Source organism: Metarhizium acridum, assembly GCF_019434415.1.
Source record: "Metarhizium acridum strain ARSEF 324 chromosome Unknown scaffold_31, whole genome shotgun sequence".
Lineage (NCBI taxonomy): Eukaryota > Fungi > Ascomycota > Sordariomycetes > Hypocreales > Clavicipitaceae > Metarhizium > Metarhizium acridum.
This window is the reverse complement of record NW_027094018.1, coordinates 320,480-387,600: the sequence shown is the minus strand read 5'-3', so window position 1 is coordinate 387,600 and position 67,121 is coordinate 320,480. Positions and strand designations below refer to the sequence as shown.

The 67,121-nt window shown below is 49.5% G+C and overlaps 19 protein-coding genes across 22 annotated transcripts in view; 11 read left to right on the top strand and 8 right to left on the bottom strand.

Moving 5' to 3' along the window:
* J3458_004965 (uncharacterized protein) overlaps nt 1-314 on the top strand; it is a 4,389-nt gene extending 4,075 nt beyond the window's left edge. Inside the window, exon 2 of the mRNA XM_066118528.1 lies at nt 1-314. This exon is cut by the window's left edge and continues 548 nt beyond it. The gene's annotated coding sequence lies outside the window, so the exon portion shown is untranslated.
* A 2,815-nt stretch (nt 315-3,129) lies between these two features.
* J3458_004964 (uncharacterized protein) lies at nt 3,130-4,732 on the top strand (the record flags this gene model as incomplete). The annotated part of the gene is made up of 4 exons (XM_007808918.2): nt 3,130-3,858; nt 3,963-4,029; nt 4,143-4,404; nt 4,459-4,732. Exons 1-4 carry the CDS (start codon nt 3,709-3,711, stop codon nt 4,730-4,732), a joined length of 753 nt encoding a protein of 250 aa, XP_007807109.2. The 5' UTR covers nt 3,130-3,708.
* A 495-nt stretch (nt 4,733-5,227) lies between these two features.
* Nucleotides 5,228-6,730, top strand: J3458_004963 (uncharacterized protein; the record flags this gene model as incomplete). Its single annotated transcript, XM_066118527.1, has 1 exon — nt 5,228-6,730. One exon carries the CDS (start codon nt 5,228-5,230, stop codon nt 6,728-6,730), a length of 1,503 nt encoding a protein of 500 aa, XP_065976047.1.
* Nucleotides 6,731-7,518: 788 nt separating this feature from the next.
* J3458_004962 (uncharacterized protein) lies at nt 7,519-9,879 on the bottom strand. 4 transcript variants are annotated; one of them, XM_007808917.2, is made up of 5 exons: nt 9,432-9,879; nt 9,119-9,300; nt 8,209-9,043; nt 8,002-8,153; nt 7,519-7,944 (listed from the first exon to the last, which is right to left on the bottom strand). In XM_007808917.2, the coding sequence occupies exons 1-5, from the start codon at nt 9,469-9,471 to the stop codon at nt 7,744-7,746; spliced, it is 1,410 nt and encodes a 469-aa protein (XP_007807108.1). In that variant the 5' UTR covers nt 9,472-9,879; the 3' UTR covers nt 7,519-7,743. The 4 variants fall into 4 exon arrangements, with proteins under 4 accessions (XP_007807108.1, XP_065976044.1, XP_065976046.1 ...); XM_066118524.1 differs by having other exon boundaries at nt 7,523-7,944; nt 8,209-9,000; nt 9,165-9,300; nt 9,432-9,839; XM_066118526.1 differs by having other exon boundaries at nt 7,524-7,944; nt 8,002-9,043; nt 9,432-9,839.
* A 2,116-nt stretch (nt 9,880-11,995) lies between these two features.
* On the top strand, nt 11,996-12,532 carry J3458_004961 (uncharacterized protein; the record flags this gene model as incomplete). The annotated part of the gene is made up of 2 exons (XM_066118523.1): nt 11,996-12,111; nt 12,172-12,532. 2 exons carry the CDS (start codon nt 11,996-11,998, stop codon nt 12,530-12,532), a joined length of 477 nt encoding a protein of 158 aa, XP_065976043.1.
* Nucleotides 12,533-12,572: 40 nt separating this feature from the next.
* J3458_004960 (uncharacterized protein) lies at nt 12,573-13,287 on the top strand (the record flags this gene model as incomplete). Its single annotated transcript, XM_007810453.2, has 2 exons — nt 12,573-12,893; nt 12,952-13,287. 2 exons carry the CDS (start codon nt 12,573-12,575, stop codon nt 13,285-13,287), a joined length of 657 nt encoding a protein of 218 aa, XP_007808644.2.
* A 3,009-nt stretch (nt 13,288-16,296) lies between these two features.
* On the bottom strand, nt 16,297-17,422 carry J3458_004959 (uncharacterized protein). Its single transcript, XM_007810452.2, has one exon. It carries the CDS (start codon nt 17,389-17,391, stop codon nt 16,720-16,722), a length of 672 nt encoding a protein of 223 aa, XP_007808643.2. The 5' UTR covers nt 17,392-17,422; the 3' UTR covers nt 16,297-16,719.
* A 2,591-nt stretch (nt 17,423-20,013) lies between these two features.
* J3458_004958 (uncharacterized protein) lies at nt 20,014-20,702 on the top strand (the record flags this gene model as incomplete). Its single annotated transcript, XM_007810451.2, has 3 exons — nt 20,014-20,274; nt 20,353-20,580; nt 20,644-20,702. 3 exons carry the CDS (start codon nt 20,014-20,016, stop codon nt 20,653-20,655), a joined length of 501 nt encoding a protein of 166 aa, XP_007808642.1. The 3' UTR covers nt 20,656-20,702.
* A 462-nt stretch (nt 20,703-21,164) lies between these two features.
* On the bottom strand, nt 21,165-22,620 carry J3458_004957 (uncharacterized protein; the record flags this gene model as incomplete). Its single annotated transcript, XM_007810450.2, has 3 exons — nt 21,165-22,136; nt 22,207-22,216; nt 22,289-22,620. 3 exons carry the CDS (start codon nt 22,618-22,620, stop codon nt 21,165-21,167), a joined length of 1,314 nt encoding a protein of 437 aa, XP_007808641.2.
* A 9,637-nt stretch (nt 22,621-32,257) lies between these two features.
* Nucleotides 32,258-33,404, top strand: J3458_004956 (uncharacterized protein; the record flags this gene model as incomplete). The annotated part of the gene is made up of 2 exons (XM_066118522.1): nt 32,258-32,779; nt 32,829-33,404. 2 exons carry the CDS (start codon nt 32,258-32,260, stop codon nt 33,402-33,404), a joined length of 1,098 nt encoding a protein of 365 aa, XP_065976042.1.
* Nucleotides 33,405-33,670: 266 nt separating this feature from the next.
* On the bottom strand, nt 33,671-34,832 carry J3458_004955 (uncharacterized protein). The gene has a single exon (XM_007810448.2). It carries the CDS (start codon nt 34,774-34,776, stop codon nt 33,718-33,720), a length of 1,059 nt encoding a protein of 352 aa, XP_007808639.1. The 5' UTR covers nt 34,777-34,832; the 3' UTR covers nt 33,671-33,717.
* Nucleotides 34,833-38,059: 3,227 nt separating this feature from the next.
* Nucleotides 38,060-39,398, top strand: J3458_004954 (uncharacterized protein). Its single transcript, XM_066118521.1, has 2 exons — nt 38,060-38,656; nt 38,728-39,398. Exons 1-2 carry the CDS (start codon nt 38,201-38,203, stop codon nt 39,028-39,030), a joined length of 759 nt encoding a protein of 252 aa, XP_065976041.1. The 5' UTR covers nt 38,060-38,200; the 3' UTR covers nt 39,031-39,398.
* Nucleotides 39,399-44,946: 5,548 nt separating this feature from the next.
* Nucleotides 44,947-46,585, top strand: FDH1_1 (formate dehydrogenase (NAD+); the record flags this gene model as incomplete). The annotated part of the gene is made up of 5 exons (XM_066118520.1): nt 44,947-44,965; nt 45,089-45,283; nt 45,365-45,500; nt 45,562-46,202; nt 46,257-46,585. The coding sequence occupies 5 exons, from the start codon at nt 44,947-44,949 to the stop codon at nt 46,472-46,474; spliced, it is 1,209 nt and encodes a 402-aa protein (XP_065976040.1). The 3' UTR covers nt 46,475-46,585.
* Nucleotides 46,586-47,073: 488 nt separating this feature from the next.
* On the bottom strand, nt 47,074-47,864 carry J3458_004952 (uncharacterized protein). The gene has a single exon (XM_066118519.1). The coding sequence runs from the start codon at nt 47,835-47,837 to the stop codon at nt 47,262-47,264; it is 576 nt and encodes a 191-aa protein (XP_065976039.1). The 5' UTR covers nt 47,838-47,864; the 3' UTR covers nt 47,074-47,261.
* A 1,001-nt stretch (nt 47,865-48,865) lies between these two features.
* Nucleotides 48,866-50,122, top strand: J3458_004951 (uncharacterized protein; the record flags this gene model as incomplete). Its single annotated transcript, XM_066118518.1, has 1 exon — nt 48,866-50,122. The coding sequence occupies one exon, from the start codon at nt 48,866-48,868 to the stop codon at nt 50,120-50,122; it is 1,257 nt and encodes a 418-aa protein (XP_065976038.1).
* A 183-nt stretch (nt 50,123-50,305) lies between these two features.
* On the bottom strand, nt 50,306-50,761 carry J3458_004950 (uncharacterized protein; the record flags this gene model as incomplete). Its single annotated transcript, XM_066118517.1, has 1 exon — nt 50,306-50,761. The coding sequence occupies one exon, from the start codon at nt 50,759-50,761 to the stop codon at nt 50,306-50,308; it is 456 nt and encodes a 151-aa protein (XP_065976037.1).
* A 6,075-nt stretch (nt 50,762-56,836) lies between these two features.
* Nucleotides 56,837-58,095, top strand: J3458_004949 (uncharacterized protein; the record flags this gene model as incomplete). Its single annotated transcript, XM_066118516.1, has 2 exons — nt 56,837-57,072; nt 57,270-58,095. 2 exons carry the CDS (start codon nt 56,837-56,839, stop codon nt 58,093-58,095), a joined length of 1,062 nt encoding a protein of 353 aa, XP_065976036.1.
* A 1,316-nt stretch (nt 58,096-59,411) lies between these two features.
* J3458_004948 (uncharacterized protein) lies at nt 59,412-61,544 on the bottom strand (the record flags this gene model as incomplete). Its single annotated transcript, XM_066118515.1, has 1 exon — nt 59,412-61,544. The coding sequence occupies one exon, from the start codon at nt 61,542-61,544 to the stop codon at nt 59,460-59,462; it is 2,085 nt and encodes a 694-aa protein (XP_065976035.1). The 3' UTR covers nt 59,412-59,459.
* Nucleotides 61,545-62,993: 1,449 nt separating this feature from the next.
* On the bottom strand, nt 62,994-66,110 carry J3458_004947 (uncharacterized protein; the record flags this gene model as incomplete). Its single annotated transcript, XM_066118514.1, has 4 exons — nt 62,994-64,504; nt 64,907-65,592; nt 65,674-65,937; nt 66,004-66,110. 4 exons carry the CDS (start codon nt 66,108-66,110, stop codon nt 62,994-62,996), a joined length of 2,568 nt encoding a protein of 855 aa, XP_065976034.1.
* Between the last annotated feature and the right edge of the window lie 1,011 nt (nt 66,111-67,121).

The following is a 67,121-nucleotide window of genomic DNA, read 5'->3' as shown; positions in this document are numbered from 1 at the left end:
TGAGAGGATGATTTGACACACTCTTCAGTCGATGAATTCCTGTAGGGTTCTTGCTGACACACACACACGCGAACACACACACACCCCTATGTGGCATAGAATAGTCAGTGGCGAGTTGTGGACGCCGTGAGCTCTATATTGGCTTACTATATCAAGACAAGGATGCAAAGAACGTCGACCTAGAAAAAAGAACCAGGACCAATAGATGCCTGAGATGCCGAGTCTCGAGGGGTGTACACCGATCTACAGCCTTACCTGTGCGCCCCTTTATATGGTCCTCGGGTTGGATTGCTATTTTGGTGCATTTTGCTTATTGGGGGCGAAACCATACAGTTTGGTTCCTTCGAGAACCGCTTGCCTCCTTGCTTGTGCTTGTCATCTTGGCTAGCGTGTTATTCGGGTGCACCTTTCAAGATCTGACAAAAGCGGAGTTTTACGGACCGACTACCAGACAACAGGGGAGTCGCAACGGGACAGGGACCATGTTCACGGAGGGCGCTTCTGTCCGGCAGTTCCCAGCGGAACGGGGGAGGGTGGCGGGATTTTTGTCTTTGGTCATCCGGAGATGTGAACTATTTTGGAGGGTTTTCTTCTAAAGGAGGCGGGTTTACAGTATTGGAGATGGTGTAATTGAAATACATGAAAGGATATAAATGAGATGAAAGATTACGAGGTGAATACTATTTCCATATGCTTGAGTACGAAGCCTGTATTCCACCAGGTTCAATGTTGGCCAATTCTATCTCCTGCGGTGGGTAAAAAAGAAAAACTTCCTAGGTATGCAATGTGCTTCAAGCTCTGCGGAGTTTGGGGAATATGCCTATGACCCCTTCAAAACCAGGTCAATTATACAACGTTTCTAGGATGGGCAAGAGAATGAGCCTGACAGTTTATTACAAACCAGCGCCCCTTGCAGAGATGGATTCTGGATGCCAATTTAGGAGGCAGGTGATTAAGGTAGTAAGTAATCGATCTGCCAGTGACCAATTCCGACCCTCGAGTGTTGGAGTCCACTGATGAAAGAAGGACCTTTTGCCAAATTCAGCTGCTATTCACTTGAGTCTTCTTGGCAGTTCAACAATGCTACCGCCCCCCTTCAGCTGACCGACGGCCCGGTAAGTCAGTGGCTGCCACCAGGTCTCCGCGAATGGTCACAGAATACAGAGTACGGAGCAGGGGATTGGAGATTAGGGTCAGGGCGAGAAAGAAGGACTGCCACCAATCCCGGTAGAGGACTCGGTAGGCCCTTGGACAAACGTTGACCTATCCTTCATATTTTTTCTTGCCCACGCTGACTTCCAATGCTACCTGCTGCTGGGCCCGCATGTGGCCCTTGCAGTTGCGTCTCGCGTCTGATGATTCTTCAGCAAGCCCACAGAGCTGAGCGTGATACATGTCTGAATAGTAATTCATTCGCAGATATAGGTGGGGTCATGGTAAGATGTGTCTGAAATTCCTGGTTTCGGTGGAGTGGTTGTCTTTGAACTTTGTAGTATCCCGTCGCTGTGGGACAGCCAAGGTCCACTGACGCTGGGACATGCAGCAGTTGCCACTCTGTCAGCAGGGCTTATGTGTGTCGTTTTTGCCTGGCTGGTGGGAGGCGGCTCCGTAGGCAAGCTCCTTTTTCTGGCCATGTGCATCTTCGTGCTGCGAGGCAAGACAGAATCTCATTCTCACTCGACGAAATTGCTGCGTCAGCAGCTTACAAGACGCAACTTTTTGATGCAACTTTTGATGCAACAAGATGCCGTCCATGATTAAATGCGGCTTTGCTGATGCTTATTAGGACTTTCCCTTTGGTGACAAGGAGCCCAGACTCGGTGTTTTGCAAGACCATTGGATAAAAGCCCATGTGGAAGCGTTGTTCATGGTCTCATTTCACTCACTGGCTGGGACTCTTCCTTCAGTCAACGAGACCCCCACCAATTTGTGGCCGATATCCCCCCATGCACTAGTTTGATCTGCCGTAAAAGCCCCAGCTAGCTACCGCTCGACTTGATCTAGTGGCTGTCTCGCAGCCGTGGCAGGCTAGTTCGGACAAGAGCAGAGGTTGAATCTCTGCAAGTGTTGGTGCTATGAGTTTGCCCGTGCCGACTGTGTCCGTTCTGACATTGCCCAGTAGGAGTTGTACGCAAGACACCAGCAAGATCAACGATGATCTCCTTGCACCTGATGCGACCAAAAACCACTAGACGGATGGGATCTGTGGAGGCCCTGGTCAGGGCATCCTAAGGAAAAGATCAACAGGCATCGCACGTGGAAGACGCAAGTGTTGGTACTCCGTACTAGGCCGAGTCTTGAGGGGAGCCATTGGATCGCACTGAAGGATGCAGATGGTCCTGTCTCGGTGCAATAGGTCGGCTTCCGTTTGGGGGATCTAAGAGCGTCGTTTTTGGGTCACAGACGGTCACAGCCGCGGGTTGTGGTGTGTGGATAATGGTCATGTCTGATTCGAATGTATTTGTTCGTGTCATCAATTTGCTGACCATGAGAGGGGACAGAGCTTTCAGTGTCAGAGGCATCCGGCATGGCACCTCCCTTCCCGATGCCATCTTAGAAGTCGAGTGCGTGCAAACCCAGAAAGAGGGAATGGCCTTGTGGCTCCTTCCTCCTTCTCTCTTCTCACGCTGCGACTAGGTTGAAAAGAGAGTTGGGAGATGGAGAATTGGAGGTAGTTACCTCCAGGTGCACGCTTTAGGTACTTGAGTTCCCAGGTACCTGGATTAGATACAGCGGCGGCCGAGACAGTGCTTCGTTTAAGGACTTACTTAGGAACCTTGATAGCTGACTGATGGTCGGCAGTAATCACTTTAATTTTGGAAAAGCAAGTACCGGCGTCACGGCTGTTGACGGGCATGCAGCATTGGAATTGTGAAGTATTGTACGGATGGAAGGGCTGGTCTTCTCGAATTCTTGACTCTCCCTACATGTATTCTATTTGAGTGTAGTAACTAGTACTCCAAGCTCCGCGTCTTACGCGCTAAACCGGCCTCTTGGCCTAGAACCCCAACATTCGCACATTGAACCCTGTCCCGCACCCCCCCGTCTTCACCTCCACCTTTCTTGGGTACCTTGGTTGCTTGTTAGTCTGCTGGAGAACAAAACGAACAGTCAAATACAGTCAGTCGGCTCGTCCGATGCCACATCTTGTCGCTATCTGCCGGACAGGACAATCAGGGCTGACGGGCATCGTGAGCCTTCTCAACTGTGACACGACTGGCGCCAGCGCCGGATCGAGGCAGGGCATCCTTTCCAATCCCACACTGGGCCTCGTCACCGGTCTGCTGGGCTTTTCCTGTACAACAAACACAACATATATGTTCGACTAGCATCGTAACTCCAATTTGGCCACCGCGGCCACTGTGACCCCATATTATCCTCCGCGGCGCCGATTGCGCTGATGTTGCTCCAAGGTCAGATTGGCCTTGACCGTCCCCGTTGCACTTGAGGGGTGACTAGCCGCAGAAACCATCGACCTCAGTTGAGCGCGCAAATCTTCCTCTTCACTGCCAGGTGCAGCGTATTCCTGCACAGCGCAATCCCTCAAGTAAACCGGTGTCGCCTTATCAGTCCGACGCCGCTCACGCGCCCAAGCCTGGCTACATTTGTTCGCCATCGATCCAGAGCGCTCGACCCACGAGACAATCAACACCACTACGACAGCCGATACACGAGGCGGCCATATTTGCTGCCTTCTTGTGCGATGCAATGAATTCGTCACTCCCGCTGCCGGCGGCTTATTCTGGTGCTCGTATTGCTATCCCCAGACAGCAGGTTAGTATTGAGCGTCTTCCAACAAAGCGACAAAGCAACGAGCCACGCGAGTCGATGAACTGCAAGTCCTGCCGGAAGCGAAAGGTGTGATATTTTTTTTTTCCCTTACACTTCACGGTTCAAAATCGACGTCTGGCCCTGACGAATCCATGCTAATGACCAATGTTTGTTGACTTCGGTGTCACCAGATCAAATGCAACCGTATGCGACCGTCGTGCGAAGCATGCCAAGTCTTCCAATGTCCATGCATTTATGGTATGTCACCGCTCGTCTCATTGAAAGCCGCCAATTTTCTTGATAACTTCTGGCCCAAGAGCGGACCACTAAAAGTGCATCTTGAACAAGTTTGCTTACTCTTTCCGCCACAGATGCTGTCCCCAAGAAGCGTGGGCCGAAAACAGACGTGCTTGAAGCTTTGCTGAAACGGGTCGATGGACTGGAGGCGAAGCTGAAGGAGAAGAATACCGAGGGAGAAACGCCCAAAGTTGGGGAATCTGTAACCGTGGAAGCTGAGGAAGAGGAGCATACTGACGTTGCGGAGCCGGCCCCGAAGAGACTTGCAACCGAGGCAAGCAAATCTTCTGAAGGAGATGGTCTCAAGACAGTCACAGACCATGAACCGACCGCTAGGTGAGACATGAATTGTCGTTGCTATCCGAATACTTTGAGCTTATATTCTCATAGTGACAATCCTGCCTCTCCTGTGGAAAGGGACGCCTATCTTCACACCTACTTCGCACGATTCCACGGCAAGCCATATTACATCCTGGATGAAGCATCCGTCCGCCGTCGGATACAGTTCAACCAGTTGCCGGATAGCGTCGCGTTCGCTATCTGGTCAGTAGCATCAAGGCAAGTGGCTAGAGAACTGGAGAGGGCGATCTTGAAATCTTCGTGGCTGACTGCTGGTGCAGACACACACCGCATCCCGGAGGGACCCAGGCAGCTCTTCAATTGAGCGAAGACTATGCACAGCGGGCAAGGCGATGCATTGACACAGATGATCTATTAATAGATTGCTTGCAGGCGTTACTGCTCTTGGTTCTGGCATTCATGGCGTCTGGCCACAGCAAGAAGGCCTACATGTTGATGTGTTGGTCTTTCAATTCTTTTTTTGCTGAAACTAGCGGACTTGACTGATGTGAACCTAGCATCGGCAATCGGGATGGCCATGGCACTGGAGCTTCATCGTGAAATCGATGCCCACGCGCACGTTACACCAGTCGAACGTGAGTTACGCCGGCGACTTTTCTGGACGTGCTACTTATTGGATCGCTACACGTCCTGCGGATCGAAACGACCATCTTTAATCAGCGACAACTCGGTGGCTCTGCGGCTACCATCGTGGTGTCCTAGCCAGTCATCCCTGGCAGTCGACGGGGAGTTTTTTCAACAGGGCGCCAACCTCCAATATTACCAAGGCAGCGGAAAGAAGTCACAAGGTAGTACCGCAATGCTCATTGACGTCACGCGTATCCTTGGCATTACCAACAGATATTTAGCTGCTGGGGGTGTAAAAGGCGACTCTCACTTCCCCTGGCATTCATTATCGACTCTGTCAAAAATTCGTCAAGAGCTTGACTTTTGGGCATCCGGCGCTGGCCCTGTGCTCTCCGGCCCTCAAGCACTCTTTCACCAAACAGAAGCGACAATAGTGTTTTTGAGCAAGCTGATATATCATCTGATACATTGTCTAGTGTACAGACCGTTCCTCCCAATCGACCTAGCAGAGCTGGCTGGCAGTGGGCAACACCAGTCATGGCAGATTGAGGCGACCAACATGTGCTTTTTGCATGCAAACGCCATTGGTGAACTGATAGACGCAGCGAGGCATGCAGGTACTGTGGAATGGCCAGCAATTGCTGGCTATTGTATTTGTACTGCCGCAACAGTGCATATCCATGGGGCTCACTACTCCAACCCCAGTGACTACGCGGGAGACGTGAACGTGTTTAGTGCATCGTCGAACTTGCTTTCGCGGGAAATGAAACAACTCAGCGATCTCCACCTCTCATGGGCCAATATTCAACACCAGAGCGATACATTGCAAGCGATTTACAGTGCCCATGGAGAGCTGGTCAAGGCTATGGTAGCCAGCTCTGTGCAATATACTCTAGGGTTCCACCTTGAGGATTTTTTTGACAGATATTCCAACATTGGGGGCCCAGGAGGAAAATCGTATCGATTCGACCCAGCACACCTAAGCATGTCGGATATTGTCATAGATTATCCCGCCGATCAATGCACCGAGTCACCGGTAGCCCGCGAAACTGAACGATATAGTCATAAACGTAAAAAGACTCCATCAACCAAGAAAGGGGATGACGAAAGAACCAACACCGGGTATGACCAGGTTGCATCCTTGGGCCAACCGACGGGAGCAGGCAATGTGCCATACTCGATACGTATGACACAACCCCCGTCCCATGTTTCTACTGGGCACATGCAGCAACAAGTGTCCAGGCCACCAGATGCACACATAAAATCGAGTGGCACTCCATTCGAGGCAGGGCAAACCATCCATGGGTATACTATGCCGCCAGATAACTCAGCAAACAATTCTGGCCAGGGCATGGTGCCTATGGGCGGGACAAGATTCAGCCCAGCGTACGGTTATGCAATGGGTTCCAATGTCATGAATAGTCAGAACAATGTGAACGATGGCAATACAGGTTTCGATCCTATGTTTGGAGCGCTACCGACGAACACATTCAGCAGCCACGCTGGCTGGCAGGTTGAAGATGGTCAGCAGCGGAACAAGATGAATATTCCCACCAGTGGCGTGGCACCGAGTCCCGGAACGAAGAGTTCTGGTGGAAGCACCGGGACTGGACACAGCGAGGAAAAGGACCCCTTTCTCAGCCTATTGGAACAGCTTGCAGAAGATGAGCAACGCTTTCATGGCGGGGGAGCCGACTTGGATTTCTTCCTGACTGGCAACAACATTGGTGCCTAGTGTGACGACGGGGAATATCTGAGAAAACGCTTTGCAACTCTTATTGAAATGCTATAATGGCCATCTGTATGACGGCTATGCGGAACGGCTGAGTGATTTGGGACCACGGCGGCGGTGTTGGGTATATTTAAACGGTCAAATGTAGATGCTGTATGATATAATAGACCAACATATGTACCATTTATCTTTCTGAGCCAAGACGAGCCAGTCTCCGTTTCTGTTTTGCCCTTGGAGAATATATATTCTAGATTTTTTTTTTATTTTTTTTTAAATCAAAGACATGAAAATGACGCAGAACGCAGCCCGATATCTTCAGGGTACTCAAGTCAAGCCCCGTGAACGGCTCAGGCGACCGAAACCAGGCGTATGCAACGACCGTCTGTGCATTTCTCGGCCCACTCTACTGCAACAGCGTAGGCGATAGTCTGCTTGCTTTGCTTTGTGACTACTCTATGGTTGAGCGGGACACGGAAGAGACAATCAACCGTCATCTTTATGTCAGCAGGCCAGATGTGAAATGCACAAGTTCCAGCGGTCCATGCCTCTTTCTGCTCGCTACTAAATGTCATTCGCATCCCTGCCGAAGGGCTTGTGGTTACTGTGCAGCGCTGGAATTTACCAGCTGGTGGATATCGACTACGGCTCCATTTTCCCTGATGGTTAGTAGCTGGAGGCATGTCTCGCCGTTTATACCAGACGCTCAAACCGCTCTCTGTACGGAGTGTTTGTGAAGCTGTAGCCGGTTTGGATTCCGTGCAAGATTTAGTTTAGTCACCGTTCAAAGAGATGACACGTAATTTCAACTTCTATTGAAACGCTTCGAGGGAAAGGTCCAGATGACTACCCCAATAGATTGATTCCAAGTTTACCGAGAGCTGTGGAATGCCTAGCGAATGCATCTCTATTGTGTATGCTGGTGTTTTATTCCAACGACAAAGTATCCCTAACGCCTTGCGAAACCCAAGCCGCTCATTATTCCGTATTGCACTTATACATGTCGACAAAGTAGCGCCTCATGCACCAACACTTTCCTTGCGCTGGTGGTCCGGCGGCGCAGAAATTCCTTGCGCGTCCTTGGCGTCAACATCCTCAATGTGAGCAACCCCCTCAATGTCGTAGTTGCTGTCAGGCACATGGTAGAGAACCAATGCGCAGAGCGGGAGCGCAACCATGGTCAGGAGCCACGAGATGAGAACTTCGCCAAGATATGGGGTCTGCAAACGCATGTCAGCACTTGACAACTCTGACGGGATAAGAACCCGCGTGCATACCAGGACGGCGTCCATGCCAAACGAGACGGCGGCGCCGGCAGACTGAATGCCCTTGTAATATCCAGCCATGCGAGCAAGCTTGAAGGGATCGTTACTGATGGACGACATGGTGTAGTATGCCAAGCCTTGGTAGGCAGCATCGACGACATAATCTGGCGTCGCAGTCAGTCAACCAAACTTGTACTTCTGTCATGGGTAACATCTTACAGCCAAACAGCAAAACAATGGGACCGGCAGCCACGCCCACGGTCCAATCCCAAGGAATCTTTTCGTCGTCAACAAATGCCTGCTTTCGAACAAATCTGGTTTGGAAAGCCACGCCGGAAGCCCATACAAGGCAGATCAACAATGTGACAAAGGCACAAGACCAGAGAGCTCGCTTTCGTCGGTTGAAGGGCAGGTTGTCGGTGACAAGGCCGATAATAATGGAGCCAATGATGGATCCGAGACCGGTCAGGAGGGCAACCAGGGCACGTGTGCGGCCATTAAACAGAAAAGCGGTAATAGCCCCCTGGTATGCGTAGAAGTAGTTGGAAGAGAAGAACATGGGGAAGAGGGCAATCATGCGCCAGTCCTTGAACATGCGGACAAACTCGAGAAATTCCTGCTTGGGCGTGAGAGAGGCTGCGATGCGCACAATGGTCCCGTCACCTCGGACAACGGCCTGAGGGGGCAGGACCAGCCAGCTGGTGGCGATGGCAGTCAACATGATGATCATAAAGGCGACATAGACACCATTGGAAACACCGGGCATGGTGCTGTTGAATTCGATTCCAAGGGCGATGGCGGCGCCAATTAGAGTTCCCATTTGGAAGAGCGACCAGAAGATGGTAAAGGCGCGCCCCTTGTCCTTTTCGAGAGGGTACGACATCATGATGGCCCCCTGGGCTGCCCAGAAGAGAGCGGCCGAGACGCCCAGTATGCCTCCGGCAAGGATGAGAAACCATCGCGTGCCGTTGAGTTGGAAGCACCACAGCGAGCCGAGATACAAAGCGTAGCCTGTAGTACCAATGGACATGGTCAATCGGGGTCCGAGAATATTCTACGTGAGTCATGTTAGCAAATGAGCCGCCAGGAGGCTTGGTTGACATGATGAAAGAATTTCAGGCTCACGTACGTTGATACTTCCGCCAAAGAAACCACCCAGGAAGAACATGCCGTACAAGACACTGTTGGCAATGTCGCTGAGTTGGACATCTTGCGTTCCACCGGCACCCAGGTTGCTAATCGCACTAAACATGCCGACGGAGCAAAAGGCCACGAAGCCTACAATGGACACTTGGGTCCATGGCGAGTTGTCTGCGCGTCATTCAACGTTAGCCAAGAACGTGGCCCTCTTGTCTACCACGGTCCCGCGCGAAGCTGTCGCATGTCCACAGAGTTGGATGCTTGACGAATGCCCGGACAAGTTCCCGTCGTCATCTACTTACAGCGGAAGCCGCCGAACTGGAGAGTGGCGAGATTGACCATGGCGAGCTGGTGACGGGGTTTGTCGGGTTGGTGAGGCTGTCAAGCGGCAGTTGATGTGCAAACGGGAGGATAAGCACAGGGAGGTAAAAACGAAGCTTGGAGAAAGCTTCAGCAAGCCCCACGCCGCAGACCAGATGAGATCAGATCAGATTTGCCCCAGAACCGTCGTAGACCTGCAGTGAATGCCAAACGAAGCTGCTGTGAATAGGCGCGAGACCTTTGCGGGGGTCGGGGGTTGGGGGGCTGGTCTTGATAAATAAATGAATCAATGGAATAAATCAAACGGAGACCGAGTATGGAATAACTACCCCGTAAAGCATTGGCCAAGAGGAAGGAGCGCGGGGACCTGGCATTGTGTGATACTACCAGACACTACCAGCCATATAACACGAACCCGAGGGGCAAGCCAACAACGGCCCCAACCGTCCATCCATTCATTCCATCCAGTCCCTTTGGCCGTCAGAAGCAACTGGGTCCGGGGCAGGATGGGACCATGCCAAGGGAAATGGATCCTCCCCCGTAAGTTACAAACAACAACACAGCCAAGACCATCACGAGTTTTGCCACGCCACCTGGAGCGAGTGCCGTAAGATGGCAGCAGGACACGCCGAACGACGTTGGGAAAGTGGAATCTCACCAGCCATACTCCCCGTACTGTACGCCTCGTCGGGCCCTGCGAGTATACTGAGTCCGGGCACAGAGGTCGTTGGGTACGGTAACAGCAGCCACGAGCACCGAGTAGAACAGCCATCGAAAACTTCTCCGTGGCTGGCTCCGCTTGAATGTTGCATGCAGTTCAATATTGTCGGTTCTTCATCTGTCCGAGCCCTGCTCAAGCCTCTGCAAGCCTCGGCAACACAATCATTATCGGGACCATCTGGCTAGCTGCCAAACGTGTAGAAATGGCGCTCGCCTGGTCTCAAGCCATGATTCGAAAAGAAGCAAGCCTGGTCCAAAATGTCATGATGCTCGTCATTTGGTCACCAACCGCGTTGAGATGGCAACCAATCCGTCTCATGCTCCCAACGGCAATTTGCGCTCACTTTCTGCCAGGTCGAGTCTCGCCCATGGTGGGGCTGCTGAATGCGCAAGCAAGCGCCACTGGGGGGCTCCCACACCTCCACGGGGCCCCAAACAAACGACATTGAATCAATTGATGTCAATTTGAGTAAGTCAACTGGTCCGTACCGCCAAGACCCAGTCGACGCTCGGCAACTCAGCGCTGGTTTGGGGCAAAGAAAGCCACCTGACTGTTCTGGGCAACCGTGCAGCGGGCTTGAGGCTTGTGTCTCGCGTCGCTGTCAGATTTAACGTTACAGTCGTTCAAGCCTCCATATCTTGGCCCTCTATCTTTCCGCAGTCTACAAGCAAAGCTACAACAATGGCCCTCCAAGACGGCTTGAAAGCCCAAAGCAGAAAATGTAACCATGCAAAGAAAGATGAGCCTTTAGTTTCAGGGCTATCATGTTTTCATGGCAAGGATCCCCCGCCGAGGCTACGTGACCATGTAAATGTTGGTCACTCGAAGCATTGCTGGCAGCGCAGTAACAGAGGTTCAATTGTTGCTACCCATCATCTCAAAGTTGACTGGGTGCAACGGCGCATATCGCAGCACGCAACCGAACACTAGGTGCATTTTCTGCGCCTACGAACAGTGCCTGTACCAAATAACATAGAATACGGCCTACCTTCATTTCTTTCCACGTACGAAAGCCACAGGAAGCTCACTATCACTTTATGCCCAGTTCATATCATTATCCAGCATTCTCTCAATAGGGCTAACGATTTGGAGACTCAAAGAGACAACTGTGGATAATGCTTCTCGTCGGTACAACAACACTGTGAAAGTCATGCCCAGTGCCAACAGAGTCAAATACTATCCAGACTGGGAGGCTGCTGTGCACCCAATTCCGGAAATCCACGATAGTTGAGCGTACACGGCTGATAAGCACCCAAGTGTTTGCAGTGGACGGGCTACATGCAGATGTACAGTGGGAGACGAAAAGTATTCTATCGCGCTCTATTCTATCAATTGATAATATGTTTTGGTATATCAGTGCATACTTCTTGGTGCGCAGATATATTCTGCCACATACTGTACATTGAGGCAGGACGCAAACCTACAAAATGCAGAATCCGCTCAGTTCGGTGGCAAATGACCCCGATATTATTCCCAGCCGGATCATGCGCAAACCATCTGTATTCAACTGGCCAGAAAACGCTGACATCAAGTGCATATAGTTACGCCTGTCCCCTCTTTTGGTACTTGCTTGTCACATGCACACGTGATTGAACATATTTGTCGCCCCGTAACCGGCCCGTCTACTTGAGCCAATAGGATATGCTCCCTGCCTTCACATTGATACATTAAACAGCGACCTCAGATGATGTTGAGACGTTCAACATGCACTCGGAACATCCCATGGCTGTCCGCACACGCGAGGATTGCTTTCCTATCGTCGGTGCCTCTGAAAATGGACACATATGCATCCACTCTTGTCGCTGAGCTTCTCCATCGCTACAAATGGGGGGCTACCACCCACTCAAACTTGGAACCCTCTTGCATGACGGGAGGTATAAAATACTACACAAATTAGGATGGGGGGGTTATTCCACCGTGTGGGCTGCAAGAGACCGCAGGTAGTGTATTGGGCCTAGTATAACCGCTCTCGCCAAATCGGTCACTAACTCTGCAGTCAGAGCTAACATCTACGTGGCTATCAAAATCTCAATATCTGAGCAAAGAAACGATGAACATAATCAAGAATATCGCGTCTTGAAGACACTAGCATCAGTCAAAAGGAATTCTCATCTCATGGGGATGCTTGATGAATTTGACGTTGAAGGTCCCAACGGGAAGCACAAATGTCTCGTTCTCGAGCTGCTGGGACCCTGTATTCCGGATATAATTGAATCGCGCTTTTCAGATGGCAGACTTCCTGAGCATCTGGCCAAGACCATTGCCGAACAATCTCTACGCGGCCTAAAAACACTACATGAACAAGGCATTGCCCATGGAGGCAAGTTGCGTCGGCATTACTTGCATTCCAAAGGAGGCTAATCACCATTAATTAGATCTCCATGTCCGGAATCTGGCTGTCATGATGCCATTTCCCGTGGATGACATGCCAGAAGAGGTCTTCATTGACATGCTTGGCAAGCCAAAAATCGGGCCTGTGCAGAAGGTAGGCGGCCAAACTCTTGAACCCGGCGTGCCGCAGTACATTGTCCAGTCGGCCGCATATTCAGGGATGCCTTTGAATCCTTTGAGAGGTATTGAAACTGTCGACTTTGGCCAGTCTTTTCTTCCCGCGTTCGCCCCCGGGACTCTCCGTACCCCGCTAGCAGTCCGTCCACCGGAAGTCTTGTTCAGCAGCGATCCGTTAGATTTTCGCGTTGATTTATGGAGTATGGGCTGCATGGTTGGTTGGACACTGTGTCATTGCAACTTTGTGGATCAACTGCTGACGACTGTCCCAGCTTTTCGAGCTTTTTGTTGGCCAACCTCCTTTTGATGGGCCTCCCAGCACGCCGGAGGTCTTGGTGAGACAGATGGAGGAAACGGCAAGTGACGAGCTACCTGAGCGCTGGAGAGGTCTAATCAATACCGGCGCTGAGACGAAAACAGCTGGGTCATCACTACAAAGCTGGTGTGAGGACATGTATTTGGACAATGAGCGGAAAAGTGACTTGACAATGGAGGACATCAGGGTCCTCGGCCGGCTCATTGCAAAGCTTTTGTATTTCGAGCCGAGAAGGAGAGCGCCTGCAAGCGAGATTCTGAGCGATAGTTGGTTTAGTACAGGTCGCATATGAGGCGGCAGCTCTTAGGCTCCTCATTTACAGGAAATAGAGTGGGAGCGGAAAATACTTGACTAGATTAAGTATGTAGCTATCGCGCTGTATGTTGTAATATATTAGCGTATAGGTTTTTTTTGGATAAATATCTTCTACTATAGATTACAGGTCTCATTATTTATGAGTTTGTTACTCTGTCTAGTTGATTTTATGTATGTTTGTAGATATGATCTGAAACTATCTTTTTTAAGTCCTCATCCTCTCGCCTATGTGTTCCCATGAAGGCTATTCGCCAGGAGAGCGTAGAAACGTCGACTCTGTTAAAACGCCAAGCACGCCTTATCCATATGCATAAACTGAACTGACGAAGGAAGAAAACGATTACACAGTACATGGGAAACTCACAAGGCATTTTTCCTTGGCCAAAAATGATATGTCCATAAATATCTATATGGTACTGGGCGGTAGTCGCGGAACAATTTTGCGTCGTTCTATCGGAGTTTCTTCACTAGATGTACTGTGAACACGTTCAAGTCCAGTCAGTGCCCCGATGACCGCACACATAATCACCGATGTCTCTGTACAAGACGGCTCACGGCCGGGCGGGAAAAGTGGTTCCGGTTCCGGAACGAGGCGAGGGCGAAGCGTCAAGTCGGAGGGCTCACTTTATTTCATTAATGATAGCCTGTTCGTACCTCCTCACTGAGCTTAAAATGTCTGCAGTTTGTTTACTGCCTCGTCCCACACGGACGCACACTCGTGAATTTGAGCCCACTGTTGATCACTGAAATCCTCGCTCCGCAGCCCTACCTCATCCCACTCGTTACGTTGACGTTGATAGTATTCGTCTTTGCCCCTTATTGCATCATCTCGTGGAGTCAAGCCATGCTTGTCAAGAGCGTGGGGGTTTGCTCCGGCCTCAAGCCATGCACCAAGCGGACCAACGGATGCTGAACGTGCTGAAAGATGCAACGGTGTCTCTCCCCGGCGTTTGCCTTCTCCATGTCAGCCGCTCCATCGAGGAGCATCTTGGTGATCGTTTCAGAATAGAGCTGAGCGGCATAGTGCAAGCAGTATCCCCGCGGTTGGTCGTGGCATCGACATTGGCCCCTGCATCGAGAAGTAGTGAATTAAATCTTCGCTGACCTGTTTTTGCGCGGCCAAGTGCAACGGCGTCAATCCTTGGCTTTGGTATCTGGTATGAGCTACACCCGTTCCCGGACGCCATCTTTAACCGCTATATGTAGGGCAGTCATGCCATCATCCGAACGCGCGGTTACATCAGCGCCTTTCCGCAACATGTATTCGACCATGTCGTCATACCCTCCAGCGATTAGCAGAGGCGTTTGCGCGGCTTTCGTGCTCGCTTTGATGTCCGCCCCCGCCTCCAGGAGGAGCTTTAGAATCGCAGAGCCGGCTCCTCGCCTCGCGGCAGTAAAGGGTTGTTTCTCCCTCCGCATTAACGACCTTCGCATCTGAGCCTGCGTCCAATAAAAGCTTTGTGATGTCTTGGTGACCTCCCCCAGCTGCCCAGTGCAAAAGCGTATTGTCATTATAACCTCTGACAGGTATAGCAGAGCCTGCAGCAATCAATATTTGACGGCCTCGACATTCCCGGATTTGACTGCATCTAATATTGGTGTTTCGTTCTTGACGTCGGCGACGGAAGAATCAGCACCGGCATCTGGAAGGATTTTTACAAGACGAGCGTTGTTCTCTTCCCGAGAGCTGGCTACATGCAATGCCGTTGCATTTGTGTTTGGATTGACGGCCTGGACATTGGTGCCTTGCTGGATTAGGCGATGAACCTGATCGTTATCGCCCCCAATGCTGCCACGAAGATTTGTGGGATAGTGGCATTGGGAGTCCGGGGAGATGGTATCGTAGGCGAATGAGACGTATATATAGCCAAAAAAGCCTCTTGAGCATTCAAACATGGAAACCTGGCTTGTATTTGTAAAATGTCTAATACCGATCGCGAGAGTGTGTCGAGTATGTTGACGTTTTGAACGTGGCAAGTTTCAATGTTGGCCCTGCACATGCGCAGCTGGTTCGTTGGCAACGCCTCGGCACTTGCTTTGCATCTTGATTTTGGCACCTGCATCTTGGCACCTGCACGGTGGTTCCTTCCTTGTAACATCATGACGGAAAAACTGCATTCAGAGACTTTCCCACCAGACTTGATTTAAAAAGGACGGAGCATCATCAATTAGCTGAGATGGCCACCCGACCAGACGTTTCCCCCTTTTCTGGACTTGGATCAAGCTTGGCGTGATGTGCCTTTCTTGCTGCTACCAATCCCGTATTTGCCATGGCTCGGAACATTTTATTCCACAACAGACCTCGATTATTCGAATCAGCCGCTCAAGACGCAAATAAATTTCCTCTTGCTGCCCAACGCAATGTGCTGCAGAGCAGTTAAGACACAGATTGTGGGATTAGGGGGACTCGATTCAAACTGCAGTCAGGCATCATCTTCGCCTACACAGAGATGGCCTCTGCATCGTTCTGCCGCGGAATCGTGGGTGAAGTCTTGAAATGCCTGGCTATTCGTGTGTGAGGATCACATTCTTCCCAAACTCGCCGCTGGTTCTTGACCTGAAGCAGCTCCCAAAATTGTGGGAAGAGGGCTTTGAACAAGCTGTGGCAGCTAAAGTAGATGACTAAAGGCAGAGCTCCAATCACTCTTTAACAAGGAACTCTGAAGAGCTCAGAATATACAATTTACTTTGACTGCCAATGACATAAGATGGCCAGCCGGTCAATTGGTGGATGGAAGACGCCTATCTGAATCCGCGACAGGTACTCTTAGTATTCACACTTTGAGCCTAATACTTTCAATCAAAATAAACATTTCGAATTACTACTATCCAAGCATGTCTGTCTCATCCATTTTTGTCATGGCGCTGACGCAACTGAGCCAAGGTCACCACGTTGGGTACTCGTTTCAAAGGGATTGAAAATCTTTAACAAGGAAAGGCTAAGAAATCTCAAATAACGGGAAAATTATAAGAAGGTTCAAGATGACCGCAAAGAACGTAAATAATAGTACAAGGTAGTTAGATACTAGAGTTACTCTAATCGTATGTAATGTGTAGGTGGGTCTTGCTATGTAAGATAGGTATACTCATCGACGCATTGTTTGTATTGTGTTTGTTGTAGTTTGGGGGAGACGTCTGAAACGCCCTTTCACAGACCATCCTAGGCAAAGTGATGAGGAAAATTTGGTAAACAGCACGACATTCAACGTGCACGTTGCTCTGTTCAGCTGACTGACACCATCTAATAAGTACCACGCTTAACGGCATCAATCAGCCAAAGGTTCTCTTATCCTGTCAATAACAACTACATTGCCGTATTAGCTATACATGTACCAACGATTTTTTACGTCCCGTTTGCGACGTGGAAAAAACTCCATATTGGCTATAGACGGCGAATATATTCGGTTTCCTAGCTTTGGTGCACCCGCCACGCCTTGAATTCCTCTTCCGATATGTGTCTCAGACTATTCACCTCGGCAGGCTTGCCTCTCAATGCACTCTGGGCAATTTCAACGGCCTGCATAATCTGGCCCTTGCCCGACAGAGCATAGGTAGCAGTCTCAGCCGTCACCTTGACGATGCCAATCCGGGGATCATTTTCGGACGCATCATGGACCCCGTCGCCCAAGTCGCCGAGCCACGCCTTGAGAGTAGGGCTGTAGTACTTCTTGACGGCATCGCGGTCGGTAATGATGGACGCGTGGCCCGAGACCGAGGCCCATTCGCCCGTGGCATTGAGGAAAGCCATGTTGACGTCCGGGTCGCCGGCGACGTCGTCCGTCTTGCCCGACTCGGTGTTGGTGTGGAAGATCAAGTCGACTCCGTTGTTCTCTGTTCCCGCCAAGGCCATGCAGCGGGAGACCAAGCGGCTGGAGCCGGCTGATCGCGTAGTCATCATGCCATACTTGCAGTTTGTGATGAACTTTCCCAGGTCTACAACCTTGGTGCGCACATCGGGGTCCTCCTTGTTCGCCTTGGTGTACGGGTCGGCGGGCTTGTCGCCGGTAGAAGTGTTGGAGAATGACATGATGAAATTGATTTTGGGCAATAATGGAAAAGTATTGAGGCTTATTACTTTCATTAGAGCGCGGGTGCGTGTTTCTTAAGTAGCGACGTATGGCTATGGATGACATCATGGAAAACGGTGAATGACGCAGATGATGCGGGCGCAAATGACGGGATACATGTGTCACCGGCAGATTTGCAACTCAGATCCAGCTTGTCGCAGATCGGGATTGGAACTGCCCATCCGAATTCTGGGGATCCTCACTTCCAAATTGACCTTGGTTCTCACGTTATGTGACGAGTGTTATTTGCGTGGTTATATGCAATAGTGGATGGGGAACTTGGGCATTACGGCTTCGGCTTTGCAGCGCAAACACTATCCTATATAACCTTCAAATACTTTACTTAGACTTGGTAGCATATGTTAAATGTCATCTACGAGATCTGTTGAATCGAAGCGGCCCTGACATTGGAAAAGAGATGGCTCATCTCAATTGCTAGAGTTTCAATACTAGGAGTGGTTATACATGGATTCTATCCACTAGCTAACTAATGAAGAAACATGAAAAAAAACGACAAGAAGGGAAATCTCGAATTTCTATAGTCCGCGAATGATTATCTATTATTCTATTCCTATTGCTTGTGAAGTGTAGATATAGAATTCTCTGCAATCAAGACCGCATGATACAGCGGGACGCGTCGATAATTAAATGGAAACTAAACCGTTAAAGAGCAAGGCGAGAAATCAAGGAACAGTTGAGATCCAACAACAGTTGCACAAGCAAATTTGTAACCATGTCATTGTCTGCGTCATTGCCCCCTCGGCTTGTATTTCTCCACATCACCAACTTCAACCCAATCTCTCGAGTCAGTATCGCTCAGGGACAATTTAGAGACAATTACGGAGTACGGACTGGCAATCCGTAAATGGAAATAGGGTAGGTGCGACCCCTGACCGGCTTGGCCCGTCTTGGGCTCCGTGGAAGATGAGCCAGGCCTGACCGACCAGTTGTCTTGAACGACAGGCCAGGGCGGTCCTAGCCTGTGTGAGCGCATGACAGTCTGACAAGACACATAAGTCTACTCCGTTCCCGGTATTGCCTCTCCGCATCAATCTACATCACCGCCGCTTCTTGGCAGAGGTACCCGCTCCATTACCTCTTCCTCTCGCCCTGGATAAGTAGACACGTGGTAGCAGATATTTTGACGACGTGCGCTTGTGGAAGAGGACTTGGCTAGTTTGCTCGAGAACGAATACAGTATGGTTGGTTGGACTGCTTATGTTACACAGAGCACGGCCAGTTATTTCCCTCCCCGTCATGAAATGACGCAGCAAGGTCATGACCCTGCATAAACGGAAATGAAGGCCAGGTAGCACCGGTTGATGTAACATGCAGTGCTGCATTGACGTAGCCGCAATGGCTTTTTTAAAACGATGTTTAAACCTTTCCCCCCAATAAGGAAAATGCTGTATCGCAATGGCTTCCCACCCCCCGTTGTAAGTTAGTTTTGACTTGTGACAATGGCCGCTTGACGATTCGTCCAGGCCGGGATTGAATCAGGTTTGCAGTAGGCTACTCGCTTGAGCAAAAAAGGGCTGGCTGAGTAGTTTCTTGGCAAGGCATTTGCAACCCATCTGAAAAGCAAGCTGTTGAGCACCCACTTCATGACTACAGCCTTTCTCTACTCCGCAAAAGGGGAGGTAAGAGGTATTCGACGAGACCTGGTATCTAGCTATGGCTCTCTGTTATGATATATCGGTGTATGCCTAGTACGTAAGTATATTTTGCCCCAGACTGTACGTCTTCCCGAGCCTCAAGAATGCACGAACTTGGTTACTTTGCTTCTTGTACATGCGACACTGGATGCATACCACCTGTCGAGTCAGGACATCGAACGCATAATGTCAGAGTCATACTAAGAATCAGGGTTGCACTGACCAGGAGCCAATCACGGCGAGTTTATATTATAGCAAGATGTGTTGTTTTCCTTACCCACAGATACCCAACTACATCCTACTGCAGTGCGCGGCATTCGGGCTTTTACGGGGCATGCAGGTCCTCTTTTAACCAAACATCCAACTACTGTTGTAGTCTTCTCCGAAGGGGCTTCATCTATTAAACGAGTACTAGCTGTAAGCTGTATTATTTGAAGAGAAGTCAGGTTACGGCATCGTTCGAGAGGAACTGGAACGCTACAAAGACCTTGATATTGAGAATCGAGAAAGGACTCCAAAGGAGGGTCTGCAGGGCGTCACCTCACCCATCACGCAGAATGAGTCTCCCATTGAGAGATAACACATCCAAACGACGGCACGAGTCATCTAGCATTCATCAAGACATGCATGCAGAATACGTGCCATACATGACACAATAACGGAAAGAGCCCGACCATTGGGTTCTACGCTTCGTGACGTCGAGGCCTTTCTGCAAGCCACCCTGTCAGAAACACTCATGCCACAGTCATCACAAAGAGACGTCGGCCAGAGGCGGCTCTCTCGCCGTCGGCTTCATCTCCGAAAGCGTGAGAAACGAAAGCTCACCTGAAGGCTCGAGCCCTTGAAAACGTATTTAAAGCCCATCATGTCCTTCTCTTTTATCCCTCTCCAGGCAAAGACAAACCTTGAATCAAGCCAATATACACTCATACCTACTATTCCAACACTAGCCTTTGTTTCTTCGTGACAAAACAAACAGCCATGAAGGTCTTTGGATTCCTGACCGCTCTGTTGGCAACGGCCAGCGCTGCTTCGGTTATCTCCCCGGAAGAGAAGGCAGACTGGGAGGGCTGCACCAACGATTTGATATCCGCTTACAACCGCGGCGCCGCCGGAGACAAGACCTCGTGCGTTTTCTGGGAGTGCCTTCACAAAAACGCCGACAAGTACCACCGTGGCGGCGGCATCGCCGCCCTCTCCAACATCATCACCCCAGTTTGCCTTCCCGTTATCGCCTGGCCGGTACGTTGAGCAACCCGATACGCGAGCTGAATCTTTCTCATCTGTCCCGAAAATGAACACGACTAACCTCATCCACAGTGGGATCCGCACACCGCGCCTAAGCCGAGTTGGCAGGAAGTTGAAGACTGGCGCACCTGCACTCGAGACCTCATCAAGACCTTTGACAGCCCAACCAGCGGTAATGAAGCGGCATGCAGGATGTGGGCCTGCCTTCATAACAACGTTAGCAAGTATAATCGCGGAGGGATCGTCACTCAATCCTCCAAGCTGCTCACTCCGCTCTGCAACTTCAAGGGGCTCATACCGGTACGTATAACGACCAGAATGGCGGGAACCGTGTGGGATGTGCCTACTAACAGTGATCAATAGGACTGGAATTAATAGCATGCCAGTAAGAGCGTGCTAGTCACTGGGGGCTAAAAGGTGACGGGGTGACGGTACAGGCGAAGATGGTATTTGCCAACAAGGGACGGGGTTCGGTGCAGGTTTTCTGCTGTGGCAGTTTTCCCGGCACACTGTGTGCAAATGCAGAACCGCTGGTCAAATTATTTAGAGAGTTAATTTACCTGTTTACCATTTGCTGTTGCTTTTCACATTTTTGGCTTGTGGATCCAGACCGTAGCGTTGTGATGCTTGGTAGTTCGTAATGTAAAAAATAAACAAACTACCATTGTTTCTGCCAAATTCGCTTTTTGATATTCGAAAAGTCAGTATACGTACGGAATCTTACCACATTATATTGGAGCATGCTACCATATGGAAGAACAATCTCTCGGTTTTAGACAAGTGTGTTTTGGCCTCTAATAACGTGATATGTGTTATAGATGCTTGAGTAGCATGCAATCAGAAGTTCTGGTGTAAATCAAGAAACCTGCCTATCTAATCTGTTCTCAATCGAATAGAAGCTCGGAATATCGCTGTTTCGCTTCTTTAGGATCCCAGTCTACAATACGCCTTTCTTCCATCTTCCTCTCTACAAACGGTTCCATAGCCTCCCTCTCCATGTCATTTAGCAAGTGGACTCTTGTTTTCCACAAGCCACTCTTTACAATATCGTCTCCACGAGCGCCAAAGAATCGCTCGTCCAGAAATTTCCAGTACATGGCGTCAAACGCCCAACTCTTCCTGGCCGCGTAGCTTAGGAAAAAGCGACCCGTCTCCCAGCTTTCCCGCATATACCTGGACAGTGGCTGCGGCCAATGGCTCGACTCTGTTGTGTTTGCTTCTGCTTTTTCCAACGCCACCAGCCAAGTCTTCAAACGCACGCCGTACGTGTTGACCCAGTCGTCCATTCCAGCGGACCACATCTCGGCGGCTTCAATGAGGAGCCACCAAGGCGGATCTAGAATGAACTGTGTCGGCGCAGCGTAGGTGAATTCCCAGTCAATAAGGGCGGCAATATCATCTGATTCAGTCAGGAGAATGTTGCCGGCTCGAAAATCATCGCCCCAAAGCTGGAAAGAGTGTGTGCCAGGAGGAGCGGGACACAAGGTAGAGGGTAGAATCTTGGATGACTGAGCCGACCAGCTGTCTTGTTGAAAACCAAAGGTAGAGAGCTTGCCTTGTTTTGCTAGCCTGCGAAATATTTGTCGAGCCACATACTTGTTTCGACAGTCGTCCTCTGAGTTGACGACGTCGTTGTGCTGAAATATGAGTTGCCCAATGTGCATCTCGGCCAAGGCCGTATACCATGCGTCGGCAGTCTCGTATGTCTTGTGCCGTGGTGGGAGAATCGCGCGGGGAATGTTGGCAAGGCGAACCATGTCCGTCATATTATGGGTAATTGGCCGGCGAGCAACTTCATAAATGCCTTTCTCGTCCTCAATGACGGAGCCAATCCGAGGAAAGGTGAGCCGTGAAAGCTGTAGAAGACAATGAGCCACTTGGTACCGGATAGTTTCTAAGGTAGACGGCGCAACGTTCGGATCCAACACGTGAGGCGCTGATGGATCTTAGCTCGGTCTAGGTAACCTCGCTGACATGCTGCCTCGATTCTCAACATAGGATGACATACGGGCCGACGGGAGAATCATGGCCGTAGAAATGAACTTTTGGGGCGGGAAGCTTTGTGTTTTGGGAAATAAGAGCGGCTGTGGCAGCTTCTTGAGCCGTCTTTTCTTCTGGGAACTGAACAAGACTCGGGCATGGGAGTCGAACCATGATATCGGGTGTAGTTTGAGACAGGCGTATTCTGTAGAGTATGTTGAAACCGCCGAGGATCAATGGTGATATCGAGGCTGCTGATGTTCCGAATTTTTCTTCTGCGAGTTCTTCCACCTTGCGGCAGGTGTCCTTGAGCTGCAATTGTTTCACCGCTGCATCAGAGTCCTCCTCATTTTTGTCCATACGAGTTTGTCCAGCTCCTCTTGCCCGTCGTACAATATGAGAGAGCCCAGCGAGCAGGGTGGGAGTTGTGGTAAGAGTTATTCATTGCATTGGCTAAGTGGGTGCTCCGCGACGAGGCTGTGGCGGGGTTTATGTGCATTGCTGTCTACATATGTACCAGACTCTGTATATATCTTGGTGTGTTGGGTCAAACCCTAGTCCTTGCACCGTCTGACATGATGGCAATCGAGTGAATGCAGACCACCACAGAACTCCCATTTGCTCGGTACGTCGATACTTCCCTGCCTCTGATATGCAGTGAATACCTTTCGTCTCAGACACGACTCTTCCAAGTACTCAGAACCCACCGGGTCGCGATCAATATTATTGCAAGTCCACCAACGTCCCACCGACAGTTTTTGCGCTGTTATCTGTCGCAGGCTCATAACCGTATGGGCCAGTCACGGTGGGCTCTGGCGCGCGCGATATTGCCGCTGAAGTTTGTAGCGACGATTCGGACATAGGCTTATTAGTCAAAGTAGGATTGATTCAAATGGTGGTGGTGATTGAAGGGGAAGCTCGACATACGTGCTGTGCTGTTGGTAAGCATACTAACGCCGCGACAAATCAAAGGCCAATGTGAGTATCATGCACTTGTAATCAGAGATTCGCCTTCTCACCTTTTTACAACTCCTCTCACCAAAAAAAGCTTATAAACCAGGTTCTCAGCATTCCGCAAAGTATTTAGAACAATTACCGGGCTCCCGACAGACTGATGGACAAGAGGAGCTCTTCCAGACTTGGTCGGTACAGCTTCCCATGACATCTTCAGTTGCATCAGGCTCTCACAACTCATTGCCCGCGACAACTCAGAGAGCAGAGTCGTATATGAAAACCATGTGCCCATTTTCTGCCTGAAAAGAGCCGTGGCTGGTGCGTAAAGCCGAAATGAGATTTATTTCTCAACAAAAGCGTAGTGTAACTGCGTTCCTCCAGTATCCTGTGTTGCCATCTCAATGGCAATGGGCCAATCTTAGATGACCAATGTCCAACCTTGTGTATGGGCTGGTTCATGATGGCAGTCAGACGTGCAAGAAATTAGGCGGCCATATTTACGCAAGGTTAGATGAAAGTTCTTGGCCCCAACTGCCAGCTGCTTTATGTAGATATCTAATTATCTTTGGGGATGAAAGGAGGCCTACTTAACCAATCTTTGCCGAATATCTTGACGCTTTTTCTGGACCAGAGCACTTCTATATGGCGTTTTAGATCAGTCAGTAGATGACAGGCTGACCACGACTCTTGCTAATTCTTCTCGGGCCTGTCATACCCTTATTTTGTCATCGAAGTATATGCCATTATTCCCTCCAGGAGCAAAGCTGGAATTTGATCTTTGGGATTCAACATCACGACATGTTGTACCGGCTAAAAGATGGCATTTCTTCTAGGCTGACAGCTACTTTTGGAAGACCCTCGCGAGATATCTCACGACGTGATTACTTACGCCGGTAAGCGACAGACAAACTTATTGCTAATAGACTGGCTCTTAATCTTTTACACAAAGGGGTGGAATCCAACAAGAATTAACTTTTGTAAAACACTAATCTGCCCTGTAAACAGTAGGCTTATCATTGCGGGGCCTCCAAGCAGTACCATATTATGCTCCCTTTAATGACAACCTGATCATGACACTCATTATAAGATGGTAATGGAGATATTAAAATAGAACTGTGGAAATTAGGCCAGGAATGCTTTACCAAACCAGCTGGGTTCATCAAGCGCGTTTGGTGCCCGGGCTGAAGTATCCAAATTGCCTACCTACCAATCAATCAACGCTGAGCTAGATACAAAACATCTCATGCCTCATCGGGAAGCGCTCTGCAATGTCCGGTAGGATGGTCCTATGCGATTTATCAGCATTTGTACCGAATATTGGGAATGATGGTATTATGGGGAGTCCTAACCGGCCCAAGAAGACAGTGGCAAGGTCTGTCACAAGGATGGGCACGATCACATGCCTTGCCCTCACATTCGGGCTATTTGATCAACATATCTATTAGCTTAGTCTTTTAAGCATAAAAAAGCGTGTCTTTGTAATAAACGCACCCGGCCTGTTATATCGAATGGGCAGAATCTATGAGATCCCATAGGCGCCATTGCTACATCAGGGAGATCTTTCTGCCAGATATCCCGGTAATTGATTGCTAAAATGCAAGGTAACACTGCAACGATGGCCAAGAATTTCTTCATCTTTCTTTTGTAATGAATCAGTTGTATGAGAAGTCAAGAGCTGGGTTTCAGTTGAATGTACAAAAGCCACTATAGTTGGCGAGATGTCTGCTATCAATACCAAGACGAAAGGAGGATGATCTCATCAGGAAGATCTTGTCCAAGGGACTCTGCCGTCTTATATGTTTACTTTGTGCTGACTTGTCCGTATTGCGTTTCTTGTTTGGCCGCTCATATGTCAGTGAACCTTGATAGCCAGATTTATTATGACATCTCATTGCATGCCCATCACATCTCATGGCGCAAGCTCACACAAATGTGAGAAAGCCAACAATCAATAAACCCATTACATTGGTTAGAGTTGAAAAACGGCTGGCTTGAGCTGAAACCGAGACAAGCTTTCCCTGCCGACATGACAGAGAGACTAGCTGCCGCGGACAACTTCCGAAGAGCTATCCCGGCCTCGTCAACATGTGGCGGCATAATTGCTAGTAACAGTGTTTGTTCTGTGATGTTTTTCACCAATCAGGCCAGGACACGACCACCGTAGCCTTCATGGCTGACTTGCATTTTGCAGATGCTTGTACGACCACACCGGCATGCAGTCATGGGAAGGAACTACAATGCCGAGGGGCCGAATAACTACATAACCTTTCTTTGATGCCGGACCCTGGAGTTTACGGCATTTACTACAGGTTTTTGCCTCTAATGGCGGCATTTGGAGTTGAATAATATGTGGACACTGCTTGGTTCTAAGATTTAAGAGGTCTCCAAGGTATCCTATCTTAGAATTTCTATAACATTCCTTATTTGTCGAATTCTGTGGTATTGCGTGGTAGAACGTCAATGCAGTACCGAGTAACGTGTTAACCCCCCATATCTTCAGTCCACACCCCTTCTTCGAAAAGGCGTGAATGAGGCTGTCAGTAGCCTTGAGCACGAAGTCGTACGTTTTTTAGCCCCGAGTCTGAAACTTTAGGTACAAGAACAGTCCGCTGCACTGTCTACAAGTGCAAAAACAGCAAGAGTCCCCCCCAAGGCTTAGCAAGAAAAGAACTTAAGGCTCCTCTGTTAATTGCGTAAAAAAACTGTTGAACGCTACAGCGGAGAAAATAGCCTTGAGATGAGAGGCCTACGTTTATTTTGCAGGATAGAGATACGAGCGATGTAGGCTATTTACGGAAGGCGCAGGCTGGTGTCTGCAAATGATATGGCATCGTGTTCAACTAAAAACAACTATGTGAATGGAGTTGACAAGGGGTATCAATAACGGTCAGACTCTATAATAGGCGGAAGACGGCGACTGATACATGGGCACCCGGGTGCCCAAATAGACTAGCGCACCCAGGTGCCCAAATTATGTCAGCACTCCTCTAGCGCTGGGACAGACCCGCAAGACCCGGCTGGAAGATCATTTCAACTAGTTACTCTCTCCAGTTTAATCTACAACTTGACAACAATGCAATCCTCCGTCGCGCTATTCGCTGAGTGCAAAGCTTGTTGCTCATTACTGTCTACCTCTATTCTCTTCCATATTTCTTTCATTCCTCTTCTCTTGTTAGCCAAAGGATGATCACCCATCTCCCGAGCGACCTGGGCTTCAATCCGCTCATCTTCCTGGTTGCTCCAGTCTAGATACGCCATCATTTCCTCTTTCGTCCATTCTCTGGACCCTGTCGCAGTGACGCGATGCTTCGACATTTGTTTGTAGTCCAAGCACCACTCGTAACTCCGCTTGTCGTATCTTTGTGGGAGCCCCATCGCTTTGCGATATTGCTGGTTGGTCTTGATGCTGCCAGCAGGTTGCGCAGCGTACCACGCATTTCTAGCAGCTACATATCTCTCATAAATGGCACCCGGGGAATCGTACCGCGGCTCTTCCAAGGTGACACCAGACAAAGACTGGACTTGCTCAACCGTTGGCCCTTCAACGGTCAACATTGGCGGACTGCCGGGCGCGTTGTTTGATGTGGCAAGCGACCCCAAGTCAGTCGACGTATTAAATCTCATGAGAGGAGATGAACGGATGGGTGGCATGCGTGCTGCAAAGGAAGAGGGTTGATCAATCTCTGCCAAGGCATCCGCCACTGCATTTGAACATTGCGACTGCTGGGTCGTTGGCACGATTTCCGGGGGGGCCTTAGAGACACCCGCAGGAGCCATTTCCGCCGTGGCACCTGAAAATGTGACTGAACTTCGAGCTTCCGGCAGAGGTACTACCGGCGACCCCTTGAACTTCAGCGGACAGGACCTCGAGGTCATAATGTGGCCTACCACGTGGCATGCGCTGCAAGTGGGAGCCTTTCTGTTACCCTGGATTCTCTCGAAACCGGATGGTTCGCGTCTTGTGCTCGTTAAGGGTTGAGTCCTATTTAGTTGGTTTGCAGCCCGGCGAGGTTCCAGAACAGGTTTTGGCAGTGCCACCCCTCGCTTTAAGTGCCAATGTGGGTGAAAATGCTCTAACAGAAGACCCTGAGCTTCTTCTTCCAGCTTCTCGAGGGTGTGGGAGCACGGCAACCCATGTGACGAAGTGAAAGTCTGACTACATAGAATCTGACGTGGCTCTTGTAGACATAACTGCCGTTGCCCCTGGACTTTGCGCAAAGCATCATGCGAAACCCTACCTCGTACTGCTTCGAACATGAGCCCGGATACATCTAGAGGTGTGCGTAACTGTTGCGAAGCTCGAATATGTTTAAGTTCCTTGAGTTGGTTTGCGATGGCATGCTTCATGGCTTGCCAAACGTCGAAAAGGTCCAAATTCGATTTCTTAATGTGTGCTTTCATCAGTGAATGGATACCCTCGGCCCTGGGAACGTTCCATTAGCGTCTTGTCAATTGCATATAGTATAAGCCACCTGCCTCGAGGTGGCCACATTGCCGAAATGCAAGTGCATATCCACCCATGCTTTAATGATCATCTCTTTGTACGGCTCGAGCCAATACATCTTGATATACCCTACACACTCTGGATATTTTTCGCCATACTTCAGTTCAAACTTGGCCAGGCGCTCGTCAAATATCTTTTCACTTGGTGAAGCAACAATCGAGTGCCAGGAGGTGTAGAATTCTTCCCATGTGTCATTTTCTGCCCGCTCTGAGGTTTCGTTTTCTTTCTGCACAAAAAAGGGCCGGCAGCGCTGGAGGACCGCTTTGTTGACATGCCAGAGGCAGAGGAGCGCTTTGGTCGTTGGAAACCAATGTGCAGCAGCGTTCATTGCAGCTAGGCATCGATCAGTCAAGACAACTGACGGAAGTTCACGCTGGTAAAGTGACCTGAGATGTTGTAACGCCCAAGAGTAATCCTCTTCCGATTCACCGGATAGAAATGCAAATGCGATACAGAACGACCGCTGGCTAGAATCTACTCCGACCATGTCGAGTAGCGGCATACCGTGTTTATTCGTCTTGTAGGTACAATCCAGCAATAATACGTCCGGGTTGCATTGTAAATACGCCACAGAGTCAGGATGGGCAAAGAAGATAGCCGTCAGTCGATTGTCTACATCCAAGCGGACGCGACACCAAAAGCCCTCGTTATCTAATTGGTCGACTAGGGCTTGAATGCTGCTCTGGCCTTCGCGAAGATCTCTCCTGGTTGCCGCAATCCGGTTGTATATATCCCGCTGAGTTGCAAGTGTTTCTGAGTGGTTATGGAGGTAGGTCCTTATTTCTCGAGGGGCAGTTCCAGACTTCACGAGTTTGGAGACGATCGCCGCATCTTTTCCCACAAGCTTGCGGTGGGCAGGGTGTGCAGAAGGATCATCGCTGGGCGCGTGATTATGTTTAGCACATTCGATGTCTGGTCGATGGCTCAAGACCCATGTACTACCATCTAGCGATTGCTTGGCTAGAACTGAAAACTTGCAGCCAGTTCTTCGGCTCGAAGTGCGTCGCACTCGATCAGTAGAAGGGCTTGGAGGAGGTTTATTCCTATCACAAGCGAATATTACTCTGACTCTGCCATTTGGTGTCTTGAGGGATTTCCCTGTTGTAAATGCGTACCCTCGAGGTTTCGCCCAAGAATTGATAGCATCAAGTAAGGACTCGCGTGATTCATATGTGCCTTCGGGTGGAAGAACGTCGTCAGGGAATGCTGCCTGATCCATGTTTCATCAATCTGATTGGCGCTGCAATGTGCAGTGGCTGCAGGAACATGCTGGGGCACAGGTTCTGTCCCAGCGCTAGAGGAGTGCTGACATAATTTGGGCACCTGGGTGCGCTAGTCTATTTGGGCACCCGGGTGCCCATGTATCAGTCGCCGCGGAAGACTCGACAAGATGGCCAGTAAGCTCTTCCATATTTGATTATACTTGGCACGAAGCTCCCTGGTAGCTGATTTGTAGTGCTAATAAGGTGAACAGAAGTAGCCATCATTAGCACGTACCTCCGTTAGCGTTACGGCTAGGATAAGTTAATGACAAGTCAGAGTAGCTTTAAAAAGCGCTCGTATTTAAAAATCTTTGAGAAGCTCGGTCAGCGGATGAGAAAATAGCGGCATGACAAGTTCTATTGAAACTGCTACCTGGAAAGACCTGTTATTATACGGTTCCCATAATGAAGACCCAAAGCAACACGCTCGAACAATGAATTCTGAACTACCAATCTTCATGGCCCTCGGCCGCCTGCCTCCGTGAAAGAGGACATAAATCAGTCCTGAATAGCCGGGGAATGCACCCAAGCCAACGGCTGATTCCAGAACGAAATGCAACGTTTTTCACCAAAGGTAGAGGCTGCGGCTGCAGTCGAAATGCCTCGTGGCTTTTTACGGGCGTCAATCCTGCCTAGTTGTTTCATGGCTTCGTGCAAGCCGACAACGTACATTACATTGTGCCCAGGCTCTCTGCACTCGGGAGACAAATTGCCTGACTGCAAAGCATGGAGTTGCCTTTATGCACTTGTGAGACAACTGGCTTGGCTGCGATGTAGGGTGTTACTAGTGCTACATTGCAACGACGGCATGCTCAGATCTTTCTCCGCATCCTCAGTCACGAAAACTCTCAGACTAGGAAGTCGGTGACTGAGTCGGGTAAGGTGGTCACCCTACTCAGCCAATAGAGTACAGCTTTTCTCTACTTATCCGCGTGTGCTGTATATTGCCGTAGATATCTGCGAGTTTGAGGATGTTTGCTGCATAGCTGAAAGCCATGGCTGAAGATATAGGGGCTCGTGGTTCCAACAATATGTCTGCCGTCAGAATGTCTCATAGTTTTCAGCTCGAACTGGCTGCATTATTCCTTGACCGGCCAGCTAAAACAGCTGATCATGTTGGTTGCCACCCTCCACAGGCTCTGCTTACACGGCTGGACCGCTGAGATGAGCACAGAGTCACAGATGCAACCACCGCGCCATTTTGAAAAGTGAGGCAAACTGCATGTCGACATGTCAAATATTCCTCTCGTTGCCTTGCCGTTCTCCCATGTAATGAATTACTCTCACACAACGCTGACGAATCTAGAGTCTCCTTCCCCGACCGTGAGAAACTACCCTTATTTTGGCATGCTCCAGCTGTATAAGCATTCCTTGAATTTTGAGCCAAGTTGACTTGATCAAGGAGTTGAAGGCAAGGTCCGCACAGGTTACTACCAAAGAAGTCGCTACCAGCACCAAGAGTAGACTCGTTGTGAGCATCGTGTGTCATCGTGTCGGCTGTATGGGGCCTGATCTGGGCAATTTGCAATCATCAAATGCAGACTTATTCAAATTGTGGAGTTTTCAACTAATTCCCTGTTGCAGGTTGACGTCTCGAACCATGAGCTTTTACAAGTAGTGAGAAGGAGAAGTAAAAAATGTCGAGACAGCCTTGGCCGACGCTGTTATTACGCATGACTCTAGACTGACGAAAACCGCTGTTTGAGATGAGTTGTATTCTTCCGTTCTGCCTTCATATCTTTCAAGTTTCGAGTGGCCTTTAAATTGAAGAAGACTGACCCAACGATGTGTAACTACGCCGTCATTGGTATAGCCGGTTTTCGGCAGGGCTGCAATCTTACGGCTTAGGTTCTAGCGGTGCCGCATCTTGTGGCCCTGAGTGCTTAGAAGATGATCCAAAAGCTCCCGAAGAATGGTTATTATTATGCTTGCAATTCTCACACCGCACAAGGTCCCATGGTTCTTTGAAGCCCTTGCCACAAGGGTGGTTGGCATCTTGTCTTATCCAAAGCTGGAGCGAATTTCTGGTGTGCTTCATTACCGTAACCACGTATATGTCGGTTCAGATTGTCCAACCTTTTGAATGCTCTTTGAAATACATTCAAACATAGACAATGACGATTTATTTGTGCTTCGTGGTTTCTGCATGGGGATAAAAGTATTAGTTATATGCGATTTCGAGGTGGCCGGCCGGATGGTGTGGCCGACTGGCAGGTGGAATCATGATTCTCTAGAGGCGTTTTGCTAGAGAGAGTGATATTGCAGGCTCTGCATACTACTTATTCGTTCTCTGAAAAATGGACTAGATGTCGGCGTCGGAAAAATTTAGCCAAATCACCAGACGGCTAGTTATAGTCTTTTACTCGTGGGTTGTCTGGTCATCATCATAGGGGCGCAGATCCAATGCAACTCCAGGGTCTCTCCTTCGCATTGTGAATAAAAAAGGTATTATAGCAAAATAAAATGATTTGCCGCCTTCTTATAACTTATAAAGGCTCTCACGAGACTTTGTCGTTAACAGCATGTCAGCACGGCAAGAATTCTCCCTTCCTCAACGCTGTAATGTACCATAATAGTATTAATTACACCGCCTCTTTATCAGTTGCCTTGGTCCGTCCATATTTCTCGGTTCGGGGAAATCTCCGCTACAGGTAGGGAACCATGATTCGGGATGAAATGTTGGCGATGCATCGTGCTGTATTGGACTAGGTTTTTGTTGATTGGTTTACTCAAGCACGGAGACCCACCCTCTGTTGTTGCCTAATTGAACTCGTTTATTGACAAAGCACAACGCTCAATTCCAACAGCCATGTCATGAGATTCCACTTGCCATAACAGCCAGTCGATGAGATGATTACCATTGTGCTTCTTTTTTGTTGGACATATCACTTTAAAGGACTCCATGATGTCCCCTCTATGGTCATGTGATTGGGCAGATTGTCAATCGCCAGCCGTTCAACGAGCCGGGGATTGTTTGCTCTGCGACAGCCATCTCTGCCGGACTCATCTGCAGGACCAATGGCATACCGGTCCGAAGCCAGAAGTAAGTGCTTCCAGCACCTCAAATTCCCTGCTCTGCTCCATGAAATTATTACTTACTATCCAACCAGACCAACTGGAAAGAGTATAGCGCTCGGTACGTAGCAGCAGAGTCCCGGCGGCTGGAAAAGCTGTGTGGACGCATCAACGGCGGGAGGCTATGCGAGCGCGCATCCCGAGCGCGCAGTGCCGCCAACGTGCCATGCGTGATTGACCTCTCCCCAGAGAGCTTTCGACCATGATGGGCGGGCAAAACTGCCATGCCGAGGTCGTCTTCGCAGACGGTGTCGTGTGGCTCGCGCGATTCCGACTGTCCAGTCCCATCTCGCCGCCGCTGGAGGTGCGTGACTACGTGCTGCGGAGTGAAGCCGCAACCATGGAGTTTCTGCAGCGCCACACGCGAATCCCCTCTCCCCGCGTGTTCGACTGGGCCTGCGAGTCGGATCCGGCCAACACGGTGGGTGTTGGCTATATCCTGATGGAGAAGCTGCAGGGCACGTCGTTGGACTGGCAGCGCGCAACCACCGCGCAGAGAGAGAAGGTCGTGCGGCAGCTCGCAGACATACTGCTTGAGATCGAGAGACACCCTTTTGACAGGTTCGGATCCCTGGTGGCGACATCGGCAATGTCCGGAGGCGAGGTGGCATCGCCGGCCGAGATACAGGTCCGCGGTCTGGCGCAACATTCCACCTTTTGGTGCGGTGTGGACGATGGGCCGCCGGGCCCGTTCCGCTCATCACGGGAGGCTTTCCGTGTCCTCGTAGAGGCACACCTCGGGATGATCGCCGGTGGGGAGGTTGAGAGTCGAGACGGTCGAGAACGCCGCCGACGTCTGGCTGGCCCACCGGTTCCGACTCGACGTTTTGGACAGAGTGTGGAAGACGGCTGCAGTGGAAGAGGACGAGAAGTTCTTCTTGAAGCATGCCGATGACAAGGGCGACCACATCTTCGTAAATGCCGACTTTGACATCGTGGGCATCATCGACTGGGAGTGGTGTAGCACGGCGTCCAGGGAGGAGGCCTTTTCCTCGCCGTGCATGATGTGGCCGGTGGCGACGTTCTACGACGGCTCCAACGAGCTGGTAGAAGAAGAATTGCTGCTGGCCCGCGTATTCCGCGAGAGGGACCGCGAGGACCTCGCCCGCTGTGTTCTGGATGGGCGCAAGGTGCAGAGGCTGTTGTTCGCCCTCGGCCCTGGGACGTCACACGAGGACAGGAGGACGTTTGCCTGTCTTTTCATGGGTCTTAAGCGGGCATTCGATCCGGAGCACAGGGGAAAAGAAGTCAAGCGAGGGGGGGAGGAAGAAGGGTGGGAGGCGTGGAGAGCAAGTGCGCTTGTGAAATGGGCACATGACGGTTCGTTAAAGGCTATAAAGAACACATGAAAGTAGCCGGAACGGAACTTGATTGTTCAAAGAGAGCAAGAAGTAGAATACTTTGGGACCCGTAGACTTTGCCTCCCATGACTCTCTGAGATATATTCAATGTCATCTTCTCACGGCTTCCTCCCAAAGTTGACAAACGACTTGTGGCCTGATGTATGTTGGGGGATCGTTCCGGATTCACACGGCAAAGTAATCCAAGTCTGGTCATCGCCCTGTTGGCAATAGGGTGGGCCGGGTCGTTTGACCGACACAAGTAAATCGATGGTTGTGAAATCGTTGCAGCTTGTATTTATTTTCCTAGTCTACTGCCAGTCTACACTTTGTAAACTAGTTTCTTGCCGCTGACCTTGTTCTCCCTCAAAGCCTGCATACCGTCCAGCACGCCCTCCAGACCCTGTCCCAGCTGCACCGGCGGGACCCTGAGCTTCCCCGACGCAAGCAGCTCTCGCGACAAGTCCAAGAACTTGACGGCGTAATCAAAATCTTCTTTAACAGCTGGCTTGGGCCCGTCGGAGAACCTGAATGCCTCCCCAATTGCCGTGTAAGCCAAGGACCGCGTGTCCGTAACGTCACTGCGGGCAGTCGTCCTGGGAAGGAGAGCGTGGTATCTGAGAGTAGTTCCCGGAGGCGGGGACGACGCCAACGCCCCCTCGCAAATCTTGGCCGAGTCCGCCAAGGAGATTGTGTCGAAAGCAATGGCCAGCGAGTCATTTGTGTAGGCGCGGATCTTGGCCGCGCACTCCGGGTCGTTGTAGTCGAAGACGGCCTCGGCGCCAAGAGCCTTGACCAGGTCGTTGTTGCGGGGGGAGCAAGTGGTGATGACCTTGTACCCGGACAACTTGGCGTACTGGATGGCAAATATGCCGGTTGCGGTGCTTCCCCCGTAAATCAAGATGGGAGCCGCGTCCCTGGCGGGCTCGGAGGGGAGAGGAAGACCCAGGGCCTGGTATAAGCTCTGCCCAACCGTGACGACACTGACGCCAACAGTCGCGGCGTCTTCGAAACTAAGATTGTCGGGGATTTTGATCTGGACATCGCCCTTGACGACAATGTACTCGGCAAAGCTGCCGTCTTCGTGTTGGACAACATTGCTGCCGTGGGCCATGCCGCAGATCCGGTCGCCCTTCTTGAACGGCTTCGTCACGCCCGCGCCAACGGCCTCGACAACTCCAGCATAGTCGCAGCCGACTACGGGGCCGGCCTCCTTCACTACGTAATCGACGTGTTTCCAGTCTGTGGGGTTCAGGCCAACCGCCACCGTCTTGACCAGGATGAAGCCATCACGAAGCTTGGGGATGGGTCGGTCAGTCACGACTTTGGCCACTCCCGGGCCCTGGATGACGACTGCTTTCTGGGTGGCGGGCAAAGACATCTTCTTTTTTGAAGCTGTCAAGTGTAGTTTGTAGCCTTGGGAATGGATAGGGTGGGTGGAGAGGGGGTTGGCTGCGCTATTTCACTACATGGTGCTAAGAGGCCAAGCACCCTTATATATCCGGCCGATTCCCGGATTATAAATCGAACTACTCCCAGTTTATGCGCCTAATATGTGGGCCTCGGAGTGTACCAGACCAGCAATCCGGGGCTTTTCTAGGAGTCGTGCTCCGCGTTGCACCAATGAGATATACTCTCCGTCCGCACATGCTTAATAATGCCAGGGCGACTGATACATGGGCACCCGGGTGCCCAAATAGACTAGCGCACCCAGGTGCCCAAATTATGTCAGCACTCCTCTAGCGCTGGGACAGACCCGCAAGACCCGGCTGGAAGATCATTTCAACTAGTTACTCTCTCCAGTTTAATCTACAACTTGACAACAATGCAATCCTCCGTCGCGCTATTCGCTGAGTGCAAAGCTTGTTGCTCATTACTGTCTACCTCTATTCTCTTCCATATTTCTTTCATTCCTCTTCTCTTGTTAGCCAAAGGATGATCACCCATCTCCCGAGCGACCTGGGCTTCAATCCGCTCATCTTCCTGGTTGCTCCAGTCTAGATACGCCACATTTCCTCTTTCGTCCATTCTCTGGACCCTGTCGCAGTGACGCGATGCTTCGACATTTGTTTGTAGTCCAAGCACCACTCGTAACTCCGCTTGTCGTATCTTTGTGGGAGCCCCATCGCTTTGCGATATTGCTGGTTGGTCTTGATGCTGCCAGCAGGTTGCGCAGCGTACCACGCATTTCTAGCAGCTACATATCTCTCATAAATGGCACCCGGGGAATCGTACCGCGGCTCTTCCAAGGTGACACCAGACAAAGACTGGACTTGCTCAACCGTTGGCCCTTCAACGGTCAACATTGGCGGACTGCCGGGCGCGTTGTTTGATGTGGCAAGCGACCCCAAGTCAGTCGACGTATTAAATCTCATGAGAGGAGATGAACGGATGGGTGGCATGCGTGCTGCAAAGGAAGAGGGTTGATCAATCTCTGCCAAGGCATCCGCCACTGCATTTGAACATTGCGACTGCTGGGTCGTTGGCACGATTTCCGGGGGGGCCTTAGAGACACCCGCAGGAGCCATTTCCGCCGTGGCACCTGAAAATGTGACTGAACTTCGAGCTTCCGGCAGAGGTACTACCGGCGACCCCTTGAACTTCAGCGGACAGGACCTCGAGGTCATAATGTGGCCTACCACGTGGCATGCGCTGCAAGTGGGAGCCTTTCTGTTACCCTGGATTCTCTCGAAACCGGATGGTTCGCGTCTTGTGCTCGTTAAGGGTTGAGTCCTATTTAGTTGGTTTGCAGCCCGGCGAGGTTCCAGAACAGGTTTTGGCAGTGCCACCCCTCGCTTTAAGTGCCAATGTGGGTGAAAATGCTCTAACAGAAGACCCTGAGCTTCTTCTTCCAGCTTCTCGAGGGTGTGGGAGCACGGCAACCCATGTGACGAAGTGAAAGTCTGACTACATAGAATCTGACGTGGCTCTTGTAGACATAACTGCCGTTGCCCCTGGACTTTGCGCAAAGCATCATGCGAAACCCTACCTCGTACTGCTTCGAACATGAGCCCGGATACATCTAGAGGTGTGCGTAACTGTTGCGAAGCTCGAATATGTTTAAGTTCCTTGAGTTGGTTTGCGATGGCATGCTTCATGGCTTGCCAAACGTCGAAAAGGTCCAAATTCGATTTCTTAATGTGTGCTTTCATCAGTGAATGGATACCCTCGGCCCTGGGAACGTTCCATTAGCGTCTTGTCAATTGCATATAGTATAAGCCACCTGCCTCGAGGTGGCCACATTGCCGAAATGCAAGTGCATATCCACCCATGCTTTAATGATCATCTCTTTGTACGGCTCGAGCCAATACATCTTGATATACCCTACACACTCTGGATATTTTTCGCCATACTTCAGTTCAAACTTGGCCAGGCGCTCGTCAAATATCTTTTCACTTGGTGAAGCAACAATCGAGTGCCAGGAGGTGTAGAATTCTTCCCATGTGTCATTTTCTGCCCGCTCTGAGGTTTCGTTTTCTTTCTGCACAAAAAAGGGCCGGCAGCGCTGGAGGACCGCTTTGTTGACATGCCAGAGGCAGAGGAGCGCTTTGGTCGTTGGAAACCAATGTGCAGCAGCGTTCATTGCAGCTAGGCATCGATCAGTCAAGACAACTGACGGAAGTTCACGCTGGTAAAGTGACCTGAGATGTTGTAACGCCCAAGAGTAATCCTCTTCCGATTCACCGGATAGAAATGCAAATGCGATACAGAACGACCGCTGGCTAGAATCTACTCCGACCATGTCGAGTAGCGGCATACCGTGTTTATTCGTCTTGTAGGTACAATCCAGCAATAATACGTCCGGGTTGCATTGTAAATACGCCACAGAGTCAGGATGGGCAAAGAAGATAGCCGTCAGTCGATTGTCTACATCCAAGCGGACGCGACACCAAAAGCCCTCGTTATCTAATTGGTCGACTAGGGCTTGAATGCTGCTCTGGCCTTCGCGAAGATCTCTCCTGGTTGCCGCAATCCGGTTGTATATATCCCGCTGAGTTGCAAGTGTTTCTGAGTGGTTATGGAGGTAGGTCCTTATTTCTCGAGGGGCAGTTCCAGACTTCACGAGTTTGGAGACGATCGCCGCATCTTTTCCCACAAGCTTGCGGTGGGCAGGGTGTGCAGAAGGATCATCGCTGGGCGCGTGATTATGTTTAGCACATTCGATGTCTGGTCGATGGCTCAAGACCCATGTACTACCATCTAGCGATTGCTTGGCTAGAACTGAAAACTTGCAGCCAGTTCTTCGGCTCGAAGTGCGTCGCACTCGATCAGTAGAAGGGCTTGGAGGAGGTTTATTCCTATCACAAGCGAATATTACTCTGACTCTGCCATTTGGTGTCTTGAGGGATTTCCCTGTTGTAAATGCGTGCCCTCGAGGTTTCGCCCAAGAATTGATAGCATCAAGTAAGGACTCGCGTGATTCATATGTGCCTTCGGGTGGAAGAACGTCGTCAGGGAATGCTGCCTGATCCATGTTTCATCAATCTGATTGGCGCTGCAATGTGCAGTGGCTGCAGGAACATGCTGGGGCACAGGTTCTGTCCCAGCGCTAGAGGAGTGCTGACATAATTTGGGCACCTGGGTGCGCTAGTCTATTTGGGCACCCGGGTGCCCATGTATCAGTCGCCGAAGCAGCCCCGTTGTATGGACAAAAACTCGCGGCACTCGTCCATGAGGCTGGCTTTCCACCGGGAGTCATCAATATCATCACCGGGGAAGGCCCAGTGGCCGGGCAGGCTCTTGCCGAACATTTGGGGGTCAAGAAGATTTCCTTCACCGGGAGTGCTATTGCGGGTCGTCAAATCATGAAAGCTGCCGCCGACTCCAACTTCAAAAAGGTGTCACTGGAACTTGGAGGCAAAAGCCCGTCCATTGTCTTTCCAGACGCAGATCTCGCGAACGCATTATTCTGGACGACTCTGGGCATTACGGCAAATAACGGGCAGGTCTGCGCCGCAGGATCGCGTATATATGTACACTCGTCGCTATACGAAGAGTTTCTTCGTTCTTTTGGAGAGAAAATTGCGCAGTCGTCGCCTGGTGACCCTCTGTTGCCTGAGACTACAAAAGGCCCAATTGTAAACAAGAAGCAGATGAGCCGGATCCTGGGCTATATCACACATGCAAAGGACTCTGGCCTTAGGGTGATCGGCGGGACCGAAAACATCACTTCTCCGGGATACTTCGTGTCTAGTGTGGCTTTCGCCGATGTACCGAACGACTCGCGTCTCATGCAGGAAGAAATATTTGGCCCTGTAGCGGTATGTCTCACCTCGAAGAGTGACACTTATTCTACCAAGGTCGCTTGATTACTAATTCCTGTCTGCTTAAGTCCATTGCCAAGTTCGAAACGGAAGGAGAAGTCATCGGGTTGGCCAATAACAGTAGCTATGGACTGAGTGCGGCCATTTTTACCAGCAACATTCATCGTGCGGACAGAGTTTCGGCTGCACTCGAGAGTGGCCAGGTCACAGTAAACTGCTGGGGTCTGCTGAACGCCAACGCGCCATTCGGAGGCGTAAAAGAGTCTGGGTTTGGTCGGGATATGGGACAGGAGGCGCTTGAGGACTGGTTGGTGACGAAAACTGTCAAGCACAACATCTTGCCCGCCAAGGGGGAAGAAACCTTGGGTTAGCCAGGCCTCTCAAACCGCTCATATGCAACCAAATAGAAATGGTTTTGCGGATAGAATATTCAGGTAGACGTTGCTCCTTATCGTATCCGTACTGATCGAATTGTTCCCCAACGCTTACCAAACGATGTCCAGCGACGGGAGATGGATGTGACAACGTCTGAAATCTTATTGCACTTGTCCGCCCCAAGGTAATAAGGTAATGCTGATGCGGGAAACGCTTCGTAGCATTGAATTCGTTAGTTTTTACAGGTACCTGTAGGGAGTTATCACAGATAATGACGTGGGTGAGAAGCCTTCGCTCTTGGAAATTGAACGTGCAAGTTGGAACATCACGCCAAGCTCACTTGATAAGCACTGGCAGTGCGCATAAGACGCATAGACGCGATGCTCAAGAATACTAGGAAGAGAAACATAGACAAGGTTAATACTAGCTATGCATTGTTTTTAATGAGTACTTCTCGTTTTTTCAAATTCTCTGGAATGCTGGGTTGTAAGGAACCATTCTAGTAGGGAATTGTCGGGCTGAACTAGTTGCTAAGTAAATATGACGACTGTACCTTCTCTCTCAATATGCCAGGCGTAGCCAAAAGGCCATTGAATAGGCCTCAGCTGATGGCCACTTTGGCCATGTATTCCGACTTTGATTGTCTGAATCAAGTTGGACTTGGACCATGATACCTCCTGAGTGGAACCCATGATGCTCATTGTAATTCTCCTTCCTGCACCTTCTTGCAAGTCTCAAGGCCCCAACCGGTCACACCGATCATTGTCGACTTTCAGCGATAAGAGCCATGCTGCCTCGCCAACCTTGGTCGGCTTTAGTTCCATGTTACTGGCTTTAGCGTGAGCATCGGACCCAGGCGGGCTGGATGTGTCTTCCTGAACAAGCCACCGTGGTGGAAAGATGGAAAAGTCTGCATAGGGTTGCAGAGTATGCTATATATGCTTGGATCCGGGTGGTCGAAGCTAGTGCTGCCAAGGCTGGTGTAAAAGCGGCCGTGGTTATACTGTGACGGCAGTAGTTTCCATGCTAGGCCACAACATTAAAGGGCGTGTGTGCTAAGAAGCTGCGATATGGTGTTGTTGTATTTGTTGTAGATTGCTCACCGTGAGCCTCCCAGTCGTTCGCCAGGCCGTTGGAGCCAATGAGTCCGAGTTTTAGCAATTTGAAGTGACCATCGTAGATCAAGAGAATATAACCACGAACGGGACCATGTGGTAGATCAATACGGTATTTTATACTCCGTGGGATGACAGCAATCTTGTTAGATCTCACTAGAATACGACCAAATTCGGGTTGGACGTCAAGAGCCCCTTGTTACAAGACTATAAGAAATTCGCCGTCGGACGAGTAAAAGGCTTTCTTCGTTGTTGGAAGGATTCTAATTAAGCTAGAGGGCTAAAATTGTAGACGCCTACGAGTCATTACCGTAGCTGCTAAAATATTACATGTTTCTTCTAACAGGTTGGCTTTGGGCTCCCAGCGACGAAATGTACATGCCCAAGCCTGACTTTACAGTCGGATTACCTATACTTCCAAGCTTTCTCAAGACACGAAGCCAGTCTGTAACGTCATCCAGATCGAATGGCCCCCATCTTAGCTGTGGCGGGATTTGATGAATATTGGCCGGCTCCTGAGAGATATCGAACCTCTTAAATTGAATATGTGTCGCAGATGGTAGGATTTTATACAACCAACTCTGCAAGTTTTCGCTCCGAGTCACTATAAAGGCAGGTCCAGAGAGCCTCTCCGTGTAGAGGCCATGAGGCGGCTTTTGGGGCGAATTAGTCGCCACAGGCAAGGCGCCAGGAGCCGCCTCGGTTCCGTTGATGTGGGTTTTGTGAAAAGAGCTCAGCAAAAGAACCTAGACTGTTTGCGGGTGGCAGGACTGTAACTAGACGTACTGATCACTATATGAAGCCATTGAGGGACTGATACTTCCCTGGAATAGAGAAATTGGTCACCGGCATGATTTGGAATGATTCGGCAGTACCACAAGCATGATATCTAGGGCAAAAGTGTAAACGAAGCTGTTTAGTTTTCAAAAAAGGAGTATATGGGAATAGTAAAACACCTGAAAAGTGGCAGAGGAGGGTGACGCGTGTGAAAGTAAGAGCTATTTTATCTTGCATCATGACCAATCAAGGCCTAAGGCCTGTGTTATCGTATTTGGATTATTACTAGGATAATAGTTACGATGACATTGGCTATTTTCAAGTGAATTGGTGTCGTGAGAAGTGGAGCGGTGGGAAAATATATAATTCGATTCAGTTAATGAGGAAATGAACCGCCATAATCGCCGTCTTTTCTATTGTAGTACAGATTAGTCCAAGCATATTCAAAAGCTTACAAGAACTTCTCACAAACCGTCCATGTTACCTACAAAAGCTTCAAACTCGCAGCCTAATTCCGGACAGCTTCGGGATTGATTCCGGCCATCTATCGACAAGTTTTCCGTAAACGCCAACTCGTATTACTGACATCCTTTCTCTAATTAGGTAAAGCGGATTAAATTGATTGCTGAGTAGAGTTTACGAAACGTGGGCAAGCAAGCTCAGCTTAGCTGTAGCTTCCCGCTTTACCTCTTTCATTTACTATATAATAGGAGCGTTCTTAAGCTTTAATTAATTTAAGGAAAAATACTCTTTGGCAATCAATTAATATAAAAACGCCACTAGTAACAGCAGCCACAGCTAGCAACAGCGGCCACAGTAAAGGCGGCCCCGGCAGGGTCTCCGAAGGGCCCCCGGAGGGTGTAATAAAGGCCAGGCTCGACGGTCTACTTGACATATGTATTGACTGAAGTAGCATTGAGTCATCCTCGCCCGCTTTGCCTAGCCCTAGGACAACTCGCTCGTTGGCATCAGGGTCTTGTACACACAGAGAGAATTCTACCTCCTCCCCTGTCCTTTCCTTTGCCGAGAATTGTCTCGTAATCTCCCATCAGGTCTATACAAGTGTGAATTAAGTTGTCCTTCCCTCTGCATTGTCCGCTACTATTTAGCAGGCTATCTCGCTCAAGCCACAAGGCCATGGCATCCCAATTCAGTTTACCTTGCCTCGTAACTTGCCAGGTCTAAATAATACTGCTCAGAGAGACATTTACCAGGGCTTCGAATGTGTCTTTGAGTGTCATTTAGTTCGGTTTGCAAAACTACGTCACGCAACGGTGCGGCATTGGACGAAGAGTGACGATGATGAAAGGATAACTAGGAGATGCATTAACTCGAAATACTATTAGATAGACTAATCGCAATCCCCAAATAATAGCATCGTCAACAACTAATCTCTGCCCATAACACTCTCGGGTTGGTGATGATATAACTGAACCAGTCGCACCACGTGGCTCGCGCATCGTCGGCCAGTCACGGGAATCTGGGGAAATGTGAGATCGGAGACGGCAAACGAAACACATTGGTATGCGGCCATCCCCCTGCGCCTGTCCTTCCCTCTCCTCCTTCCCCGGGTTCAATATATCATCCAGGACCACTGGCATGTGTTGCTAGAAATACATCACTGTCCAAATAAAACTGAGTGGTGCCCGCGCAATGCATCGTGAGCCGAGAGTTGCCAATGTCCTGCCACAGACGACGGTGTCCTACAACAGACGCCAAGTCCCATTGGCGTGCAACGCATGTCGCCAACGTCGGGTGATTTCCTGACATCCATTTCTCCTTGGATCATAATGTAATAATAACTGTATCAGGTAAAGTGTACGGGCACGTTGCGTTGTTCATTTTGCCTCGAAAGCGACCAAAGGTGCGTTTGTAATGATAAGAATCAGGGAAGACGTGGGCCGGGGTCTCTCGGCAACACCAAGAACGAGTAATTGATGAGCTTGACCTGGCGCCACATCTGAGAGACTCTTGTGCTAGCAAAATCTTCCTAGTCGGTGATCCGAAATGGAAGCCCATCGTACCAGTGTCAGCCGTGAACGTGAATCTCTGTCTGCCTCCCGGGAAAGAAAACAATAGTGGGCTCATAGGAGATGCGGCCAGTTATTCTGACGCACAAAGCAATACATTTTATGAAAGCTCATCACACAGTATCCCAGGTCCCTACACATAGAAACCCAACCTAGGAGAGATTCTTGCTAGCAGTACATCCCGGAACGGTTTGGAGTATGTTCAATTCCAATCGGCGTAGTTTTCCCTCGGAATACTCGTTCTGACTACATGTAAGATCATGTACAGATTCAAACCTGGTAGTTCATTTACTAGAGCTTTTCTACTCCAATAGTTTGCAGGTAATCCCAGAATCGACCTTCTTTCCAGTGCTCAGTGCCAAGACCGCATTCCCTGGCCTCATATATTCCATATGCGCCTGCAATGTAGCATTCTTGGTGCAACCTATTGCTAGAATTCAGGCACGGGGAGAACCAGGGACTGGAGAGGATTTCAAAGAGCTCTTAAGTGCTTCCGTGCGCAACTGGGACGAAACTAGTAAAACATGGACTACCTCAGAACATTCTGTGTACTCATAGCGTACGACGCGGTCAGATGGAATGGCCAAGAAGCATGGCTAAATATCGGTGAGTCACACGGTCTGTGCTCCTGCCCAGAATAATTGATTCTTTCTGCCAGCCATTAACAAATACTGGTAGGACTCTCAAAGACCCTTGCGCAGCTGTATCGGGGGCATGGCCAACACGCCATTGATGAGGTGCAGGCTCTAGATGGGATGAAGAGATACCTTGAAAGGTTGAAACTGCCAATTGCTTAGGTCACTCAGCTTTACAATCTTCTATTCTGATCCGGCCTCTGGCCCGGCTGTCACGCCATCATGTCCCGCTATTCGTCCTCATAAGCTTTTTGGTTTAGTTTGGGAGGTCGGAGTTCACCAGCCCGGAGGTGGATCTCCTTCCCCGCTAAGCATGCCGGGCCCTGTCCAATCGCTATGCCGACTATGAACCAGCCCCCAACGGCGAAATCTCGGCATCTTGCTTGGATATATTGACAGGGCCACGCACCACATATCTATGCGTCTATTTTTGGTTCTCACACCACTGGAAGAGTCTGACACTCCTGTGACCCTAGTTCGCTATCAGATCATTCGCGTGAACATGAGAAAGTTCATCGCAACCCGCGCATCTATACCTGCTACTAGCTGCTGCTGGAGTCTTGTCCATGTATAAATTGGCCCAGTGTATGAGGCTGAAACTGGTTGGATTCATCTTCACAGCCTCAACGGCTATATGATAGCGGTGGTAACTTTATCCATGGCGTGTCTGTCCTATAGTGTAAAAACAGGTACCGGCGGCTCCAAAATACAGGTACTGGTACTTGGGTCCAAATGGGTCCCGATTTACCATAGGAATTTGCTCTCTTTTGAATAATTAATACCTATCAGTATCATAAGTGACACCCGGGGTACCCAAACAGGGATTGTTTTACACCTGACTCTGTCCATTTGAGTTTACTCAGGTCCGGCATGCACGTGGCTGACTCGTACGGCTCAACATAGTCTGATGCAGGGTCCAGTGGGACAAAGCAGTTTTTCTTGTTTGCCCGTGTTAAAGCCGGGCAATCCGACAGTTGTTGCGTGAAATGCAATACACCAGACTCCGTGGCGTCTTCAGTCTAGCGCTGGCTTCCTCACCCGCTCACTAACTAACTCCGGGCATGGGCACTTAACTCCAGGCACTTGTTCGGCATCGAGCCGAATCTGATCTGTAATCATCTCCACTCGTTAATCTAGAAAGGATAACCCTTAGACAATGACGACACAGTGATTGGATATACTGTTCCCGAACAGAGCAGCGGTGAATATTCTCGCGCTTCGAAGGGTCATGTGATGAGGAATGCCACAAGAAGAGCTACTGATCTTCTTAAGAGCCCAGCTGTCTTCCCTCTTTTTTTTCGGGGATACACGTATCATTTGACCTTCGAAACCGCCATCTTCTCGACACTGGAACCATGGCTACCCCTACCGCTGGTAAAGTAAGAACCTGGTCCCCTCCTGCAGCTCCGTTCAACTGCAACATGAAGCTCAGCCGCCGCAAAGTCTGGTGACAGAGTCGTCTCATCGATCCGCAGCTAACTAAGAGTAACTTATTAGACAATCACTTGCAAGGTCAATACTTGCCCAATGCATACGTGCACCTTCAAATAACTGAATTGGTTACTGATGCTTATCAGGCTGCCGTCGCTTGGCACGCAGGCGAGCCATTCTCCATCGAGGACGTCCAGGTCGCGCCTCCCAAGGCATATGAAGTTCGGATCCAGATTCTTCACACAGGAGTCTGCCATACGGGTGCGTTTATTTCTAGCCTTTCGGCCTCTTTGAATTTGATTCCGGTTCTCAATGATTAATCGCCCCTTCGCTTGCACATAGATGCCTATACTCTGTCTGGCAAAGACCCCGAGGGCGCCTTTCCTGTTATTCTTGGCCACGAGGGCGCAGGCATCGTTGAGTCGGTCGGCGAAGGCGTTACGACCGTGAAGCCTGGGGACCAAGTGATTACTCTCTAGTACGCTTTCTACCGTTTTGCCATATCTGACCATCGTGAATACGTTACTCATTGCTGCCAGCACTCCTGAATGCGGCGAGTGTAAATTTTGCAAGTCTAGCAAGACCAACCTATGCCAAAAGATTCGTGCCACCCAGGGTAGGGGCGTCATGCCCGATGGGACTACCCGCTTCAAGGCACGGGGCAAAGACATATTGCACTATATGGGAACGTCAGCATTCTCACAGTACACAGTTGTCGCTGATATCTCAGTTGTGGCCGTAACGCCAAGAGCCCCGACTGAAAGTGCGTGCCTGTTGGGCTGCGGGATTACAACTGGCTATGGCGCTGCAACAGTCGTCGCAGGCATTGAGAATGGATCCAACATAGCTGTGTTCGGCGCTGGCTGCATTGGCTTGTCTGTGATTGAGGGAGCAGTCAAAAACAAGGCCAACAAGATTATTGTAGTGGATGTGAACGACGACAAGAAGACTTGGGCGGAGAAATTCGGCGCCACTGACTTCATCAACCCTACCAAGCTCGTAGGTGAAAAGACAATTCAGGAGCAGATCATCGAGATGACTGACGGAGGGTGTGATTACACGTTTGACTGCACGGGCAACGTTGGCGTCATGAGATCTGCTCTTGAATCCTGTCACAAAGGCTGGGGTGAAAGCATCATCATCGGCGTCGCTGCCGCTGGCCAGGAGATCTCCACTAGACGTAAGTCTATCTCCCGAAACACGATCAGCAGTCCGTTTCTCACTAACCGAATAGCTTTCCAATTGGTCACTGGACGCGTCTGGAAGGGCTGCGCGTACGGCGGCATCAAAGGTCGCTCTCAGTTACCCGGTCTTGTCGAGGATTACGTCCAGGGCTACCTCAAAGTTGACGATTACATTACCCATCGAGAATCTCTGAGCTCCATCAATACCGCCTTCCAACACATGAAATCTGGCAACTGCATTCGATGTGTCTTGGATATGAAGGCTTAAGCACAGCTGGGCGAGCGCGCTGCAGATTGTAGGGCATGATAAAAACATAGAGAGTAGCGTTTTCAGGACATCTTGGCAAATTCAAATAGAAATCGCGTATGTTTATATGAGCATTAGCCAGTGTGCTCTATGATTTACAGATTTTTGGAAACGTGTTGTGTCACTTGTACGAGCCCATTATCTTGTCCTATATTACAAGACTTACAAGACTGATTGCATGTAGACAGTGGCTCATGGAGAAACTGAAGCATTTGCCCACAAGAGACAATTAACACTGTCGCACAGAAATCGATGCCATCAGTGAACCGAAAGTGCGCCAGGTAGTAGTAGCCTTTGGTCTGATTCGTTGGAGTGGCATGCCTTTAATACGGATCGAACTGCTATATCATAGACTTCCAAAAACATATCACGGGCAGACATCATTCCGAGAAGTCATCGGTGGAGAGATATCTGCTTAATATAATGGCGAGCCGGTGATTCTAGATACCATGACTGCATGACTGGATGCTGAAGAGAGTGTCAAGATTTTGCAAATTCACCATCGCACTATTTACCTAATACTGAGCTTGTTTGTATTCAGTCGTCTTGGTCCAGATAGGGTCTTGTCTTGGCCTAGTCTACAGCTTCATTCTCCCCCTCGAAAGACGCGCGTAACCCGTTCATCTCTCCCCCATCAGCCGCTTGGTGCCAAAACCACATTCGACCATTGTAGATATATGACCTATCCGTCAGTCACCAGAAAACATCCATACAACATGATCGATCGATTGCTTCTTCTCCCCTCTCGCTAGGATTCAGAGAAATGGACCCCTGTCTTCTTTGCTGTAAACACGGCGATCAAGTCCATAAGCGGTGGTGAAAGGGCGTCATAAGTCTCCAGTCCGAGTAGTTTGAACTTGGCCCTCACGTCAGCCATGCGCTGGGGATCAAACCCCTGCTCAATGATGGATGACACGAAGCCAGCAAATTGAGGCTCTTGCCACCCCTTGTCGTCAGACAACTCTACATGCACGAAATCCAGCCCCTTGAATGGATGGTCTTTTTCAATTCGGCCGTACAAGTGAACACCGCAGTCTTTGCAAGCGTGTCGTTGGATTGCTGCCGTTTTGTCCACGATGACGAGCTTCGATTCATTGGCGGTGACGGAGAGATATTCACGAGGCACAACGCCAACGATGGAGAAAAGGGCCCCAGATGGTTTCCAGCACTTGGAACAGCCGCAAGCGTGATTGTGGGCGACATTGCTGTTGATCGAAACTGCCACCTTGTTGGACGGACAATGGCAGTATAGGGTTCCGCCAGCAAAATTGGCTTTGCCTTTGACGATACCACCGTCGATAAGGGGATGAAGGGAAAGTGTCATTGTAGCAAGTATGATAGACAGTGTCTTGTGATGGGTTCTTTTGTACATGGAGTACAAGCAGCCAAATTATCGGCGATTGCAACGATTTATATACTTGTGGTCCTGCAACGAGGCCAAAGAGGCCACCAGTCGTACGGGAAAAGGCCGGCCAAAGGCCATATTGTTAGTTCTCCTTGCGACAGAGAATATCGACAGCTCTGATCCCGGCGCCACCGGTGGTCAGACTTGTCGACTTCGCCGATGAGCGGGGCTAATATGAATAAGGTGTAAACAATCCCTGTTTGGGTACCCACGGGTGTCATTCGTGATGACACTGATACGTATTTCAAATAAAGTGAATTCTTATAGTAAATCCGGACCCATCTAGACCCAAGTAAGTACCAGTACCTGTATTTTGTTCCCGGGGGTGACTACCTATTCTACAGCATAAATATAAATCGAATCCCGAAGCCGCAATTGTCCCGAATTCCCGAGCAAGTAGCGAGCCAAGACTCGCCGTGTGACGCATAGCATGCCGACGCATTGACGCCTTTTGTAGTACTGGACTTTAGTTAAGTCCGAAGTTTCAGTATTTTACCGGAAACGTTCTGCCGTATCTGGAAGCCGGATTGACGGAATCGCCGGGTTCACAGTTTGGATTTCGTCCCGCAGCGAAACCATATGAGACAAGATAATTGGTCGTACGAAAAAAAAAAAAACGACAATAACATGAATCAGGATAAGTCTCCATCTCTAGGAGGCCTCCATTTTTTGGTAGCTCAACAAGAATTGACGACACATCTATCGCTTGGCTTGACCTGCCTCTGACATATTCAGACGGTAATATACCAACGGCGACACATGCTATTGGTTGGGCACGACCGCCGTTGACTTGTCCTTGTTGCGTATAAAAATGACGAGTTGCTACGTGGCGTCGGGGAATCCCATGCGAAATTCTACGCTACATCTCACAGCCAATTTCCTTCGTTACCCTCGCCTCGCTTACTACACGTATTACACCACTACGCCTTGACGGCGACGGATCAACAATGGCACAGAAGCAGAAAGTAGTCATCATCGGTAGTGGATGGGGAGGTTATCGGCTGGGGTATGGCATCGACCACCGCAAGTACGACGTCACCCTCATTTCGCCCGAAAACACTTCCGCAGTGACGCCTCTCCTTGCCAGTGCTGCCTGCGGGCTCTTTGATCCTCGTCTTGCTCATGAGCCCATACGTCGAAGGGACTTCCATGCCAGGTATATCAAGGCGTATGTCATTGATATCGATTTCGATACGCAGACAGTCATCTGCCAACCGGCCTTTGAACAGTTGAAGGATGAGCGATTCAACGTGTCCTATGACAAGGTGGTCATTACGCCAGGATGTCGCAGCAACACATTTGGTATTCCCGGCGTGGAGGAGAACGCAATCTTCGTGAAAAATGTGGCCAACGCAAACACGATGCGCAGCCGGCTCAACGACTTACTCGAGATGGCGTCGTTGCCTGGTGTGTCAGAAGATCGCCAGAGGGAGCTGCTTCATGCCGTCATCGTTGGGGGCGGTCCTACAGGCATTGAGGTGGCAGCCGAGTTGACGGATCTCTTTGACGGCGAGGTGGGCCTTTTATTTCCACACCTCAAGGGCAAGGCATCGGTAGCTGTACACGATGTTGCGCCCCATATCCTGGCGCCGTTCGATCGCAAGCTATCGGAATACGCATGCAGGACGCTCAAGAGCAACAAGGTCCACGTCAAGGTGAATTCGCACATCCTGGGGGTCACGCGGGACACCATTGAGACAAGGGAGCATGGCGTCACCGGCTACGGCATGCTCATCTGGGCTACCGGGAACAAATCTATACCGCTGATAGACAAACTGAAACTTAAAAAGACCGACAACGGCTTAACACGACTTTTGACAAATGATCGTCTCAACGTACTTATGCTGGATGGTAGCGTTCTCCCCAATGTGTTTGCGATGGGCGATGCTGCCGATATTGAGGGGGGCACACTACCAACCACGGCCGAGGTAGCTATTCAAAAGGCCGACTATCTCATTAAGCTTCTCAATAACGGCGGCGAAAATATACCTCAGCCATTTGAGTATAAGCAGCGCTCATTGGTGACGTATGTAGGTGGGCGGGACGGGGTAATCCAGGGGAAACGAGAGTATACGGGCTATGGCGCATGGCTGAGTTGGAGGTCCGGCAACTTTTTCTGGACGAAGTCATGGCGGAGGAGAGTGTTGATGTGCTATGCCTGGGCAATGAATTGGCTAGACGGGAGGGAGATAATTCGAAATTAGCAGCCGTGATATCGGTCTTTGTGCTACGGCCAGGGGCCTCGGAGAAAACGACTGAGGCACTGGCTCATTTAAGAACCTTTGTAGATAGAATAGGATAATGCAATGCTAAGCTTATAGAATATGAATCATTGAAGTACGAATAATCCGCCAAAGACGAAATCTTGTTTCGCGGACCGATGTTCACTAAAACAATGATCCAGCTGGCTTGTTTGGCAGAAGATCAGGAAACTTGGTAGTGCAGCGACGGACCACATCGTCGGATTTGGTACAATGTTGTAACAGACGCGTTGCATCAACCCACTTTTCATCCTTTCCCGCTGTCAAATCCTGGAAGATAGTGTCGATCTTCTTGGGGTCTTTGATGGCATTCATCCCCTGCCCGGTGGCCTCGAAACACCACAGAATCAAGGCCACAAGTCCCGCTGCGATGGCCGTAGCGGCTGAACTGCCAATGCTTTTCACGTCAGGTCGGACACCCCCTCCAGGAAAGAGATAGTCGACCCGTGCAACATTGACACTCGACGAGCCTTTGCCACCTTCCTTCGCTGACCCGACCCTCTTGACGTATGCCTGGACATTGCTAGGGAAGGTCTCCACGGCCTGACTATACAAATGCAAGTCCTCTGCAGCGCAGTACATGAGGATGCCATCGCTGCCAGCACCCTAGATCCCCATCTTCAGCTTTGACATGTCTGGTTGGCTTGGGCCGTCCGCTACCAGGCTCCAACTCATAGGGATCATGTCGACTTTCTTACTACGAGCCCATTTGATCGCCTGAACATGTCAAAACCATGTCAAGAGTGAGGACTTGGGATGGAGCTCCGTGTTGACGTGTCCTTTTGTCCCATCCCTGGAGCTTGGCGACGTAAAGTCGCACGTATGGACAGACATCGAAAATGAGTTCAGCCATAATTGTTCCGTGTCCCTCGGAATGGTAAAATGGCCTCGATGTACTTATCGGCGACGCTTCTGGCCAACCAGGAGAGGCCAGCCGTGTACTCAAGCGATCGTTTCGGGGCTTGACACCGTTATCGATCAGTGCTACTTTTACCTCTCGCGTTGGCATCTGAATATTCTCCCCCTCGCTTTGTAGCCGTTGCGTAAAATTCCGGATAGTTTCCATCCATCGGTGGTCACTACAATCCTACACGTGAACAATTGACGTCCCAATACAAGTATTCCTGCGCAAAGAGCAATAGTATTATTAACATCTGTTGTGTTGAGTCAGTAGAACCAATTCCTAGAGTTGGACTTCTGGAGAGTCCGCATTTTGGGTCTAGGAATTCGTAGTCTACCACTTCTAATTCCCGCTTGGCATGGCTTTGCAGTCGAGTCTTGAACTCTTTGACCTTATTTTTCTGCCACTCCAGAGTCTCAACTCCCTTTAAAACCGGCTGTCAGCTCCCACTTTATATTGGAAGAAATGTGACTCTTACTAGTCTTGGGATTAAATGCACTTTTCTGAGCTTTGATGTGCATTGGCTTTGTAAGTATCATCTAATTTCATGTATTTGGCCGTTTGGGAATGGATAATGGTCAAACCATACCTCTGGTAGTTGGCGTAGCCCGTCTCCCCCGGACCAGCTTCGAAGTACCGCGTTGCAACCACTGGAGTAAAGCCATAACTCAACCACTTTTTTTGCCTTGGCAGCTATGACGCTGGCACAGAGATTTAGTTTGGTCCAATCCAAATAGCGAACGTCAAAACCTTCCAGGCAAGACACAATTGTCTCATCGCTACAGTATCTCATTGGGTTGTCAATGACTTTGAGTTTCAGGATCTGGGACACGTTTTTGTCTCGAAGTAATTGGAATATGTTTTTGAGATTTCTCATATCTTCCTTCCAGTTTTCCATCATGTTCTCCTCGGAGTCTGTGGGTGAGGCGACCTCCAAGTCCACTTGGGACATAATAGGGGATATCTGGGAGAGTTGTAGCACTTCTGAGCGTCAGCAGGGAGGTATCGGCCAGGTCGGAGAATGCTAGTTTGCTGGTCATCACCTGCGCCAAGGAGCCTTGTAAGCGATGCCCGTTTGATCCGATGTTTTTGTTTGGTCATGTCTCACTGGCCACTTACATTTTCCAAAGAGACATTTACAAGCCTCTTCGAAGTTTCCCAGCTTAGACGCATTCTCCTTCAAATAATTCTCCACTCTCTTAGGAAGACTGGATTGATGCGGCTGCTTGCACTTCTATTGCTCCTTCAATATCTCTGACGCTTGTTTCACTAGTGATGAGCCGCTTGTATTAATCCCAGGCTCGCCTCTTCGCTTGGGATTACTATTGTCTGCCATGGATTTTCCCGACCCGCTCAACTTGAGTTGAGGGCTCGCTACATGTGAGGTTTTGCTTCCAGTTATAGCTGCTGAACCTATTCTTTGAGGTGTCCTTTTCGAAGTCGCGTCTTGGCCGATCCTAAGATGGTAAAGGTAAGCAGATTGTTCATCCGAGTTTTGTATACTCAAGACACCAGGGTGCTTTTCGACCAAGCTTTGAATCTGTTTGAATATTCCGTCTTCTTTTGATACATAGGTCGCAGCTTCCTGAAATTGTGCAACTTGGATAGGGATCATCAATGGCACAACGCGTGTATTTGATCAGATCATGGAGAGGCGTGTTGCCGATATTGTTTTCCCCGAGGCTGCTTTTTTGGATGAAGGTTCGTGTATCGGCCTTGTCGATCAAATACTGAACCACATCCATGTGCTGAGCAATTGCGATATGAGGACATGTCTCTCCGTTCGCCTTTGGCAGGTGAATAAAGTTAGGTGCGTCATCCCCTACCGCGTCACATAAACATCGAAGTGCGTGGTTGTTGCTCTCTATAGCAGCCATGTGGAGGGCAGTCCCATTTTTTCCTTGATTTCCTGACATGTCTGGGCTTTTGCGAAGTGCAAATGTCATAATCGCCTGAAGATACAGTACTAGCTGGTTGTCAATGGTTTTTTCAATCGGCCACCTACGAACAGCCCGGTGAAGGATGGTCGCTTCATTTGTAAGACTCTTGTTGAAAACGAAGTACCGAGATGTATTGTGCGTACGTGCCTGCTAACATGCATGTGTCAGCGTTGTCCCCAACAAACCGATATTTGACAACTCTGATGCACAAGGCTGATGCCCAAGACCTTCGAGTTTCTATTCGGATTCTCACTGAGGAAACAGACGTCAACTCCTCTTGTATATCTCATCGCCGCACTTTTAAAGAAATTTGAACTGAAGGGAGAGAGCCTCCACTTAGCCGACTTTAATTAGCATTCAATACGAAGTCGACAAGACTCACCCGGAGAAGAATACCATTTCAATGATGGATCTCCGCGGACAACAAAACTCTATTAGAGGCATCGAAGCATCACACATGGTTGCAAGACCAAGGCAGTCCAATTAATCTCCCAGACTATTGTATATACCCTGGACCTTAGCCGTCTGAACAGGAGCCAATAACAGCGGTGCATATTATTCAACGTTTGGATTTGGGTGCCTAGTCCTCGTCCGCCGCAGCCCGAAAAAGTCGAGAGTATAGACATCACTTTATCTAATACGTTTAATGACAATCCAATCACAGCCCTTGACAAAGCTGCACAACAGCTGTTGAGAGATACATCATTTGTTATTGAAGACAACCTTGACTCTGAATCTGAATACGACTCTACATCTAAGATTCAGTATGGAGATAGCCGCGCGGTAAGTTCTCGTGTTCCTTTGGAGGATCTCAAGTGCCATAAATATTGGAACCATTTCTAGTCTCGACCATCTCCTGCCCTTGCCTTCGCAGCACGCGATATTGGCGGCACAGTCTTGCAAAGGGTAAGAAGAAATCGTGATATTATATTCCCCCAAATGAAAACGACTGAAGCAGAGCCCTTGCTGAAATGTTACACATCATTTCACTTACAGGCTCTTGTCGTGGCTTCAAGGGACATTAGGTACAAAGCCACATTGCAGAACACTTCACTGATGGTATGGGCCCCTTCCAACTCAAGGCAGCATAGCTTCAACTGCGGTGTTGGACTTGGATAACCCAAATAATCTTGTTTTACGTTTTCTTAGCTCTTTTTTGGCACCGCGCAGAGAGCCTCTGACGCTCTCCCATGGGACTACACACTATCTAGAATGCTGCATGTCGTCCAGTAGAATGCCTGGTCCCTGGGTTTTGGACTTGGCGCGTAAACTCTCTACCTTCCATGAGAAACTGGCTCAATTCTTCGGCTCTATTGATGGCCAGTTTCAGATCGTCAATATTTTCCAAAATCGATCTGAATCCGGTAACTATGAAAGTGTAAGACACAAGCACTTCGTTATCTGCCCTTCTACGATTCCGTTTTGGGCGCTTTGAAAACTGATTTGTGCTATATTATCTATTCTTCCGCATGTAGTCGGGAAATCCGCTGCAACATGTGGTAGAGATGACGAAATCCAAATCGGTGTTGACAGAAGTCACTAGGGGATTGACGAGTCTGGCGTGCCCGAACTCGATAAGATTTCGCGTGACTTACTCGAAGATGCCCGAGCTCGTTAGCCTCTCCCTTAACTTTGTATACCAACACGTTTACGCTTATGTAACGGATTCCTAGGAAAATGTAGGGACTATGAATAGTATGCAATTCTATTCCCAGGTAGACTTGCGAGTTGGACGTGTTCCAAAGTCCAAGCCAATCTACAGGCATCTCTGCGACTGGATCCTATCCGAACCTGTGCTGAATGATTGGGTGAACTCGACGACCAGGCACTTGCAGGTCCTAACAATAAAGCCAACAGGGGACCCAACCTCATTCCTGAACTCTATTATTGCGTCCATTCGGGACATGAGACAGAATCGAACTGATGTTTTTATCACTGCCCCCTACGATCAACACGCAAATGGACCCTACAAACGCGCAAAGCTTCTGGCATCTCTAGTATCACAAATCATCTATCGTTGCCCGCGCTTGTTTCTCGAAATTACAACTTACCAGGATGAAGTCAGGAGTGCCATCCATACAGCCAATATTTTTTGGGTTGAGTGGCTCCTATGGAAGAGTCTCGAAACCTTGTTATGCTTTCCTGGGTGCAATCAGGTCTTCTGCATGGTCCATCAGTCGCAGTTACCAGAATCTGTTGACTCCCATGAGTTACTAATTGTAGACCTAGCTGCACTGACTGAAACGAATGAAGTTTCGAGCAAAATCATCATCATGGAAAACACTTTGTCTGATATATTACTCGAGAAAATAGCATTTCATACTGAAGTCAACCTTGGGCAAGCAGAGGCTCATGCTGAATTGCGAAAATACCTTGAACAGCAATTAGACCTCGTGGGCGAAGGGAATCGAGGTTTAGTGCCATTGAAAATTACCATTCTGGACCATATCTTCATAGAATCAAAAGAACTCCGACGCATTCGCTATTTCCTTCGGTACATTGAACACCTACCATTTTCCACGGAAGCAGCCGTGAAGGAGACCGTGCATAAGTTTTCGACGGACAACAGCGCTTTTTCGACTATTTTGCAGCTGGTTCCCCCAAGTTCTCAATCCTTGGTAAAGGACGCGTTATGCTGGATTCTGCATTCCATGCGGCCACTAACATGCGATGAACTGGGTGTGGCGTTGCGGACTCCAGAAGGCGATGATAACGGCGACTCTCAAATGAAAGACAGGAGTTCGTCTAACGTCGCAGAAGCCCTTGATAATATGCTCTGCGGTGTAGTAGAAATCGACAACAACACCATTTACCTAACACACGAGCATTTCTGGATATTTCTCGACCAACCCCAGCCTGAAATACCCTGGTGCAGAATGGGCCACAATGCTCATTCTGATATCGCTCGGCGTTGCTTGACATATTTATCTCACCAGCTCAGCGCTCACCCACATAGCCAAGAAACCTCAAGCAGCACAGTTGGGGATATGTCTGCGAAGAAAACTAGCAATGCCCATGGTGGTGTAATTTTGATTGGGGTGAAATACCCTTTCTTGAGTATTCAGCTCAGAACTGGCACAAGCATCTTCAACTAGGCCCACTGAAATTGGATGAACAAGTCAGAATCTTCCTTGATGTTGATAAACGATGGGAAAACTGGGCGACATTGTTATTGCGTCATAGAGCTGTCGCAGATGACAGCTTTCAACCAAGTCGAATTTATGTACCGGCAAACCTTCACGGTGTGCTTCGAATTCCACTTGCTCAAGCCGTCGATATCGCTATACGAGCGATCTCGCAGCCATATTTCGAACAAGTAACCGAGTGGTCGTTGGTATTCTTGGCTGTTGTCCAAGCTGGCGATATCTTGACGATGTCAAATATCCAGGAGGTAATGAATGAACCCAACAAACAACACTTATGGAGGCGTTCGCAACTGGGTCCGATGATGCTTTGTGCAAGCTGTGTAAGCTTGAACCGAGCTTTGTTCGCGTAAAGTTTGATATAATTCTTTCTTGTGCCGCCAAGCCTGGGAACACGCGCCTGGTGGAGTTTCTTTTGGGTGGAAAAAACCATAGCTGGTCTAGAGATGTCGATACTTCAGGGCTAGCCCCGTTACATGAAGCTCTGAAATGGGGTCATACCACCATCAGCAGAAGGCTCTACGGTTTCTTCAAGCCTAAACTTATTTTTCATCGCACCGGGCCTTTCCAAGGTCAAACTATTCTACATGTCGCCGCGAGACATGGGGAATCAAGCCTCATAGCAATGATATGTGCTGCGGGGATGGATATCAATTGCCTTGACTCGGCTAACATGTCCCCGTTGTATCTCGCATCAAGGAACGGATATGTCGATGCTGTGAATCGGCTTCTGAGTGCTCAAGCGAATACTGACATTGCGGATCAGAATGGGGACACTGCTCTACACGCTGCAAGCCGTCGTGGATTCTGTGAGGTTGCTTCAGCATTGATTCGATACGGCGCGAATGTCAATATTGCAAACCGTCAGAGACAGACAGCTCTACACGTAGCCCTTAAGAGCGATCATGGGTATATAGCTCTTTGCCCTCTGGGGCTAGAGGAGACTAGCATGGCGAGACCGTCCACAACTGGCACGAATACTCGCTCGAGGGTCACCATGGATGTAAACATTGAGCTGTCTCTCTTACCGCTCGCGTTAAAACAATCAGCTCAGAATCACTGCTTAAACACGGGCTGCCATGTAACGCTAGTACTCGAAAAGGTAGATCAGCACTTCAAGTTGCCTCAAAATACGGGTATTACGAGGCTTTCCTTCGACTTGCTGAAAGTGAAGCCGACGTTAATCTCACGGACGTTAAAACAACTTCTGCACTTCATTCATCATCTCGGAGAGGTCACACCAACATAGTCAAGGGATTGCTAGATCAAGGTGCAGACGCGGGCGCGGTGCATAGGAGAGGCTGTACAGCACTACAGTTTGCCCGCCAAGGCGGCTATATCAAGATTGTCCAAGCTCTGCTACCACACGCTACTCATCAGGATCGTGAAAAGGCTCTTCACATAGCTGCGATATTAGGGCGCGTGGATATCTTGGTACTCTTACTAGATTCAGGCACAGACAAGAATGCCCAAGATGACAAGCTTAATTGCGCTCTTCACTTCGCCGCATATGTCGACGATCCCCGAGTTGCTGAAGTGCTGCTTCTCAGAAGAGCTGGGTTGGACATGAAAGATGAAGACGGGAGGACAACATTGCTTGAGGCCGCATGGATGAATTCTCTCCAAGTGCTGAACTTACTCATATCCGCGAGTGCCGACATAAATGAGAAAGACAAAGCTGGCAGGACCGCGGTACTCCTTGCGGCCGACTTAGACTCCCCTGAGGCTGTCCGATTACTTTTGAGGAATGGTGCCAGTCTGGATATACCACCATCCCGTGGGTATGACGAATATGACAGCTTCTTGGATCTCGCACTCGCCCAATTCAGCGTCAACGTTACTGACGTGATATTAGATCACTATAAGGAGTGGAATTATGATATTTCTACCCTTGTCTCGTCCATATGGGCAGCACTTCCCGTTCGGTCATAACCCGTTATGCATGGACGCTGCACCTGTGGCTTTCCATCGTCGTCTCGCACGTTCGGCATCAGATATCGTGCGTTTTCCTCATTAGCATCCTCGAGGATGAGCTCGAAATCAAGCGACATCTTGTCTGGTGGGTGGTGGCGTAAGCCTCCCTGTACTCTTCGTAGATTGTACTGGCCAAACTCACAGAACATGCAGATGGATAGCTCGTAAACGGGCCTTGCTCTCCTCGCCACTCTCCTCGATCTCTGCTCCTTTCTCTTACCCCTCAATTACGCTATCCTGCATTTACGAAGGCGGCCCGGTGCTAAACACGGGTGAGCTGCCGTGACACACAGTTCGCGTATGCATTGGACAACACGGTGTAAGCGCCGAGACGTTCCGGGCTGCAATAGAAATGCAGGCAGGACACCTATCGTGAATCCATCGTTGAGGGTATGGAGCCTGTCTCGTTTCGTGATGCAAATCTATTCCTCCCTGCCCAGCGCGGCTTCTTCCAAGGGTTTGGCCATTTACTAGTATGAATGTGAGTCCAATTACGATCCATCTTTCCCCGGTGAGTTGTTCCACAAAGACTATACGTGTTATTGCTCGCATGTAGTAGGCTGAAGTAGAGGCTCTTGGTGAAGGGTAGTGTGCAGATCAGCTTTGAAATCATGGCGCTTGTCTCAACTTAGTGATTTATTATACCCGGGGTTCTCCGAATCCGCATAGAAATTCATCTTTTATTCTCGAGAGGTGTAAAAGGAATTCAGAACGAAACAGCGTGGTTCAAAATGCTACTTCATCGAGTTGCAGGTGAGCCACGGGGTACGGCAACCGTGTGTGTGAATGAGAGGGTGTTACTTGTTACAGAAATTCAGTTTTGCAACGTAGAGTCTGGGCATGACTTTTGCAGATCCGTGTATGAAGACGTGAGAGGAAACTGTAAAGAAAGCACAAAATTGGTGCTCCTCAAGCCAGCAGCACTGTTGATTTGTGGACGAGGGCGATATTGGCCGCCCCTACTTCAAGCTTCTCCCAAACAATAACAATGTCCTGCTCTAATGATGAGACGAGGCGAACCATGTGGTTGACTCGTTCAATGCTGGCTTCTTCCACAGCAGCTTTCAAGTTCTTTGTGAAATATAGACTGCGTCGTTCCATTGGAATGACGTCAAAGCGCTATAGCTGCAATTATCAGGTCTATCTATCCCTTTGACATCATCTTCGATTCCCTTTGGAGTTGCGTCGGATGTGAAAGATTGGTTGCTTTCTGCCCATTCATGTTCGAGATTTGATTAAGGAACAATACAATAAAATAGAAGAACAGTTTATTTGGGGTTGAATTTTAGTTCTGGCCACAACTATTTAACTTGAGATCAAGTTTAACTTTGTCGCAATGTCGTTGGATCCGCGGGCTTGATCCCACGAGTCCTTCGGCCTCGACCCATATATGGCTTGACAGGTTGTTCCATGATCCTCCTCATTTCAAGCATCTCTTGTTGGTAGTTTAATTTTTCTTTCAGCTCAACTTCAGCCACTGTTTGCCCTTGGTTGTTTTGCCTTGTGGCATCGGCTCCGGCAGAAAGAAGAGCTATTTTCAGCTCTTCAGCCCTCGGAATCACTCGACGGGAATTTTGTAGCGAATGAAATGACAGCGTCCACTCTGGAAAAGAAACTGCGTAATGGAGCGGCGTGCAGGAGTCATTGTCGCCAACATTCGGATCTGCTCCGATCGCGAGCAGCAGCTTCGCGACGTTTACAGCGTGGGACTTGCATGCTTTAAGAAGGGCCGTGCGCCCAAGACTGTCTTTTGCGTCGATGTCAATGTTTTTCTTGTATGCTTTGAAACACAGGTATGTGCTCTCGACCGGAAACGCGCAATCTCTGGGATGGTTCATGCCGGTTCCGTTGGCTAGCAAGTGAAGCGGCGTACACCCTTCGTGGTCTTTAAGACTGACATCCGCATCACGAGATACGAGAAAACTGAGAAGCTCAGACATCAAATTTGCGCAAGCATAGTGCAATGGCGTCCGACCAAAAGAATCTTGGGCGTTAATGTCTTCCAGTCCGATGTCAATCAAATAAGTGGCTGTCCTTACAGCGAAAGCCGGGGCAGGATTTTCCTGTATGTTAGGATTCTCCGGAACCTCTCCGTAATATATTTCGGACGGGGAAGCCCATTTGTACTCTTCGTCTGACAACGCCAGCCAATGTAGAGCAGTCCGTTTGAATCGGTCGGTTTGGTGCTTTAAACCCCTGGATAATAGATGCTTCACCACCTCAGCATTGAAATATAATGCCGCGATATGAAGATATCCAACACCGTCTCCTCCCCATCTAGCCGGCCCAGGAGGAAACCTATCTGCTGTCTCGTGGAACGTCTCGTTCAGATCATGGCCGGACATGTCAATCAAACGGGAGAAGAGCTCTTCGCTAGCCCATGTACATGCCCCATATATCAGAGTTTTGTTTGAGTAGTAATCCCTGATGGTGGTTTCTGCTCCTTTCTCCAGCAATTTCCAAGCAACGCGCTCCCTTCTCGCCGTGCTCTCGTCCATTAACCATGCCCGTTGGCGTCTATTGGTATCCAAGGTTTCATCATGTATGCTGGTGGAAAAGATTGCCTCTGTGAGAGCAGTGTCCCCGCGTTCTGGATCCGATGGAGGCGTACAAGCTGCACCCCAAGCAGTGAATCTAGGTTGAATTCTGCGATTAATCAGCTTTTCTGCTCCTCTGTTGAGAAATTCCAGAACACATTTTTCATAAGCATTGCGTGCTGCAGTGTGCAGTACTTCAATGTAATCATCAATTGCTTTGCCTTGGGAGAGAGCATAGTCCAGAAGCCATGCAAGCGACTGGTGGCCACCGGCCTTTGCGGCAATCTCAACAGCTGTTACCAACTCCTCTCGAACCGTGATGCATTGGCCGAGTGGATCAGCTCCGGCGCGAGACAAAAGTTCTAATATAGCGGCACTATCTTGACGGTAGCAAACATCGCCAATCAATGTGTCTCTTTTCTCATCTCCAACGGTTGCACCCCTTTGGACCAGTAGTTCAACTATTTTGACAGCCTCATCAGGTACGCTGTCAACATAGTGTTTCCCCATCCTACAGCTGTATGCGTATATAGCAAAGTGAAGGAGTGGTTCCGTTTTCTTTTTGAGTTTTGCACACTCTGGAGATGGTGGCCATGGGGAACCCGCGTCAAGCTGTATCCAGCCCAGTCTCCAGCTGCGATAACTCTCCGCAAAGTTAACCACGTTGCTATTGACAAGGTGAGGTTGTTCGTCCAATATACGAGTGACGGTTTTGGCATCGTAGTAAAATATTGATTGGACTAGGTCACTGGAAATAGTTCCGTCGTCTAGGCATACTCGAACCTCCCTTCCCGAGGTGTTTGATCGCTGTGTGTCGGGGTGATCAAAAGAAGAGGCTAAAGAAGGCTGAATTTTATCGTGAGATTCCATGTCGCCAGATGTACAAGTTTCAAAACCCAAATGCGATCGAAAAATGAGAATGGAAGTCCCAAGATTGAAGTCATCTGCGAGAAAAGTATGGAGTTACATCCCGCTCTCTCCCCATCTAGTTAAGATATTGTTCAGACGCGCATAGGGGCCACGTACATAAACAATACGTAATAGCCGCGTGGATACATTGATAGTGACAGCGTAAAGAGTCCCTCGGAATATGCATAGAATGGAACGCAAGACGGGACGACACAGCTATCGTTTGGTCCCAAGGAATTTGACATTAGTACGAAAGTCAGTCTTTTTCTCCGCTTTCTCCATTTATTCGTGCCAAGAGTGGATTCATGGATGCAAGTTTATGCAGCAGAGAGAGGATTGGCTATAGCGATATAGCTATCGGAACATAGATACGGAGCAGCCCTACTTGCTAAGAAGTTAGGGCGCAATTTCGTTGCGATAGATGCATATTGATGCACTGTGTCAGACAACCACGAGGTCATGGGGTTCAAGCATCATGGCGGCCAGCGTGTTGAATCAGAGAATTGAAGAACAAATAAAAGAAAGGCATGAACATAGTCTTTCTCCGATCAGAAGCTTCGCCAAAACTGTAATGAGTAACCATGTCTGTCACACGGCTACACGAGCGCTACAATCACGGGACCTAGGGCACAAGGCTTTCCTCAACTTATTGTATAAATAGAGCTCTTTGGCTTTTGTCCATCTAGGCCTTGGGAGAAACCAAGGAAGTTGAACGCCAAGGTCCCTTAGCACCAAAGAGTCAAGACTGTTATTATAGCTTAATCGAGTTACTACCCCAAGTGTGACAAGGGCTTAGAACAATATTCGATTCAGCTAATAATCCGCTCTCGTATCAAAAGTACTTAGAATTCTCAAGGCCTCTGGGGGCAGATGCCCCTTATTTATACAAAGAAGAGGTGAGCAAGCGAGCCTGGAAGCCTGAGGCACCAACTAGTTCTCGAGAGTCGAGCCCTTGTGTAACTATCGTCAGGTTCATGTGCCGGCCCGTGCCTTCCATACATCGTGACCTCCGTGTAGCACCAACACTTCACAGAGTAAGACTAACTTAATGTTAAATATAATTCTAGCCCCAGGAGTCCCCAATTATGCCTGTAAAAGTGGCATATTTGTGACGGCCAAATCGATTGTGAGTACTACCCTCCGTATAACCAAAACTTTCGTAACAAAATTCATTTTGTGCAGCACTGGTCGAACTTTTAAAAGCCACACATCTGAGTGCCCGCCAGAATGCTCAAGGTCATTCCAATATCTAGCTTCTACGCTGCGGACTTTGAGCTTCGCCTTCTTAATGACATTTGTGTGGCTCAATTGATGTCGATAATTTGACCGCCGCCTCGTGAAATTCTCGGACCAGGACTTTACAGCAAATATCTGAATCAGGATTTATTAGAGAGAGGCACGAATGACCTTCTAGTTCGGCCTGCTCGGTGGTGGCATCATATCCTGATAATCCTCATAATTTGGCCGGGTACCAACGTGTGGCACTCTCTCATGCAAGTCAGCAAAATCCACAGACGCCGAATCGGCTACCCAGCTCTCGTAGAAAATAGGATCAGTCCGAGATGTTGGTGCGAAGCTTCGGAGAGGCATTCGCGTTCTGTCGGCGCTTGTCTCGCCTGCGTCATTAGGGTATAGATGGGAGAATGAAGCCATATCAGCGATTCCGGTGGAAACGAGATGCTGTCCAAACCTTGCAATGGCGGACTCCAGTTCAGTTGCACCTTCTGGCGCTGGTGCACCAATCCACCACCGAGCTTGCCTTGGAATTCGTGTGTTTCGCGTATTCTCACACGCAAAAATTGTTGACCTGTGATTCACTCCACTTGCTCCAATAGTATCAGCCCCAGCAACTCGTGAATCGGCGTCTGCAAAGTCTTGAACCCGATTTGCGTGGAAGACATTCAGGATGGTGGCACCTGCATAATAATTGTCCGTGGCCGAAGATGCTGTGCTAATTCTTCTAAACATGGATATGCCGGGGAAGCCTTCCTCATTCGCCGGCTCGTATTCTTGTTGTCTTGCGTCTCTGATGGCACTGTAGCTATCCCTTCGAAAGTGCAAGTGGAAAACCACCCATCTAGCATTGGGAGCTCGGGACGATGAATATCTATTCCCGATGGTTGTGTCAGGGACGACACCCAGGGTCGGGCCGATCCAATACGCAATCTCCAATCCGAAATCCCTTATATTATCACTACGATTTGGCGGGCGAAATGCAAGCCATCTGGCATAATGCAACGTCAGATCACCGTTAACCACTCCATTGAGAGCTGTGAGGACGCTCGGGTGTGCTGGGCTTTCGAACCGCAGGGAGCCCACAGTCCAAGGGCCGATGAACACCCTCTTGTTAAAGGGTGTGCCGGTCTCTTGCTCTGAAAGCCCCTCGGTAGCTGAGGCGTCTCGAGGCCCGAGATGTCCAGAAGGCACGACGCATACACGCTCAGCGGCGTTTGCTTGACGGATGGCTGTGGTGGCATCGATTGGACTGCAGAGGAAGTCGGCGAAGAAGCCTTTGCTGTCGTACAGGGTTCTGGCCCAGTCATGTAACTCCTCAACGCTCGCCACTTGTCTAGAGTATCCAAAATAGGCTTCTATAAGTCTTTGTATATCCGTCCGCACCTGTGGGACGGTAAGAACAGAAGAAAGAATGGATGCTAATGTCATGTAGCTGGTATAGCTAAGGGCACTTGGGCCCTTTGAAGAGGCAGCTCGACGAAAAGGCCCGGGTGAGACGGGACATGTAGGGTTCTCGTCGTATAATTTGAGGTAGAACTCAAGTTCAAGAAGCTGATTGTTGGAAATACCACGACTCTCTAAGTCGCCATCCGGGTCCAGTGCTCCGCCGCAACAATACCCCTGGAAGTGTGCCAATAAACAGTCGCTGTGTGTGGCAGCTTTGGTCCTGGCTATCTGAATTTGGCCTTGTGGACAATTGTCAACGCACATTGATAGGGGAAAGAGATTCTTTTCAGTTGACTGCCATTCGCACCTCTGAAAGGCTTTGGGGGGTTCCTTGCCCTTGCAGCAGAGCGTTCTGAATCCAACTCGACAAAAGCGTCTCCCTCCAGGCCCGTAAAGTGACGAAGATGCCCAGGTAGGAAAGTCAGAAGGGCACCAGCCTGCATAAGGCATATCCGGCGAGCAGTTTGGAGCCTCCCCAATCCATTTGCACTGGCCATAGGGGGCTGTCGACTCCGTTTCCTCGCAGCAGGCTGATTGATGTCCAGACGATGCGCAGCCTATCATGGAACTGCCAACATCAACTTCACCTGTTTCGCATCCGGGTGTACATTGGCCGGCTTCACTGTACCCTCTCCACCTACACTTCGGCGTGGCCTTTGACTTGGGACAGCAAAAGTGACGAGACGCTCCGGTTCTCAAGAAGCAGTCGTCACTGGATGTCATCGTGCTCTTAGAGTCATCGCTGCGCACCACCTGGGCGAAACCAGAAGGGCATGGCTGGCCACAGCCTGTCCAATGACAGTACTTAGCCTGAGTCTTTGAATTGATGTTTAGAGATAGGGTGATAAAAGCCCCCCCGGGCAACTTTGTCGGCTCATGGCTGACAGCTCGCGCTAGACCATGGGCATAATCTCCGTCACGGTTGTCGTGGCTTATTGCCCAGACCATTACGCCGCCGAGGCAGAGAGACTTTGCGAAGTCCGCTTTCTGTCGCATAGTCTCCTCATCGTCAAACGATACCCACTGATCTGTGCCCCATGATATCCATTTAACAGCCGCTTCTTTGTCAAACGTCGGTTTTAGGTTCTCAGAACGAATGATGTCGTCGATTTCCGTATTCAACAAAACTCCAGGCTCATTGCTGCAGTGGCCAGCGCGCCCTGCAGAGACAAAAGGGCATCCTGGGTGGGAACAAGCAGGGTCTGCCACTGTTGCGCTGCGGCCATAGAAGGCTAACCCTAGATTCACCATCTGAGGATTAATATTATTTCTCCACAGCAAATCCAACATATCGGCAATTTCGGTAAGGTTCGTGTGAGCATTCAAACTTTGGAGAAACCGTTAGCATAGCTTCCTACTATTATAATGCGATTTTATACGCTATGGGGTCGCAAGTCGATATACTTACAAAGCACCATGTTCTTTACCATAGTCGGTGGAGAGATCCCACTTGCCATGAAGATCGTATGACATGGTATTAAACCAATCGACGCTTTCTTGCATGCTTCGGATGTCGAAGTGTTGAAGATACCAGAAGCTAATGGGGATGGTGACTGAGATTCCGTACTCTGAATTGGCGTTCTTTAGAGCAGAACGCAAACGACGTAGGAAGACTGGGAAGTTCTTGAAATCCTCTTCTCGGCCACTGCGGTCGGGTGCGCGTGGGTACTCCCTATCACCTTCAGCGTCAGTCACTTGGTGTGTAGGTTTGTTTTGAGTTTGTTGGAGCATCTTTTACCAGTCCAGATCAACACCATCGAAGTTGTACGTTTGCATTATCTGAATCAACGAAGCAAAAAATTTGCTTTGGCGTTCTTCAGAAGCTGCAATATCCGAAAACGCCATTTTAGTCGGCTGATCATCATCATTAAACGTCCAGCCTCCTATGGCTAACCATATTTTAGTTCCAGCATCTTGATACCGAATAGACTGGAGTCGCTCCCATAATCTTTCGTCTCTTCCTGTGCTAGGAACAACATTAAATGATGCCGGGTCGATACTCCCAAAAGCAAAATTGATATGGGTATAAACTCCAGGTACAATATCCTCTGGGAAGATGCTATGACATCGTCGGTCAGGGGCCCAGCCTTCATAGTACCCAATGACCCGGTCGATGGATCCCTTTGAGCAGGAAGGACGTTTCACCACCTCACTACCGCAAAACTCTTCGGTTGTTCCGCAGAACCCATGTTTGGAACAGCAGACGTTTAGTGCGCAGGTGCTGAGGTTTGAATAGGCCAAACCCCATCCTGGGTCACATTGTGATTTGGTTTGACATCCGGCAACGCAATTCTCGGGGCTGCAGAAGTCGCCGCCTAGACCACAGAAGCCGTGCTTAGAACAGCAGCCAAATTTGCATGGCCGATCAGCATCGCATTCCTTCTTTGCATCACAGTTGTTCACGCAGTCCGAGCCACAAAAGTCGTCTCCCCAGCCGCAATAGCCGTGCTTTGAGCAACAGCCAGTTGCACAGGGAGTTGTGCTACTACATGTCTGACCGCTTGACAACGAAAGCAGAGCAAGTACAGCGAATAAGATGCCGAGGGGTCTTGCAAAGGGGCTCCATTTGACCGACGGCTTATAACACATGCTAGCCACACGCAATCGGCAGCCCTGCCTCGAGTGTAGCATCAGAGGTCAAAGTAATGAGATGGGGTAATAAATTTTAAGAGAAAGGAGCGTGTCTTTTTCAAACAAGAGTTGAAGACGAAGATATTCAGAGTTGTAAAAGCAAACTTCTATTGCCGAGAGTTCTCTTTAATGGAATTACAAGATTGCAGCACGCTCACAACTATTTGAATTGGACTTAGCCCGAGGGATAACCGTATTAATTATTCCCGATGTATTCTGGGCTGA

What these genes read in the sequence shown, in the direction of transcription:
- J3458_004954 (XM_066118521.1), top strand. Translation starts at nt 38,201, where the DNA reads ATGAAAGCTGCCGCCGACTCCAACTTCAAAAAGGTGTCACTGGAACTT. An exon ending in AAATATTTGGCCCTGTAGCG is followed by an intron (nt 38,657 to 38,727) that starts GTATGTCTCACC and finishes TGTCTGCTTAAG; the next exon opens with TCCATTGCCAAGTTCGAAAC.
- J3458_004955 (XM_007810448.2), bottom strand. Translation starts at nt 34,776, where the DNA reads ATGTCTTTGCCCGCCACCCAGAAAGCAGTCGTCATCCAGGGCCCGGGA.
- J3458_004959 (XM_007810452.2), bottom strand. Translation starts at nt 17,391, where the DNA reads ATGAAAGTAATAAGCCTCAATACTTTTCCATTATTGCCCAAAATCAAT.
- J3458_004962 (XM_007808917.2), bottom strand. Translation starts at nt 9,471, where the DNA reads ATGGTCAATCTCGCCACTCTCCAGTTCGGCGGCTTCCGCT. An exon ending in TCTTTGGCGGAAGTATCAAC is followed by an intron (nt 9,044 to 9,118) that starts GTACGTGAGCCT and finishes TGACTCACGTAG; the next exon opens with AATATTCTCGGACCCCGATT. An exon ending in TTGGCATGGACGCCGTCCTG is followed by an intron (nt 7,945 to 8,001) that starts GTATGCACGCGG and finishes ATGCGTTTGCAG; the next exon opens with ACCCCATATCTTGGCGAAGT.
- J3458_004952 (XM_066118519.1), bottom strand. Translation starts at nt 47,837, where the DNA reads ATGACACTTTCCCTTCATCCCCTTATCGACGGTGGTATCGTCAAAGGC.